The sequence below is a fragment of the Pelophylax lessonae genome (assembly GCF_965119305.1).
Source record: "Pelophylax lessonae genome assembly, chromosome: 1".
Classification (NCBI taxonomy): Eukaryota; Metazoa; Chordata; class Amphibia; order Anura; family Ranidae; genus Pelophylax; species Pelophylax lessonae.
The window spans coordinates 799,693,722-799,765,810 of record NC_138768.1 but is presented as its reverse complement, the minus strand read 5'-3'; the positions used below and the strand labels follow the sequence as shown (position 1 = coordinate 799,765,810).

General features: G+C 41.3%; 1 protein-coding gene across 1 annotated transcript; it reads right to left on the bottom strand.

Annotated features, from left to right (window-relative positions):
- Window positions 1-19,826: 19,826 nt before the first annotated feature.
- On the bottom strand, window positions 19,827-69,035 carry HTRA3 (HtrA serine peptidase 3). Its single transcript, XM_082243180.1, has 9 exons — window positions 68,496-69,035; window positions 45,407-45,506; window positions 35,939-36,161; window positions 33,642-33,836; window positions 31,557-31,589; window positions 30,281-30,395; window positions 26,922-26,970; window positions 23,177-23,272; window positions 19,827-20,839 (listed from the first exon to the last, which is right to left on the bottom strand). The coding sequence occupies exons 1-9, from the start codon at window positions 68,902-68,904 to the stop codon at window positions 20,674-20,676; spliced, it is 1,386 nt and encodes a 461-aa protein (XP_082099306.1). The 5' UTR covers window positions 68,905-69,035; the 3' UTR covers window positions 19,827-20,673.
- Between the last annotated feature and the right edge of the window lie 3,054 nt (window positions 69,036-72,089).

Genomic DNA, 72,089 nt, shown 5'->3' with positions numbered 1-72,089 from the left:
CTGAGGATGATACTCCCAATATGAACACATCTGAAGGGATGCAGACCCAGCAGATTTCCTCATCAGTGCTCTGCAGCTGCACAGCTAATTGATAATTATGAAACCACTCCCGTTAGACGCAGTCGGCAGAGAGGAACAAACAAGGATTTCTACAGAATAACAAAAGGTAGGAATCTGCAACAAAGGTTGTGAAAATCCTTGCAATGTACATAGATCAACCAGAGGGGAATGTTTTTTTCTCAAGAAAAGTGGAGTTACGCTTTAAAGTAATTCTTCTTTTCTTCACATTTTTAAATGGTTATTATTCCATATTTATGTTTTACTATACAGATATGTACAATACATTTTGAAAAAAGTGCTACTAAAGAGTTTGTATTCAATTGTCTCGCCAAATGGACCATCAATCTTTGCCCTTCTGAATAAGTACTAAGGCTGAGGTTTCTCCAGCATCAGATAGATGCCTGGTCCTCCGCCATGTTTGTGGTTCCACCCCTCATACCGTAACTGCTGTGTCCTGTAGTGGTGTAGGGCGTAGGGGCCACTAGCTGGAACCACAGTGCTCAGAGGGTGAGAGGGTAAACAGGCATCTGACACCAATCAAAGGAACATTAGATGCAGAAGATATTTTGGCCACCTTACTTCTTCAAAAGAGCAAACAATGGTGATGCCAGAACCAGGGCAGTTGAGTATTAACCTTTTTTTACAGGTAGCACTTTTTACAACTTTTTATTCTACAGTTACAGTTCATGAAACTCTAAAAGGAGCTCCATTTTCCACTCTGGTCATTCAACCTTAAGCAGCTACCTGAGATTTCACACACCTGTCTTTTTAAAAATAAACTGTTTCACAGTTTTTTACATTTTTATGAATGGGTTTCACAGGTATCAATATTCACTATTTTCATTCATCTTCTACATTTATTTCATATTTTTTTTTTTTTTTTTTTTTTGTATACACAAATTAAATCAACAATATATATTTTTTACATATTTTTTATATATATATTTTTTGATACACATAATTATATACATATATATAATTTTTTACATCACCCACATTATATATTTTTTATTATCATTATATAGATGTTTCTATGGGTTCACATGCATCACTTGCAGTTAGGAAAATGGTTTATTTCTTTATTTGCACCATCTGTAGTTAATTGATAATTGAATTCTTGTGTGTGTATATATTGGGATGTTATATCCATTTTTCTTTGTAATGATTAAGCACACATTGTAGTGTGTGAAACGCGTCTACCTTGTCACTATTGTCACATTGGGATGTCCAGTCAATAAATCTGGATTTTGACCTCATCTGGAGTGCAGCCATTTCTTTTTCTTACCTGAGATAAAATAGCAGCCACACAGGAAGTTTAATTGTTTAGATGTTTTAATTAATCAGTTGGCCGTCTTGCAGACATTGTGAGAAACAGCTAGACATGAAACATTTACACATTTGTATTCTCTTAGTATATCTGATTCTTCCAAATCCAAAAGTATTTACAATTCTGTTATACAAATCGAATTAAATGAAAATTAAGGAAGTACATTCTAAAATTAATGTAAATTGGGATAATGCCCACTTTTTAGTGTATTTTTAACATCTTTCTGCATATGCACTATCCACTACACACCGTTATCCATTACTTCCTGACAACATTAATACATTTCGTTATCTTCACCCATGAAGGACACATTATTGTCACTGCTTACAAATTTTATGCAGCTAAAATCTTTATTTTAAGAAGCTTTGGTTGATAAAACAAAAATCCAGGCAGATATAAAAATTAAATAATGCAGCTCTGCGACCATTAATACAGAATTTAATTTATTTTTAATGCAAGCAGTGTAAGCACTTAGTCCATGTATAGCAGAGCTTAGATTGGGGGATGGGGGGGAAGCAGTACAAAGAGCCAATTGGTTGTGCTGCACTGCTCATGTGCTAACAAGTAACATGCTGATAAGATTAGAGAGCAGACTGACAGAGAAATTAACTCATCAGTCTGCTGCTTCTTCTTTCACTGTCCAGTCACCTCTTGGGGGTCAAGACTTTTAAATGTTGAGAAAAATCAGGACTCCTGCCCTGCCAGACACGGGTATGCTGTGTGGCAGAGCTGTGTTGATCTCAGCACTGGATAAGCAGAAACAGCAACTTTATATGTATTGTATCTGTGTATTTAGCTCTTTGGCTGGAGCACAGCTTTAAAAATGGAAGCCTACTTTATTTAGAGTTAAATCTACTTTGGGTGGTCATTAAGTGCTTATTAAAGAAGGATTGCCTACCCATTTAACAGTGATCCTGTAAATGTGATGCATATTACTCGGTGCACATCCTGCAACCAAACTGATGAATGCAGGAAGAATCTGTTCCTTGGAGTGATACATCTGCACCTTGGCTAAACTCAGTTTGTTTATATGTCTCCTCTCACCATAACCTTTTCATTCATGTCTGCAGATGTTTGCACAGCTGTGGTAGAAGACAGCTGCATAAAAGAACGTGGTGTGACTTCTCCGACCTTTAACTGTTTATGCCGAAAAGGCACAGACTCCATCAACTGGTAAGGTGGCTACACCCCACAAACCCACGACTGTTGCAAAACTTTGTTCTACCGTGGATGCTGCAAACTTTATGAGAAGGAACGCTTTGTATCCAGTTGTCCCTGATTTCCAGGACAGTTCTGGTTTTGAATATTGGTCCCTGGTTTTCATTTTAGATTAAAATGGGAAAGCAAACCGCCTGCAGAAGATAACTCTTATTACTTACCTCTTTGGTAAACAGCAAGTCTTTAGTTCCCTCTCTTCATTAGCTATGGCCTCCAGCAGAATCTTGGCATTTGACACTTCCAGGTGTGTCCAATGCCTGGTCCACCACTGTGCACTGTGGTTCCTCTCACTGAACCCTATGTCGATACTGTGTACTGTAGGGGTAGACAGAATCCCAGAGCAGCTGGGGGATGTACTATTTTACAAATGGCCACATTTTATTGCTGAGGTGAGAACCCAAGCAGAATCCTGTGCCTGAAGCAACATTACAGACCATCCCCATGGGGTCCAGGTGCAGTTCCCAAGGTATTATCAAGGTTGCTCCATAGGCATACCGCACAACTTTTTGAGATGGGAATGAGGGAGGTCTATTAGCAAAAGTATGTAGGCATGGGACACACCCCCCCTCCCCCCGCCACGCCGCCCTAAAGGAGAATCATACAAACAAATTATTAGTTAAATCCACAAGTTCTTTCTATTTCTTTTTGTTGGGGATATTTAAAAATGCAGCAGTTTAGAAATTTGATGAAAGGTTTACCACTGGAAAACACTTTTTGAAGGATAAAAAGTGCATTTTATATACAACTATATAGATCAGACCAAAATGATTAACAGATGAGGAGGAAAGAGGGACAGAAGGACTTTGTTCCAAATCAGGGACAGTTGGGAGTGCGCAGGTGTGCCTGGGCACACCTTAATTACCTCATGTGGCGCAGACTCCCCTTGCTGCCCATGCCCCCACTCTGTTTCATATGCTTCAGCTTGGGAATGAACAGAAAGCTGGTTAGCACAGAGCACTTCCCATTCATTCACTGAAAGGGACTGGGGAATCTTCGTCCTCAGTCACTCTCTCTGTTTCAAAAGTGAGACATCCGGGGTCTGTTTAGCCCCCCTTATATTTTACCAAAGCCCCCGAATAGGGCTCCTAAAAAAAAATGTAAAGAAAAATAAAAAACTGCTGGCACGTCCATTGCTCTACTGACACCATACACTGCCCTACTGACACTGTCCATCTTTTAATACATTTTAAAATGTTTGATTACAGTTATTTATAGGAGTGCGTATGTTTATAATATATGGTGCACACCCTAATACAATAGGCTGCACAAACCTTTGGATTGCACTGGTCTGGATGAACTGCTTATATTGTTAAAGCAGGACGCAGTGAGGATTTGATTGAAATATCTGAAGTAGCCAGTAGGGTCCCATCAATTTGTTGTTACATTGTGTGCCTATAGATTCTGTACTCACTGGCTCTGACGTCTGAAGTTGCATATACAGATTTGTATGTCACTGCCTACCTCCTAAGTTGTGAAATTTGACTTGCATTTGCTTTTTCTTCCCTTGATGTTGTCTTTACTTTTTGCTCTTTCTATGTATGGGAGACAACTGTACTTATGTGTCAATCCCACTATATTTTGTATAAACCCTTTTTATTTTCATTGGAAAAAATAAAAATTATTGGAAAAGAAAAATATGAAGTAAATAAGAACTAGTAAAAGTGGCTGTAAACCCCATTAATGAAATTTGAGCAAAGCACATCTATCTGTAGTGTTTCCTTATCTCCCTCCAAAGCTCTAAGTGTGGTTTCTTTCTGGTGCTTCAATCTTCTGTTATCAGCATGAGTCACTTCTGAAATATTCTCTGACACATGAGATAACATGAGCTCAAAATTTGTGCCGGGGAGGGTGCTTAGTGGGAGATAAGCACAACGCTTGTCTATTCAGAATACAGCTCTGCATGTTCCTTCGCTCCTCTACCTATGTGGAGGGAGGGGGTGCCCTTTTCCTCCAATCAGCTTTTACACGGTGTAACTGCATTCACCCCACCCACCCCTATGTACTGCTGAAAGATGAACAAAGATTTTTAGCACCATTCATAGGGTGTAGAAAGGGGAAGACAGCAGATATACAAGTAAACCTTATGTAGGAGAATTTGTTTTAATCTCTGTGTATTATCTGAGGCTATTCACTTCACTGGGTATATGTGAGGGTTTACAACCACTTTAAGCATAGAAACTTTTCTACAAGGAAGAAGGGAGAAAAGGCCCATAACTAGAGTTGAGCGGACACCTGGATGTCCGTGTTCGGCGGGTTCGGCCGAACTTAAAAAAAAAGTCCGGGTCCGTGTCCCGGACTTTTGCCGAACTTTTCCCGGACACCGAACCCCATTGAAGTCAATGGGGACCCGAACTTTCAGGCACTAAAATGGCTCTAAAACACCAATGGAAAGGGCTAGAGTGCTGCAAATGGCAGCAAAACGTAGTCAAGAGCATGGCAAGTGCTCTGCAAACAAATGTGGCTAGGGAAATAACTTAAAACAACAAAAAAAAAAACAGAAAAATAAAACAATGTTCTTCATCTCTGAAGGACGAGGCCCATATGGAGTAGGAGGGAGGTTGAGGTGGTGGTGGATGTGGCGGTGTCATAGGCGTGCACACAGGGTGTGCCGGGTGTACCTGGGCACACACTAATCACCTAGGGCACATAGCATTATCGCTGTTTGCCAGTGAGGAGATGGGAAAGATCTCCCTCGGACCTGCTCTGCTCTATTTCTCTTTGCCAGCAGGGAGAGTAATGTATCGGGGCCATGTACATGTAGGCAAACACATGCATGTGTATTTAAACTTTGGGGTGCACACCCTAATGCAATAGGCTGCGCACACCTATGGGCGGTGTTGTAACGCTCCTGCGATTTTATATGGTGTGGATTTTCAGCTGCAGAAATAGTTCCACGTCAGTAGCCATGTAAGAGATATGCTGAGATACCATTCCCAACCTCAATGACTCATCATGTGTGGAAGGTCTTATTTCAGCCAGTAAATACACACAATTAGCAAGCTGGTTCTTAGAGTGACTTTATGCATGTGGTAACACAATGATGAAGGTTGAGGGATAGGTTGAGCGGAGGTGGTAGGTGATAGACACTTGAAGGTGAGACAGTAGCAAATGGATGCAGGAAGGTTTAGCAATGTTGTATGATAGCAGATGATAGAATAGCAGGTGGACATACAAAAGAGATCAACCCAGTGCAGAAAAGTAGCAGTAGTCCCAAGAGCTAGCAATCTAGTTTATGCAGATGTGATAAACAGTCTCTACTATGCAGAGCTAGATAGTGTAAGCTTAGTATAAGTTTATAGAGAATTCCCCTGCGGGGTACTTAGCACTATTAGCGATACAGCCGAAGGGTGGTTCAGGAGAGGCGGATGATCCAGTAGCGGGATACAGGGATCAGCGCAGCGAGGTTCCGTCAGCGAAGTAAGCTTGCAAGCATGGAAGCTTCAAGCAAGGTTAGCATCCAGATAAGGGTGTTTGAACGAACACATGTGAGTGAGAACCGACGCCTTAAATAGCCATCTAGTCCGGCGCTGAGTGATGACAGCTCCAGTCTTAAAGGTGTATGCGCACCTTTCCAAAAGTAAATGGTAGGGCGCATACACTTGTGGAAAGTGTAATTTAGGGTACCAAAGGTACCGGAACATTACAATACCCAATACCCCCCCCCCTTAAGGCCTGCTCCTGAAGGCCTCTGGAGCTGGTTTGTCTGGGTATCTCGCATGAAAATTGCGGATTAATCTAGGGGCATGTATGTCAGAGGTGTTTAGCCAGGTGTCGTCTTGGGGCCCATAGTTCTTCCATCTAACCAAGTACTGAAGTCTTCTTCTGTAGATACGAGAATCCAGAATCTCTTTTATCTCGTATTCTTCTCCACCTTCAACTTGTACAGGAGGGGGAGGTGGAATATTAGGCCTTATTCCTTGGTCCGGAACATGGGGTTTTAGTAGCGACACATGGAAAATGGGATGGATTTTTAGGTCCATTGGCAATGTAAGCTGCACTGCAGCTTTTCCAATAAGTTTCTTGATTGGGAAAGGTCCCAAGAACAGAGGTCCAAGCTTTTTGCTAGGGATCTTCAGTCTCAAGTTTTTTGTTGAGAGCCAAACGAGGTCCCCGATAGTATACTGTGGAGAAGGTCTTCTACGAAGATCATAGTACTTCTTTTGTTGACTGTGAGCGTGTGCAATGGTAGTATTTAGTAAACCCAGAGAATCCTTTATTTGGGAAAGATAGTCTGAGGCTACTGGGTTATTTGAAGGAAGGATGCGTGGAGGGTGAATAGAGGGATGGAACCCATAGTTCAAGTAGAACGGACTCTGCTTGGTTGTACTGTGAGTTGCGTTGTTGTAGGCAAATTCTGCCAGGGGGAGAAGATCCAACCAATCATCCTGTTGGTAAGAAGTGTAACAACGTAAATACTGCTCGATGCATTGGTTGACTCTTTCAGTCTGTCCGTTGGTCTGCGGATGGTAAGGAGAAGTGAGCTTCCGCTCAATCCGTAGTATGTGACATAGTTCTTGCCAGAATTTAGAAATAAATTGGGATCCACGGTCAGACAAAAGAGGTTTTGGGATACCATGTAATCTGAAGACATGTTTCATCAGGAGTTCTGCCGTTTGTTTGGACGAAGGTAGTCTGCGAATAGCAATGAAATGTGCCATCTTTGTCAGATGGTCCACTGACACCAAGATGGTATTAAATCCTTTGGAAGGAGGCAATTCTACGATGAAGTCCAATGACAGAACCTCCCATGGAGTTTGGGGTATTGGTAGACTGCATAGTAGGCCGGATGGTCTCGTAGTGTCAATTTTGGACCTGGCACAGACATTGCATGAAGAGACGAATTTTTGTATAGATGTTTTCATGTCAGGCCACCAGAATTGCCGAGAAATCAAATTGAAAGTCTTTGTCATACCCATATGTCCTGCCATAGGCACATCATGCGATAATTCCAAGATCTTGGTGCGTAGGGTAGGTGGTATGTAAAGTTTGTCGTTGTAGTAGAGGAAGCCTTCTGCATCGGTAGTTAGTTGTGGTGGGGGTGAATCCAACCTTATACCATGCAGAACCTCTTCCTTCAAGGAACGGACAACTCCAATAATGCGTTTGTGAGGTATTATAGGAACGGAAGGAATTTCAAAGTAGTTTTCTTCAGTTAGTCGTGATAGTGCATCCGCCTTTTTGTTCTTATCTGCAGGTGTGTAGGTCACTAGGAAGTTAAACCTTAGAAAGAATAGTGACCACCGTACCTGTCGATGCGAGAGAGTTTTGCTAGTCTGAAGATATTGGAGGTTTTTATGGTCGGTGTATATAATTATTGGTAATTGGGTGCCTTCGAGTAAATGTCGCCAATTCTCCAGAGCCAATTTTATAGCAAGCAGTTCCTTCTCACCCACGGGGTAATTTATCTCGGGACTGCTCAGGGATTTAGAAAAAAAAGCGACTGGATGAAGTGGTGAAGTGTGGGTAGGTCGTTGGGAGAGTATTGCTCCTACTGCCATGTTTGACGCATCTACCTCCAGAATGTATTGGAGGGATGGGTCTGGATGGCGTAATATGGGAGCGGAAGTAAACCTTGTCTTTAACAAGTGGAAAGCCTTATTTGCTTCTTCTGACCATTTAAATGGTATTTTTATGCTAGTGAGCTGTGTGAGGGGTCTCACAATAGCAGAAAAGTTTTTTATGAACTTCCTGTAGAAATTTGAAAATCCCAGGAATCGCTGTAGCGCCTTGCGTGTAGTTGGTGTAGGCCAATCCTGAATGCAGGATATTTTACTCATGTCCATCTCGATTCCTGTTTTGGATATGATGTAGCCTAGAAAGAGTACCTCATCTTTATGGAACAAGCATTTCTTCAGCTTCACATAAAGATTATGTGCAAGCAATCTCGATAATACAAGTCTTACATGTCTTATGTGTTCAGACAGGGTCCGTGAATATATAAGTATATCGTCCAGATATACCACAACACAGACATCTAGTAAGTCTTTAAAAATATTGTTTATAAATCGTTGGAAAACTGCAGGGGCATTGCATAGGCCGAATGGCATCACAAGATATTCGAACAATCCGTATCTGGTTCTGAACGCAGTCTTCCACTCGTGTCCATCACGGATTCGAATGAGATTGTATGCTCCTTTCAGGTCTAATTTTGAAAAATAGGTAGCTCCACGCACCTGCTCAATGAGCTCAGGGATAAGCGGTAGAGGATAGCGATCTTTTATTGTGATAGCATTCAATTTCCTGTAGTCGATGATAGGTCTGAGACTTGAATCTTTATTGCGAACAAAAAAGAGTCCTGCTGCTGTGGAAGAAGTGGAAGGTCTAATAAAACCTTTTTCCAAGTTCTCATCCAAATAGGTTTTGAGATGGGCAAGTTCATCCTGTGAAAGAGGATAAACATGACCGAACGGCAATTTGCTATTTGGGAGTAGATCAATGCTACAATCATAGTCTCGATGAGGAGGTAATGCTTGAGCATTTTTCTCAAGAAAAACCTCAGAAAGATCCTGATAACATAGTGGTGCAATCTCATCTGTCACCACAGACAGAATCTTCCTGGAAAACGGGAGGTTACACGTTTCCTCGCAATAACAAGAAGGGAAGGTCAAGGACCGTTTCTTCCAATCTATGGTTGGTTGGTGTGTGTGCAACCAGGGAAGTCCCAACACAATGGGAAAGTGGGGTGATGGTATTAAATCGAAGGTAGAAGTCTCCCTATGAGACTCGTTAATAGTGACTAGAAGTGCTTGTGTCTGATCGGTGATCGGACCAGAGGATAACGGCACACCGGTAATAAGACTTACTGAGACAGGTTTGAGTTTAGAAATAATAGGAATTTTATTTAAAGCAGCAAAACATATATCCATATAATTTCCACAAGATCCTGTGTCAATCATGGCCTTAGTAGTAATCCTGTTCTGCTCCCACTGTAATGTCAAAAAAACAGAAATGTAGGGGTTAGTGAATGAAGTTGTCAATCCTCCTAGAGAGACATGTGAACACTCACCCTTCTTTTTGTTGACTAGGGGACAGACGTTTATCTTGTGATCCGGGGATGCACAGTACAAGCAGAGATTTTCATTTCGTCTTTTGGCTTTTTCCATAGTTGATAGCGGTGGGCGTATGGTTCCTACCTCCATAGGAACGGCCAGACTCCGAGAGGAAATGGATAATGGCATTCCCATCTTTTCAGCCTTTCTTTCTCGAAGTCTTCTATCTATGGTAATACTGAGTTGTATTAATGCATCCAGGGTTTTTGGCAGATCCGCTCGGGCGAGCTCGTCCTTAACGGCTTCTGATAGGCCAAGCCTAAATTGGGTTTTCAGAGATGCATCATTCCATTCTGAATCAAGGGTCCATCTCTTGAACTATGCGACAAAGTCTTCCACAGGCCTCCTTCCTTGTTTCAAGGATCTTAACTGAAGATCAGCAGTACTCTGCCTATTGGGGTCATCATATAGGCTAGTGAGCTCTGCCAGGAACAAGGCATAGGAGTTGAGAAGCTCGTTTTTCTCAAAAAGAGAATCTGCCCAGGCTCGAGGATCGCTTGATAGGTAAGAAATAATAGTACAAACCTTAATGTGATCAGTAAGGTAGGTACGAGGTTTTAGCAAAAAAAGTAACTCACATGCGTTTTTAAATTCGCGAAATTTTTTGCGATCGCCTGTAAATACCAAAGGGGGATTTATCTTGGGTTCAGGGGACTGAGCAGAGGTAAGTTGTGTCAGTCTAATTACCTGCTGCGACAGAGCCTGATTGTCTTCTTTTAATTCAGCAAGTGCGTGTATTAACGCAGATACTTGCTGTTTTAATTGTGTCACCTGAGTGGTTATTTCTGGAACTATTTCTGCTGAATCCATTTTTTGGGTTCGTTCAATCTGTAACCCTCCTGCGTTTTTATATGGTGTGGATTTTCAGCTGCAGAAATAGTTCCACGTCAGTAGCCATGTAAGAGATATGCTGAGATACCATTCCCAACCTCAATGACTCATCATGTGTGGAAGGTCTTATTTCAGCCAGTAAATACACACAATTAGCAAGCTGGTTCTTAGAGTGACTTTATGCATGTGGTAACACAATGATGAAGGTTGAGGGATAGGTTGAGCGGAGGTGGTAGGTGATAGACACTTGAAGGTGAGACAGTAGCAGATGGATGCAGGAAGGTTTAGCAATGTTGTATGATAGCAGATGATAGAATAGCAGGTGGACATACAAAAGAGATCAACCCAGTGCAGAAAAGTAGCAGTAGTCTCAAGAGCTAGCAATCTAGTTTATGCAGATGTGATAAACAGTCTCTACTATGCAGAGCTAGATAGTGTAAGCTTAGTATAAGTTTATAGAGAATTCCCCTGCGGGGTACTTAGCACTATTAGCGATACAGCCGAAGGGTGGTTCAGGAGAGGCGGATGATCCAGTAGCGGGATACAGGGATCAGCGCAGCGAGGTTCCGTCAGCGAAGTAAGCTTGCAAGCATGGAAGCTTCAAGCAAGGTTAGCATCCAGATAAGGGTGTTTGAACGAACACATGTGAGTGAGAACCGACACCTTAAATAGCCATCTAGTCCGGCGCTGAGTGATGACAGCTCCAGTCTTAAAGGTGTATGCGCACCTTTCCAAAAGTAAATGGTAGGGCGCATACACTTGTGGAAAGTGTAATTTAGGGTACCAAAGGTACCGGAACATTACAGGTGTAGGTGGAAGCAGCGGTGGAGGAGGACCAGGGCCGGATTAAGAGCATCATGGGCTTGGTGCTGAGGATTTTGAAGGGCCTTAAGGGCCGTGCCTTGGCATGCACCCAGAGGAGGAAGGGTGCAGCCATGCATGCCTAATTCAACATGGGATGCTGTCTCTGAAGCCCATAAACACATCCATGCATCGGCAACTGTCCCTCCTTGTCCGGCCTTCGTGCTGTGTGGGGAGGTTCTGAGGGAGCCCCAAAAATTGGAAAGGTGTATCTCACACGTACCAACACAGACTATCCCCCAATTTAATTGTTTATACCCAAAGGTTTTTATTGAATAGCGGAATAGAAAATATTATCAAAAAAAGTGTATGTATCTCACACGTACAGAACCACACTAGGCCCCAATTACTATTTTTTGTACCCCTAAAGGCAGGATGAGGAGTAGGAGGAGTACGGAACAGGCAGCACCCTCAAATCTTCAGAAGTATGAGATGAACCCAAAAAATTGGAAAGGTGTATCTCACACGTACCAACACAGACTATCCCGCAATTTAATTGTTTATACCCAAAGGTTTTTATTGAATAGCGGAATAGAAAATATTATCAAAAAAAGTGTATGTATCTCACACGTACACAACCAGACTAGGCCCCAATTACTATTTTTTGTACACCTAAAGGCAGGATGCAGAGTAGGAGGAGTACGGAACAGGCAGCACCCTCAAATCTTCAGAAGTATGAGATGCACCCCAAAAATTGGAAAGGTGTATCTCACACGTACCAACACAGACTATCCCGCAATTTAATTGTTTATACCCAAAGGTTTTTATTGAATAGCGGAATAGAAAATATGATATAAAATTGGTGTGATTTATCAATAGCACATGTGAACAGCAGTGTCTTATATCATTCAGCTCTGCTGCAGGCTATGGAGGGAAAAAAAAAAAATTCCCCTTTTAAGTGTAATTTTTAACTAGATTAGTACAGACTATGCCACAATTTAATTTTTTTAACCCAAGGCTGTATATTGAATAGTGGAATAGAAAAAAGTGTATGATTTTTGAAACCACTCAATAATAGCACATGTGAACACACACAGCAGTGTATTATCACAGTCAGCACAGCAGCACTGAAGGAAAAATGCTGCACACAGTGACTGATAGAAAAATACTTTTCTCCCTCCTCCTCAGTGGGCAAAAAAGATTGTTTTCACTGCACCCCACACACAGCAAAATCGATGTGGACCAGCTCTGCTGCAGGCTATGGAGGGAAAAAAAAACAAATTCCCCTTTTTAAATATTTAACTAGATTAGTACAGACTATGCCACAATTTAATTTTTTTAACCCAAGGGTGTATATTGAATAGTGGAATAGAAAAAAGTGTATAACTTTTGAAATCTCTCAATAATAGCACATGTGAACACTGAACACAGCAGTGTATGATCACAGTCAGCACAGCACAGCACTGAAGGAAAAACGCTGCACACAGTGACTGATAGAAAAAGACTTTTCTCCCTCCTCCTCAGTGGGCAAAAAAGATTGTGTTCACTGCACCCCACACACAGCAAAATCGATGTGGACCACTGACACCTGCCTATCTCCAGCCTCTCCCTAACAGGATTGATAAGATCGGTCACTGCAAACCCCCCCCCCCCCCCCCCACACAGCAATATCGGTTGTAGAACACTGACCCTAAAAATCAGCAGCCTCGCCCTAAAATGCCCTACAACTCGCCCTGCCTAACACACTCCGACCTGTCCCTCAATTCTATGTCCCTCGAATATACAGTAAAGTTTTCGGGTCCGTGTTTGGGTAACAAAAATCCAATTATTCGGTACGAACACGAATAATACAGTCCGTGTTCGCTCAACCCTACCCATAACTAAAGGACACAAGCAGAAAAAAAGGAGGTCTCATGACTTGGGGTACGGTTACAGGGTAACGCCCAAAAGGGACATGTCCAAAAGCTTTGTCTGTGTCCAATCATGTGAAGGTAGCAGCCTATAATCCAGGGTCTATAACAGTGATGGCGAACCTTGGCACCCCAGATGTTTTGGAACTACATTTCCCACGATGCTCATGCACTCTGCAGTGTAGCTTAGCCTCATGGGAAATGTAGTTCCAAAACATCTGGGGTGCCAAGGTTTGCCATCACTGGTCTATAAAAATCCGGCATGTGTACTGTACTATTCGATTAGGCTAAATTGCTGGTGTTCCACCTGCTTTATTACAATTGGTCTATACCATGTCTGTGATTGCCTTTACAATGGGTAGATATGCCAGGCTCTGAAGAATTGGCCACATGCAGCTTCTATTTCTTCTTTCTTTTCCGCATGTGTATAACTATTAAAGGGAAAGTGGACTCAATGAACAGTAATAGTTTTACAGAAATACCATATTGTAGGATATTGTTTTCCACAATTACATAATAATTAAGTTAGTTTGGAAAGTGCCAATCAAAGTTTAGGAAAAAAACTGCAAACATCAAGTAAAAAAAAGGCTTTCATGTGGGTAGGGAGGTAAATACTCTTGTTCTTTATTAACTCCAGGTGCTGGTAATGTCCAAACCTTTGAAGTGTATCCCCACGCTGGACACTATGGTCTCTTCTACTGACCCATGCATCCTTTAATGATGTAGAGCAGGGGTCTCCACAATTTTTAGTATGAGGGCCACATTGTATATTTTGCAAATTTACAGGCTGAAAAAAATCACTTACAGTCCCCCAAACATCAGGGGTCCTATCTAAGTTCCCCATTATATCATGGTCCCTATCAGAGCTCCAGTACATCAGGTTCCCCATTAGAGCCCCCCCTTACACCAGATTCCCCATTACTTCTTCCAATGATTTTTTATTTAAGATTTAAGCATACAAATCAGACAGAAAACCAATGTGTCCTCAAGAAGCATAGATTACAGCCTACTTAAAATAGACAATCAAACAAGACTTTAAAAAGCCAAATCTAGACTGGAGTAGCAAACATAAAAAATGGTCAATACAAGAAAAAACAATATTGTAAGGAAAATACGTGCTGTCTATTGATGAATCAAGGGCACAAAGCATAACAGCTAGATCAAATCAGCGTACCCTATGTTCCAGGCAACGAAAGAAAAGAAGATACAGGTCCAAGAACAGAACCAACCAGCACAAAGAGAAAGAGTAAGATGGAAATAGAAGTAAGAAAAGAATGGAATTCCAAGGAGTATGACAAACAATTAACATTTAGTAAGATAATCCCAGACCCCTACAGTTCAATATGCATATAGCGTGCCCATGGGGTCTGTCACTTTTCAAATTGTTTGCAAAAGTCTAGGATTATGCTAGCAAGTTGTTCATGACACAATATACATGAAACTTTTGCCGTACCTAAATCACAGGAACAGAGATCCTCTTCCAATGCCTGGCAATAGTCAGTCTGGCTGCAAGGAGAATGAAGAATGCCAGCCTTTGAGTGGTCTTGGTGACATGAGCAATAGGCTCATTCAATGAGGCGATTTCCAGAGATTGTGGAATAGGGACTACAGTCACCTGTCTCAAGAGGGCAACAACCATATTCCAAAAGCCCCAAAGATGGGGGCATTCTCGCTAGACGTGAAACATGTAACCCAAGTATGACTTCCCCACAAACAGAGATGAGGTCCCCGGATACATGTTTTCTAAAGTGGGAACTTTAGTGGGAACCATATACCACAGTGTTATTACCCTAACATTGGCCATAATCAGCTAAACATTAAGGACACCCTCATAGAACCTCAGATAGCAAAAATGTCACTTATCCACAGTTATTTCCAGGCCCCCCATTAGAGTCTACCTCATATCAGAGTCCCCATCAGAGTCTCACCTTACATCAGGGTCCCCATCATTTTACATCAGAAGCAGAGACCATAAGAAGCCTCTGTTGACCCTAATCTTCAATGAGTGCACATTGAGGAAATACCACTGAACCTAGCTGGGGGATGGATAAAATCTTGTAACATGCCAGATGTGACCCGCAAGACTGCTAATGTAGAGGATGGAAGGAGAACCACAGCACCCAGTGGTTTACTCCTGAAAATGTTTTTAATCGTTACCAAACCAAGTTGTAAGTTACATTGATAGGACATTTAACAAAGACATCATTAATTCTTCCCACCTCATGTGCTATTTGCATATGATTTTTTTTCTCATTGATGCTGATGACCACTGACCTCATTAAAACAGGATGTTATGAGACAAGGAGCCTTTGAAAACACTAAATACAATTTATTGCATATGCATCCTTTTCTTTCAGTAGAAAAGCAGAATAACAGCTCTTCGACAGTCAACACCCTTACTAGCTGAGAGAAGAGAAAGCTGAAATAAAAGTGGAGTTGTTGCTCATTTTTCCTTTCTCAAGTTTTTGTAAATCAGGAAAAAACAGGAGCAGTAGATGTTTTTTTTTTCCTCATTTTTTTTTTGTTATTATGAGAAAATTCTATTTGGCATTTTAAATAAAAAAAGTGCTTGGCTGTCCTGAATAGCACTTGGAGTCTTTAAAATTAATAAATAATTACCTGTAGCTTTCAAAAACTGCAAAAAAATGCTGACATCTTGTGTGGCAACTCAATTCATAGTTACATAGTAGGTGAGGCTGAATAAAGAGAATAGTCCATCCAGTTCAACCTGTGTAGGTGTGTGTGGCTGTAATCTTCTCTCATACCCCTGAATTCCACAATCTTGTAGCCCTAACAGTAAAGAACCCCCCCACGTTTCCTGAGGTTAAAACGCTTCTCCTCTAATCGCATTGTATGCCCTCGAGTCCTCATGCAATCCTTTCGACTGAATAACGTTTTTTCTATGCTGAGATCACCATTGAGGTATTTATAAATTGCTATCATGTCCCCTCTCAGGCGTCTCTTCTCCAGGGAGAATAAATCAATCGATTGCAGACGCTCTTCATAACTAAGGTCCTCCAATCCCTTAATTAGTTTAGTTGCACTTCTAAACTCCTTTTCCATGTGTCTTCCTTTCGGTGTCAGGTACTGTAGGCTCTTTGATGTATGCTTACACCAGATCCTGGCACAAATGCTTTATGTCAGATATCTTCTGTAATTTCAGTGAACTTGCACCGTACCTTAGCAGAGGTTACAGTAGGTTATAATGCCTGAGTGTGCGCATCCAACCTATATACTGTATTTAATATCTTTATATGTTATCCTCATATGAACTCATCCTGCACTTTGTTTCTGATACCTTGACCTTATACCATAATAAAGTTGTTTGCTTTTTCTGGCTCATTTTCTATGGCTGGCCATTGTCTATATACAGTACTATGACTATGCCTCAACCATGACCTTGACTTGCATGAGGACTATGCCCGGTTCCCTGTAAGATCTTTAACTCTATCCAGTAGGGCAAACATCGGAGCTGCAACCTGGCAGCACCAAACAGCTCTGCATGAATTCCAATGTTAGAGGTTCCATGGGACAAGAAAAGTTTCCTTAGACTTTTGCCTATGTCCACCACTGGTGACACACTGGATCCACAACAGCATGTGGCAGTAATCTATCGTTTTTCATCTTAAACGTTGACATCTAACAAAACTTATAGTGAAAAAAAGGGTTTAAAAAAAATCAAATTTTTATACAGTATATAAACTTTATTTTTTTTTTACAGCAGAAATATATACAGTACACAAAGTACATAGTAAATTACCTGCATAAAGTAGAAGGATTTTCCTGTGGAACAAGGCACTGATGGGTACCCATATGACTTTGCACAAGATGTGTTTACTGCGCATTTATAAGTCATTAATTCTATAAGAATCATGTGATATATTCTAGAAAGACTAGATTCTGATGGAATTTCCATAGCATTTGGTCCAAAGTACCTATTTATTTAAAGTGGACCTGATAGCAATAGAAATAATACCCAAGTGCACAAATAATCACATCAGTAGATTACAAAAATAGCACTAATACTAATTATTAGATTGTTAAGCACAGAATAACACAAATGGGGATGAGGGAATTGGCCAAATCCAAAAATTCAATTTTTTCTCTAAAGGTATGGCTAGCCCCAGATTGTGATAAACGTTTCTATTTTGTTTTTGACTAGCTGAAAAACCTTATTAACTGGTTCTGAAAGTCGACTCACCTATGTAATGCCTTTTTGCTATTTCTGCTGTTTGCAGAAACAGACTGTATAAATAAAGCTGAATGAGATGGGGTTTGGGCGTAAAGTGAAACTACACTCTGAGTGCCATGACCCCGCCCCCCCACCCCTTCATTTCTCTAAAACTATGAGTAGTATATACAATCTCACCAGACATGCTTACCTTCTCTGTATCTTAGAACTCTCCCTCTACTGATGCTGGTCACTAGACCAAAAACTGAAGCATTGGTCATATGATCTCAAGAAAGGGGCTTTTGGCAAGTGACATCAAGATAAAGCTGGCCATTTAGTAGTTTCACCTGAACTCTAAGAGTCCATTCACACTAATATGACTTGTCAGGCGACTTGGTCAGCCTGACAAGTCGTGCACCGCCGCGGTCCATTGTGTAGTACAGGAACGGTTCTAATAGGAGCGACACAAGTCGCTCCGACTTAGAAAAAGGGTCCTGTACTACTTCGGGGTGACCTGGAGCGACTTGCATAGACATTCATTTTATGAAGTCCGTGCAAGTCGTGCCGAAGTCGCGCAGCACGCAACTTCACAGGTCCCCCCCCAAAGTCGTGCTGCTTCAGTGTGAATGCGGTCTAAGGGTCTGTGTACACTGAGCATAAAAAAATGCCAGTTTTTTTGGCAGACAAAAAAACACTCAAAGGCTCCATGCACACTGGGCTTAAAAAAAAAAAAAAAAACAACAGTTGCCCTGGCAGAAAAAATTTTCATACAAAGCGTTTTTTTGTACGTAGTTTTGACAAGTTTGGGACACTTTTGCGTTTTTTTCTGCCAGAAAGCTTGAATCACAAATCAGAAGGGTTTTTTTTTCCGGCCTCTAAACGTTGAGATTAAAATATGCCTCTAAACATCCTAATATGCATGGACGCCCAGGATATCATTGAGATGCTTCTTCAGGCAAAAACACAAAACTCCTGTAGAAGCAGCATTTTCCAATGTGCATGGACATAAAAGCTTCCACAAAACAGATATCACATGAAGAGTGCTTTCACATTTTGTCATCCAAAGCTTATGAGGGTATGGTAGCTATTTTTGATTCTTATTTTTGTTATCTGTTAAATTCATTACTCAGGGTAGCAACTTTCCTTAGAAAACTTTATTAAAGGGATAACAATCGAATACTGGTCATTTGATATCCTTGATTCACATGATTTTACCAAATTCTAAGGGAAAGACAATATGTGTTAGGTAAAATGTTTGTGTTGTCTGCAAAAAAGAGGAGGCAGCCATTTCTAGGCTAAATCAATAAAGACTTTGTGGTATTGTATTCAAGAATACAAATATTTGTTTCTTTTTTCTAAAAGTTTTTTTTTTTTTTTTAGGATATACAATATATTGTAAAACACTATCCCCCATTTAGAGGATGAACCAGCAGCACAAATTTACCTTTCTTTGATCCCCTGCCAATCAATTCAGCCACCAAGAGTGAGGAAAGGAAAGTAGAAGTTTAGGCAACACAACACACCACCTTTTAAATGCTGGTCTCCCCATTGTCCTGCATACAATTTAGCAAAAATACTTTTTGTCTTTCTATGCACAGCTCCATCTCCTCTGTGCAAATGTTGGGCTGGTGGGAGAGAACACTCTTCCTCTCTGCCAATGCCTAAAGCAGTGAATGCAACTGGGTGACATCAATGCCTGGGCGACCTCTACGTTGCATACAAGAGATGGAGCTTTGTGATTACATGACTGCATAGCAAAAAAAGGTATTTTCTTTCTTTGAAACTGAATGGAGGGCCACTGGAGTGGTAGCATTTAAAAGGCGCATATTGTATAGCCTAAATCTTGTGTACAAGCATAAAGTCAATGATTACATGGCGCTCTGATGTTGGTGGGTGGCATACCATGAGGTAAAGAGGTAAAAATATATAGAAAGTAAAAAATGGGTAGAAAAATATAAAAAAGGATGAGGTGGAAGGGGGGAGGGGGCCCATGAACAGCGACTGCCAGCTGGATCAAGAAGAGGCTCTGAGGAGAATAAACAGAAAGAAAGCAGTGCCAGCTTAGTGAAGCATAAGGTTTATTGATACAAAAAACACGTAGTGACTTAGTGGCCCTCCATTCATTAGGCGGTCTAATGAAGGAGCACGGATGCTCCGAAAGCTAGCAACGCCCATCTTTCCCTACGCCTCACAGGAAGTGATGTCGGCCTGAAGGGAAGTAGGAAGTGGAGCCCTCCACCACCACAGCACCATCAGACAGGCTGCCAGACAACAGCCTCCATGCACCACCGGCACCCCGCACCCCTCCTTTCTGCAACGGTATCCAGGACAAGAAGATGGATGATCCCATCCACCTACCGTACCGGCCTTTACTTACCTAAGAGTAAGTCACTACGTGTTTTTTGTATCAATAAACCTTATGCTTCACTAAGCTGGCGCTGCTTTCTTTCTGTTAAAACTTGTGTACGTTTCACGTTTCTGCAGTTGGAGCTACACGGGGCTAAAGACTGTCTCTCCATCCTCAAATATCATGCCAATTGTCTTGTACCAACATTGTCATATTCAAGGAAGTGGAGTGAGTCATATGCTTTGTCACACCTGGAAGTACCAGCAGGTAAGACAGGGAAAGGTGAACATATGTTGTTGTGGAGGGGGCATTAAAACACACCATTTTTTTTGCTTTGCATGTCTTAAAGGCAAAACCTACTTAGTCTTGTAACTAGTTGGTATACTAACATCTATCTATTGGATTGAATTCAAGATGTGATGCTATATTTTGGTGTTCTGCTTAATTTTGTACCGTGGTGTTTATATATTTTTTATAAAAAAACATCTATTCTACAGCCTAAGGAAAGTCATATGTGTCCACACTTCTTCTACTCCTTAGTTGTCTCTGTACCTCTTGTGATAAAGAAAACTTCAAGATTTTCGACTGACCTGCAAGTACTTCGTTCATGACGTACAGCTCAGACACAGCTCAATATGTCAATCAACCCACCAGGAACAATATAGTCATTGACTCCAAAAGAGGTAATTTTTTGTTGTTGTGCAGAATATTCACTGCAACTATTCCATGTCCAATGAATACAGACCAGAAAAAGACACTTAAATTGACTGACCCAGTCCTTCCATAGTTGGCACCAGCTGCATTTCCGAGTGTTTCCGTGGAAAACATGTCTTATGCTTTAAAAAGAACATCTGATCATAATGAGGCAATGTTTTTAGAACTTTCCATTAGGTGGATTTTTACTTTGTGAGCTTAATGTTCTGACTTGTATAAATGTTTTATTTCTTTTTTCTTTTTCATTACATGGAAATGTCAGGTTCTATGTTAAACAGAAGGTCATCGTTCCCTCTTCTTACTTCAAGTAGTAAAGGTGATTCCTTCATTACAGCTGTGTGCAAATCAGTAGATGTCATCAGTGGTCGTCCATTAACTTTCACAATGATGTCCCCGTCTTTGATCCCACCTCTGATGAAATGATAAAATGGGTTAATTACTACACAATCGTCATAATTTCCAATAGTTGTTAGAGTTGATATGCCTAACCAGCCTTTATCAGTCTTTCTATTGAGAACACTCTATCATGTTGTAGTTAGACCACAAGTTTAGGTTATGGTGTTTGCTAGTTTCCAGTGATCTATAGAGCAAAATAATTATTTAGAAAGCACATAACAATATCCATATCACTAATCAAAACTAAACTTCTGAATATTCTTAGTGATCAGTGCCAGCACTGACTAAAGTACAGCATTACATGTGGAAGACACCATATCAATGCATGCAAAAGTGGTTTATTGTGGCTGAGACTTGGTGGTTCACGAAGGAGGTTACAAAGACACATCACTTTACAGACAGTTTTAGAGTTCAGTCTTTCCTTAGTTTTCAGCGGTGCCTACTGCTAGTAGGGGTACCAGCTAATCAAATATCCTCCAGTTTCACAGTTTTTAACCACTTTACGTCTGCTCACTGTGCTGCTACAGTGGCTCGTTATCGTCTGGCGACGTAGACCTACGTCACCAGACATTCCCCTCTCTCAGCGGTGTGCGCGCGCCGCCGGAGGCTCGCTCCCGCTGTATTCAATTACAGCGGGAGTCGGGCCAGGGGAGGAGCGGCGGTGATCACCGCCGCTCTTCCCCGATTGTCGGGGATCTAGTGTGGAAATCCGCCCGCTTGTGTAAACAAAGCGGGCGGATCTCCTAAGTGACAGGCAGGGTCAGATTACAGGGTTCAGCATAGCTGAACCTGCGATCTGTCCCTGTGTCACTCAGTCACCTCCTCCCACACACGTCAGTAAGCACCAGGCATACATTAACCCCTCCCTCTCCAATAAAAATTAACCCCTTCCCTGCCAGTGTCATTTTTACAGTAACAGTGCATATGTATAGCACTGATTACTGTAGTAATGTCACTGGTACCCCCAAAAGTGTCAAAAATGTCAGTCAAGGGTCCGATCTGTCCGCGGCAATGTCGCAGTCCCGCAAAAGAAATCGCAGATCGCGGCCATTACTTGTTAAAAAAACCACCAAAAATTACAGAAATCTTTCCCTTAGTTAGTAAACGTAACTTTTGCGCAAACCAATCAAAATACGCTTATTGCAATTTTTTACCAAAAATATGTAGCAGAAAACAAATTAACCTAAAATGTTAAAAAATTTAGATTTTTACATATTTTTGGGGGGGAATTTCATATAAAAAATGTGAAAAATTTTGTTATTTTTTCAAAATTGTCACTCTTTTTTTGTTTATAGCGCAAAAAGTAAAAATCGCACAGGTGATCAAATACCACCAAAAGAAAGCTCTATTTGTGGGGAAAAAAAGGACGTCAATTTAATTTGGGTACAATGTCGCACGACCGCGCAATTGTCCATTAAATTAACGCAGTGCCGAATCGCAAAATATGGCCTGGTCAGGAATGGGGTAAAATCTTCCGGTCTTAAAGCGGTTAAAAATACGCTCATTGAGAATTTTTTTGTCAAAGACATGTAGCTAAATACATTTTGGCCTAAATATATGACAAAAATTTAATATATTGGATATTTTTTAACTGTCAAAGTAGAAAAATGTTGTTATTTTTTCAAAATTGTCGCATTTTTTTATTAATATCGCAAAAAATAAAAATCGTAGAGATGATCAAATACCACCAAAAGAAAGCTCTGTTTGTGGGAAAAAAAGGACGTAAATTTGGTTTGGGTACGGCGTTGCATGGCTGCGCAATTGTCAGTTAAAATTGCACAGTGCCGCATCGCAAAAAGTGGCCCAGACGTAAGACAGCAAAATCCTCCGGTGGTAAAGTGATTAAGTAAGATAATCTATGTCAAGGCATTTATTACAATCAGGTACATGATAAGCCAAGACATATCTGCCTAATCTCCCTGTCAAAAAAAAAAATAATAATAATAATAATAATTCCTTACTAATCTGAACAGTGCAGAAGTAGTGAAGGACACTCTATCCATCTTGTGCCAATAGCCTATATTGGGGTAGGTAAGAGCCTTTCCAATAAAGACAATAAGAAGGCAATAACAGGACATATAATTCCCATCTAAATTCTTGCCAAATGTGAGAGTGTAAAAATTCACCATCCACTTCACATGCTTTTAAGTTGTCAATGTGATAGGAAGGAAGAAAAACTCTTCCTAGTGGGGGAAACAGGACAGCGTTAAAAACCTTCCAGAGGTTTACCACATTCCAGTTCTATAATAAATCAGAAACATTTCTAACTGCAATGGGGCTTTTAATTAATCCAGTTTTTGGCTTAGCCCGTATTTCTAAGTAAGCCATTACAACATATTTTTGGATAATTACCTCTGAGCTGGTGAATTGGGCACCACTTCATGGACATAAATTCCACTGTTAACATCAGGAAAATCTGGATTGTTTAGTTTCAGTTCTTCAACAAGTCTAAAACCAAAGCAGTAGAATATTATTAGCCATTCATCCTTTTTCTGAAAATTCTTTTTTTTATTTGTACACCAAAATAAGGTGAGAGTATGAGCGCACTATGGCTTTTTATCAATACAGTTGTTTGTTGGAGTGAAAGATGCATATTGCCATTGTCAAGGAATACAATATAACTTGTCATTATAATCCAAATCCAAAATACATTTTTGGAGGTATGCACATTTTTTTTTTGTAAGAAGGCATCACTGTTTAGGTAGCAGGAGGTAGTAAGTACTACAGGTATACATGCCTGCTTTAGCATTCAGTGCCCCAACTATAGGGATGCTTTAATTAGAAACAGACCTAACACAATCTGGTAGTGTCAGGGTTTACCAGTTCCCTTCTTCAAAATGTCTCACTTTCCAAAAGCAAGATATGGGAAGCAGGGAGGAATAGGCAAACGTTGACACTACCAGGAAGATTTGAAGCTTTGCTGTACAGAATGGCGCTACATTCGGGCAAAGTGGAGGCATGGAAAGTTGCTGTGGGTATGTACAGGCACTTATAGCTGCTTTACACCTGTTAGTAGCCTATCAGTTGCCATCGGTGCAGCCTTATCTGCACGCATAAGCGAAGGCGAAAAATAACGTATTTACAAAATTTTCTGACAGAAACTAAGAAAAACTTTTTTTTTTCAAAATTGTTGTTCTTATTTTCATTTTTTTTAGCAAAAAAATAAATAAATAATAAAGCGGTGATTAAATACCAAAAAAAGAAAGCTCTAATTGTGTGAAAAAAAATATAAAAATTCCATTTAAGTACAGCGTTGCACGACCGTGCAATTGTCATTCAAAGTGTGAGAACACTAAAAGTTGAAAACTGCCCTGGGCAAGAAGGGGGTAAAAGTGCCCAGTACTGACGTTAGTAACCACCTGCCTACTGGGCACTTTCACCCACTTCCTGTCCAGGCCAATTTTCAGCTTTCAGCGCTCCCACTTTGAATGACAATTGCACGGTCATGCAACACTGTACCCATATGAGATTTTTATCATTTTTTTTCACACACATAGAGCTTTCTTATGGTGGTATTTATTCACTGCAGGGTTTTTTAAATTTTACTAAAAAAAGAAAAACTGAAAGTTTCTGTCAGTAAATCTTATAAATAAGTAATTTGTCTCCTCCACTGATGTACACTGATAGGCTGCTTTGATGGGCCTTGATTGGGTGGCACTTTTGAGCACGAATGAGGCGGCACTGAAGGGCACTGATTAGGTGGCACTGATGAGGAGTCACTAATAAAGAAAACTCATTTTTCCCTGAAAACACATCTCTTCAGAGAAACCTATCTGGCATCCACCTAACTACTGTACTTTTATTTTCTCCATCAGCCCATTCCCCACAGTTATTACCTCTTGTATCACTTGACCATCCCTCTTAGATTGTAAGCTCTAATGAGCAGGGCCCTCTGATTCTTACTGTATTAAAATGTATTGTATTTTTACTGTCTACCCTCAAGTTGTAAAGCTCTGGGCAAACTGTTGGCGCTATATAAATTCTATATAATAAATATTAATAATAATATGCCTCATTGAAGGGCACTGATAGGTGGCACTGATATGTGGCACTGATAGGCGGCACTGGTGGACACTGATAATTGGCACTGGTGGACACTGATAGGTGGCACTGGTGGACACTGATAGGCGGCACTGATGGGTACTGACTAGCATCACTATTGGGCACGGATTGGGGTCACTGATGGGCACTGCTGGAGCTTTACTGTAATCAGGGAGCTGTTGATCAGTGCCCTGATTACCTGTCATGGTTATCCCTTGGAGGAGATGTCTCTGATCGGATCTCCTCGCCACACACTCTGACAGTGTGAGGTGAGGAGCGCCGATAAACGACACTTCTGCATTTATATGTGACCGGCTGTGATTTGACACAGCTGATCACATGGGTAAAGAGCCACGTCATCGGCTCTTTATCAAAATCGGGGTTATGCCGTGTACTAAGAACATGGCTCGCTCATGATCGCCCCGCCCCACACTCCCTTGTTAAAGCTTTTGATTGACAGCAGTGGGTGCCAATGGCTCCTGCTGCTATCAATCTGTCCAATGAGGAGAGCAACAGCAGCTGGATCCACTGCGCTCCTGCACATCACTGGATCGGATTGGGCTCAGGCAAGAAAAAGGGGGGGGGGGGGTCTGGGGGGAGTAGCAGCACACAGGCTGCAGCAGCACATAGAATGCATTAAGGTGAAAAACCTTAAGGCTTTACAACCACTTTAAAAATAGTTAATGTTGATTAACCTCCTTGGCGGTAATCCCGAGCGTGAATCGAGGTTGATTTTTCATATCAGGAGCGGTAACCCCGAGTCACGCTCGGGGTGGATTGCAGAGAGCGCAGCGGTGTCTCTTACCTTATCCTGGCGATCCAGCGATGATCTCTCATTGCTGTGACCGCCAGCCGAGATCCCCGCCGCTCCTCCGTCCCTCCGTCGGTGTGATCACTTCCTAGTTCCGTTCCCTGCAGCAGCAATGCTGCATGGGAGCGGAACTAGGGAGGGAAATTCAAAAAAAAAAAAGTTGCACAAAACACATTTCATATTATATACATATATGCATATATATATATATATATATATATATATATATATATATGCGCGTATATATATATATATATATATATATACCGGTGTATATATATATATATATATATACCGGTGTATATATATATATATATATACCGGTGTATATATATATATATATATATATATATATATATCTATATATGTGTATATATATATATGTGTATATATATATAAAATATATATATATATATATATACACATATATATATACATATATATATATATATATATATATATATATATATATATATATATATATATATATATATATAAAATTATATTATTGATTCAATTATAATTCATGCGTTATATATTATATATATATATGTGTGTGTGTGTATATATATATATATATATATATATATATATACACACACACATATATCTATATATAATATATAATGCATGAATTATAATCTAATCAATAATATAATTTTATTATATATATCGTATATATAATAATAAAATATTATTGATTCGATTATAATTCACGTGTTTGTGTTTCAAATTTATCACATCTGGAATGTCTACTAGACTCTTGTTTTGGTCAGGTTTAAGTCAGTAATTACTAAGAATTGTAGGCCTATAATACATAACGCCAAATTTCCATGAAAACAATTGTACCGCTTTTGGTATGTAATTCCTGACATAATCATACCGCCAGGGAGGTTAAGAAAGTTTAGTTCCACTTTAAATTAGTATATAGCCATTTGCTTTGAGTACAGCTTTAAGGAAAGGGCAACATTTCCCATTGTCAAAAAGAAATCCTACATGTATTCCTGTCCAATAGTAATAAAAAGAAAAAGTCTCTGTCTATAAAAGTTCAGATGGCAACAAAAAAAGAAGATAAAACCAAAAGCAATTTATGCTCCTTCCAAAACATTAATCCTTTCAGTGTGTACACAGGCTCTGGCCAGAAATTTATTGTGCAAAAATTTCAAACACTGCAGCCCAAACCTCTCTATGTCAGGCAATAAAAAACATTTTTGGCATGTAGACAATTTCCTCTTCTTGACTTACGTAGGAGTTATAGTCAGCATCTTTATCCCGATGAAACGCTTCTTCCCATCTGAAGAAACAAATAGTGACAAGATGGTTGGATTGGGGATATTAATATTAGACCACAATAGAATAAATACAAGAAATTGGTTTTGTAAGAACATTGTTGACTTCCTTTAGATCCCTTGTATCCCATCCTGTGTCTCTCAGACATAACATAAACAAATAGAGAGCAAAATCAGAAATGTCACGATGTGCAAAGTGCATCCTTTGCACTGGGAAAATATACAGAAGATTAACATATACTATAATATGTACATCATTGACAAATATTTGCCTTATTGTGCAATATGCTGTATTTACTTTATTCAATGAAAGGCTTGTGTTTATAGTGAAGGTCATTACGAAGCAATACTGAATGCACTGTTTTGGGCTATAAACATCAGATTGTTGCTGTTTGACTGTTAAACACAGACAAGGAATATGTTATCCTAAATCTTCAATCTTCACTTTACTAAATCTTCAATCTAAACTATTCATTTAATTTTGGGTGGCTGATGATATGTATAGCCTGTGTGTGGGATTCTATTTACTTTTTTTCAGGGAGTGCCCTTTAGTAGAAGCAAAGAATGAGGATCTCAACTTTATTTATGGTCAAGATAGCTACCTCCTGCTGGTATGTGTCGTGGGAAAACAGTATAGGCCGAACTGCATTTACTGGTGATGAGCAATTTTTGTGGCTTTGCTCTTCTGATGATCTAGTAAATCCATACTTGCAATTTTGACTTTCAAGGTGTTCACTGCTGATTGCTGTCTAGAAGTCACTAGTCACATTCTTTGGAATGCTTCCACCCAGGGCCATCTTACTGAATGGGCAACCCTACCTGCCCAGCGACTCCCCAGCCAAGCATTAGTCCTGATTCCCTGTGCATTCCGCAGCCGAACTTAGCAGGTGGCAAGCGCCTCCAAGCCCTGCGCTGCCGTCAGGCCACTTGGGCCATGGAGGGGAAGCCCACAACTGCAGGAATGCCTGTCTGCCTCCGCGGAAACAGGCACACACAGGACAGTCGGATCTGACTCCCGTCCGTGTGTGTGTTCACCAGACCCAGCCGCCGAACTTGGAAGCTGTCAATACCCTGGCACTGCTGTACCAATAAATATCGCTGTATCGATAATTTTCATTTTAATTTTTTCAGTGCACTGCATTGCCCGGGGGCCTGTAATGCTCTTAAGATGGCACTGCTTCCACCTTGCTTAGCCTTTGGAGTGCAGGTATCTCTCCCACCTGCACTGCCTTCTAAAGTTCACGTCCCTCAACCATCATTGCTGATGTATGTGTGCCATTCTATCATTGTAATATGCAATCACCTATTGGTCTGTTTGTCTTTGCTTGGCAAGGATGAAAGGAGGACTGTGCGCTGTACAGAAGAATGACTAGAAGAAGGGACCCCTTGCACACTTTGTAACATAGGAGTGAGCTGGATGGTGTCTGAAATACTATATTACCAGTTTATTGTGCAGATCGAACAATTGGATGTTCTCCATGGACTAACCAGATTCAATGAAAATCCTGGTATGGGCCAAAAAGTTCCAATAGGAACTTTTGGGTTTGTTCCAAGGACAGATTAAAGCATCACAAGAAAGATATTGAAGATTTGTGTTTAGTTCCTTCTTTTCATATTACCATCTCTGGCCACATAAGGACACTTGTGTGTAAATCCAACCACAAAGCTAAAGGTGAAGAGGGCCTCTGAGAGGTGTCAGAAGAATCTACAGTAACACTTGTATTAAAGGGAATTATCAATAGCAACTCTTCTCTAAATAACTCCCTGAGCCCATTAATGTAAACTCACCTACATTTGTGTGCTGTTTCTGTAGAGAACATAGTAGCATTGTAGCAGGAAGCATGAAATGATGACAGCGAGTGGGATTTATTGTGGAGATAGTGAGACAGCATCTTAGCATTTTGGCCTTATATGAAGGTCCAATTTTGTCAACTAACTACCAAACCTCACCATGTTATAAATATACAGTTTGTCACCCTATTGACCTTAAAATGGAATCCTTCAACACACAGAAGGGGAGTGTAGTAGAATCTGACACTCGCAACAGAACTAAAAAAATAAGTATACTTTGAAAAAAAGTCTCCCACTAGTCTCACCCACATCTAAAAGAACAGTTGAAGGTGCAGCTTAAATCTAGCAATAACCATGATGCTCAGTGTTCAATTTTTTTGCTAAGGGTTTTTACAAACGTTTCAGCAACCAATTTTCCCACTGGGTCTGGAAGTTTGGTTCTCTGTAGGAGTTCTGCCTGTCTGTGGTAACAGGGGGGCCGTTAGCTCTAGTGGTAGATGCATTTTTCCAGTGATTCACTGTCAGTCAGAACTTTGGTTTAAGGGCGTGGCAGCTCATTTTTTTAAAGGAATAAGGAAAGTCCATAACATATCGTTTCCCACGCAGGGGGTTCTTCTCCAGTCAATATATAATAAACCGGAAATGCTAGCCCATCTGCCTCTTAAAGTGGAAGTTAACCCTCCTATCGTTTTCAGCCAGGGAAGCTGCCATCTTGGCCTCTGTTTAATTTTCAACTGCCATGATGGTCCACATGTGACCAGTTATGACACCAGCCATTGGATGGTTTGACAGTTTGGTTGAGAGCACATCCAATGTGACAGTTAGCATTTCTGGCATGCCGGGAATGTAACTGTTTTTTGAAACTATCATATCCTTGGGTTTACTTCCACTTTAAGCCCTCACTCAGTTTCTCAGTAGCAGTACCTCTGCTATTTTGGCTGGCCCCCCAGACCATGAACTCCCCAAAGATGACAGCTTCGCTCTGGCCTTAGTCCTTAGGCCGTCACCTGTCTCTTGCAGACACACGTGCTCTGGCTGCCACCTGCAGCCTCTGACTTCTAGAGACCTCCTGTCTCTCTTGGGCAGAGCCGTCTCCAATTGGGAGCCCTGAGGTCTTCCTAGACCTTCATTATAAAAGCTGTGTGCACCTGAGCACACACTCTGCTGGACATCTACAAAACATGGACACAGGGTTGGAGATTCCGTCCCTCCCAAGACACTATGGAATCTCCACACTGCAGAGCCCCATCCAGGTATACCAAAACCTGGAGAAAGCTGCAAAAGTAGTTTTCTCCACTGCACATCTATGCTCTATAGTCCTGCATGGAGCCAATGTGTACACTCTGTGTCCTTTAAATTATTGTTTTTACAGTGACAGTGTCTCCTTGTGTCACACTGTGTAAAGCCTAATGAATAGTGAAAAGCTCAGCAGCACCAATGAGATGAGGTGAGAGAAATAATACTTTCATCAATACATACAATCACTTAAATGAAGTTGTCTAAAAGCATTTTTTTTTCCTTTACCTTTAAATTTTTTGTCATGTACATCAGTCATGAATTTTGTGATGCGGTCAGATGGAATTGCAAAAGAGATTCCAGCTGCAACTTTTAGAGTATTAATACCAATCACTTCTCCATCCTGTAGAGATAAACAAGAACATAATGATATCCCCAACATCTACATTGATGAGATCAAACAGTCTATATAGGCTGAAGGCAGGATGAGGAATATTACAGGGCTGCCAAGGACTTCACTATATGGATGAAGTATTTGGACAACTGACAATAATACCTTCATTATATCGCCAAAGTAAATGGACACCCCTCCAAATTATTGAGTTCAGGTGTTTACGCTGAAGAACCTGTTAGCCCTCATTCACATTTCATCTGAACTTGCATAATTTCAAAGCCGCATTTCAGTCCAACTTCCCTGGGCGACTTGAAAGATATCTGTGCGGGTTCATACACAGATGTCTATTGAAGTCACCCCCGAAGTCACCAAAAGTAGTGCAGGAACTACTTTTGGATATTGGAGCGGCACCGCAAAGTCGCGTCACACCATCGCTGGCAATAGGCTGTGATTTGTCCGAATCATGCCAATGTGAACGCGGGCTTAATGCTATTGCATATAAAGAGATTTTAGACAGCTGTGTGCCTGCAGCCTTGTAGCAACAGTTTGGTAAAGGACGTTTGCTGTTCCAGCATGTTTGTGCTGCTGTGGACAAAGCTGCCTCCATGTCCAAAGACATAGTTTGGGGATATGATGTGGAGGAACTTGAGTAACCTGCACAAAGTCCTGACCACAGCCCTACTGAACTACTTGGGAATGAATTTGAATGCTGACGCTGCAAGCCAGGTCTAACATCACCTGATCTTACAAATGCTTTTTTTGCCTAATTAGATACAATTTTCCGCATACACACTCCAAAATCTTGAGTCAAAGTTTCCCAGGGTGTTACAGCTACAAAAAGAAGGAGGGAGGGAAGGGAATCTGTGCTACGGTCTATGGTTTTGGAATGGGATGTCTAAGAAGCTCATATAGGTTGATGGTCAGGTGCCTACAAACGTTTAGCCACAGTGTATCTACCTATAAAGGGAGGAATATTTACCTAGCTTCCCAGAAAACATTGCCTGAAAATTACCTAGGTTTCTTAAGTGCCCCATCAATGTCCACATATATTGCAGTTTTGATACCGACCAATCACACCATACATCAAACTGAATGAAAATGAAAATGTCCACACACACGACTCATTCTACACTTTATTATTCAGTACAATAAATACGTAAATACACTTACCAAATTTACTAAAGGACCCCCAGAATTTCCATACTATAAAAAGCAAAAACATTCAAATTAGTGTGCTTGCAAAAAGTATCTGTATGTGCATAAAGTTACACAGAGAGTATCTCCATGGTTTCCATGAAACAAAAATGGTGCAAACCTGTAGGTAGTTCATAACATCCTAAGTTTTTCCTAATTTACATGTGGTTGTTCCCAGTTTTGCATGGAAACCTTGAGTATGCAAAGTTTATGTGTACATACACTTAGTATATATAAAGTGTATCCAAATGCAAAACTTTTTATCAATTTTGAATAGAGTTTGAATAGAGTTAAGTTTTTATCAGCACATTGGTGACTGTTGTTCCTGGGACTCAAAATTTGAGGTGACATCAGAACAGGAACTGAAAGGAAATCTACCATTGGGAATAGTTTTCTAGTGACAACTGTCACCAAGAAGATTTTGGCTCACTTTGTGTTGTGTCTAGAGCAAGAGTCTCCAAACTATGTCCCTCCAGGTGTTAACTACAGTTTCCAACATGCCTAGTCATGTCTGTGAATGTCAGAGTTGTACAACGCATCACGGGACGTGTAGTTCCGCAACAGCTAGAGGGCCATAGTTTGGAGAACCCTGGTCTAGAGGACAAAAAAAGAAGGAATATCTATTGATTGGGATACATCTGGTAAAAAAAATTAATTACAGTTATTTTAACTATTTCCTACTCTATCCAAAATAAAAATAAGTTTGGGCTATAGATATATTTACTTACTTAAATATTATTAACAAAACAAATATAAAAACAAAGACATTTAAAAATGGCAAGAAACATAAAAAAAGATCTTTATGGACACATTAAGCTACAACAAAGGTTTCCCCCTTCTAATGCATTTCAGAAAAAATATGGAATAATGGATGCACTCTGGGGACAATGATTGCCTAACCAGCTGAGCTGCTTCCAGGTTGTTTGTGATTATGTCTGTATGGTTGGTCTTTAATATTTTCTTTTACTACATTGAAAGGTCAGACATATGTATTACATTTGAATGTAGCAAGAAAAATTCCTTTAGAATGGCACATTTGGTGAAGATAACCAAACTAGTGTTTTAGTGAGGACTGTGAAGTTCCACAAGTCATAATTTAATCCAAAATTTAAATTAAGTCACCATATGGTGTTTCTGGATTCCCACAGTGTATAAAGAGAGTAAAGTGGGGAACGCACTAGTAGAAAATCTGCCGAAATTTCGAGGTAAAATCGTACGATTTTTGGCTAGTGTGTACACAACTTTCAGCAGCCAATGCCGACATTTTCAACGGAAAAAAACGGAGGGACAAACGCCAAAATTTTCATCGTCTGTCCCCAGCACGACCAATTTTCGTTTAATGTGTATGCAGTACGTCCGCAAAAAATCGGATATGAAAGACCGCGCATTATCGGAATGTTGATGATGTGGCCTCGGAGTCACACTTATATGTCCTTACATCACACTCTACGAACAAACGGTCCCAAAAAAAAAAGAAAGTCGGATGAGAAATTTGTGAACATTATGCACTGTCAACTAAAAACAGTTATGAACGCTGAGCAAGAGAGAGAAAAATCTGAGGATATTTTGTCTGATTTTCGTCAAGTGTGTATGAGCCTTAATATGGTGGCTAAGTGGTAAGCGTTCTTGTCTCGCATATCTTGATACCACATTTGAACCCTAGAAGGGCTCTTTCTAGTTGATGTTTGCACAGGCTTTCTCTAGGTGCTCTGCTTTACCTCCATGATACAAATCTTAGGTTGACTAGTGTATGATTGTATGAGTGTGCTTGAAGCATTGTGGTGGGGCATGACATTGTAAGCTATTTTTTGGGACAGGACCTGATTCACTGTTTCCATGTACTTTACAAAGCACTGCAGTAGATGTTATCGCTTTTAGGGAACAAATGCTAATGTATTACAGTCGCACTATGAAATTCGTATTGTAAGTCTCTAAGCAACTGGCAAACTGATATCTATGGTCCAAACAACCAGAAAACTATACTCTACTAATATGCTGGTCCACAGCATAAAGAACATCCGCAGCTTTCACCTACAAAAGAGGTTTAAGAAGTTAACTTACATTAATGATGGCATCAGTCTGCACATAATCCATATCAGAGTCTCTCAATCCCAGCTCCCTTCCATCTCTCTGAGCTGTGCTCACTATTCCTGTGGTCACCGTGTTCTGTAAGGCAAATGGGCTTCCGATAGCCACAACAAACTCTCCAGGCCTTAGATCGGCTGAATGGCCCAATATTAAGACTGGCAGCTTTTTCTAAAGTAGAATAAAAGTGTTACATTTGTTTATATGGATAAGGAACAGTGTACATGCTCCTGTATCTGAACAAATTTACATTAGATTTCTACTACAAAAAATAAATCTCTATCACACAGAGCATAGGCATACTATGAATAACACAGCCAACTGACACTAGATCTAAGTTTGGCAAATAACCTTATTTCTTATGTATCCAGATGTGTTTTGGTTGTAGAATCAGGAATTCTCTTGAGAAATATCTACATTTTGCTTATTGCTATTCCGAAACTGTAGACATGGCATGCTCAGCTGCTGAAGAAAGTCCCAGCTCTGCTACTACATGAGGCTAAATGTATATTATTTCTTAATGTTCCAGCATCAAATATCCCAGTCATTTCTTAACACAACACAGAACACGGATGGTTGCAAATATTTTTCATCAGTCAATCACAGAGCTGCAAGGAAATCTCAATCCCATAGTAATTTTCAGTTACACACCTATGCGCTTTTTGGTGCATTTTGCAATTTGCAGAAACGCACTACAGTCCATTTAGGCATGGTTCACACCTATGCATTTTTTAGTGCAATTTCAGTTTTGGAGAAACAGACTATAGTCAATTTAACATGATTTCTTATGGGTCATGTTCACTATGCATTTTATGGAAAGGGCCAGGGACCAGTAGGTGGTGTTTTTTGTTCTATAGACTTCAATGGATCAAAAAAGTGTATTAAAAAATGCAAAATGCACCTGGAATATGCATCAACTGCAACCTGCATAGGTGTGAACCGGATCTTAACATGGTTTCCTATGGTACACGTTCATATCTATACGTTTTTCAGCCTGTGCGTTTTTGGGAAGGGTCTGGGACTTTTTTTCCTGCAGCAGATTGTGTTTTGCGTGTAATAGACTTCAATGGAGTCGCACCAGAAACACAAGTGTTTTTGATGCTTTTTTTTAATGTGTTTTGTGTTTTTTTTTTTCCCCCCTATAAAAACACTGTATTTAGCTGGTTGCTAAGGAGCGGGCCGGGAAGCCGGCCACTGCGTCCTTAACAACTGATGAGTCATCCGCTGTCAGCGGTGTTCCCTGCAGTCGGCGGTTAGCCTTCGACAAATGCAGAGCTTTTTTCTTTTTTTTCAGGTCCGGCGGGCGGCGTGATTGATGATGGATCTACACGAGGGGACATTCGTTTTGGATTTTTATTAAAGGAATTGTCAAAAACTGTCTTTGTGTTTTTATTTTATGTGACACTTTTTTGGTCAATGAGTATGGGTACATACTCATTTACATGGGGTCGCAGGACCTGGGGACCCCCTTCCATATTCTGATAAGCCCCCTGCCCTCAGACCCCCACAACCACAGCCCAGGGTTGTGGGGAAGAGGCCCTTGTCTCCATCAACATAGAGGGGACCACACGCTGTTTTTTTCATAATTTTTTTTGCTGACAATTATTTTTTTCACATTCAGGTGTCAGCGGGGAACCGTTTCCAGGCCCGCTCCTTAGCAACCAGCTGTATGCAGTGTTTTAAAAGGGGGGGAAAAAAAAGGGAAAAAAAACACACAACACACAAAATGCATAAAAACTGTGGGTTTAAAAACGCAAAACACACCGCAAAACGTGCCTGAAAAACTCATTAACCGCAACCACATAGATGTCTGACAGACTAAGTCTGACACATGCTCCATGGCCCCTGCCTAGTACCATGATATGTCCTCAGGCTATCCAACTGAATGACTCCTATTTGTTTTTACAGATTGGTTACTTGTGTTTGAAAAAAAACTTGCATTAAAAAGGTAACTGTTCTTGGCAAGCATTGTCCAGGAAAAATATTAGTAGAAGCATTACAATAAACCTGCATTGCCATTTATGAAATTTCCTTTTAAAAATACAAACTTGCCTGGAAGAACTATTGATTGCATAGCTTCAGTGCTCACTGTCTAGGAACAAGTGTGCTGATAAGAAGTTATTTGTATGTGTCAAGGCAGCGAATTGGAAAATACTGAAGCCAGAGGGAGCCAGACAACTAGCATTGTTAAAAAATGTTCAGCAATGGTAGCTCCCATATTTCTCACAAAACAGGCTTTCTTGAAGTGTTGCCTATATGTAGCTTATACTCACTTTTGAATAAATCTTGATTGTAGCAATGTCTGATTTTTTATCAATATCCTTTATTGTTGCTTCAAAGGTGTCCCCATTGTGCAGCTGTACTTTTAAGTACTGCCTACCCGATACAGTGTTACTGCTTGACACCACATGGGCATTGGTCACAATTAAACCCAAATCTGAAATGATAAAACCTGATCCACTGGACAAGGGTACGTTACGTCCAAATAGCGGATGCCTGGAGAAAAATAAGGAAAGTAATTTACTACAAATTGGGGAGGTGAAGCAAGTTTGATTCCCCAAAGTAGAACCGCTGGCAAAATAAAAAATGACATATAAGTTGTCACTACCATTAACACAGCAATTTTAGTACCAACACATTACATAGTTACATAGTAGGTATGGTTGAATAAAGACAATAGTCCATCTAGTTCAACCTGTGTAGGTGTACGTGTGTCAACGTTGGTAATTATTTCCCATATCCCTGTATGTTGTGTTCTTTAAGATGCACATCCAATAAACTTTAAAAAATATCAATACTCCTTGCTGACACCACCAATTGTGGAAAAGAGTTCCACATCCTTGACAGCCCTAACAGTGAAAAACCCCTTCACAGTTTAAGGGTGAACCGCTTCTCCTCCAATCTCATTTTGTGGCCCCATGTCCTCTTACACTCCCTGAGACTGAATATTGTTTTTCTACATTGTTTCAGTACCTGTTGATTCCACCAGTAGATCTGTTATGTTTCTACTTCCTCTAACAGGGTGACAACACTGTTTGTTTCACAGTGAAATCAAATGGAAACAGTCACACCATGAACAGGGCAGTCTTATGTGGACAGTAGTAGTAAATAGAGTTTAAGTAATCAACATAAAAACTAAAGCCATTAGTCTGTAAGTAGTTACAGCATTTTTTGGGGAAAAAAATTATACCACATAAAGATTGACTATTGTAAGCAACACTAGCAGTACAGGCTTACCCCACTTTTAAGTACACAATGGGACCAGAGCATGTATGTAAAACGAAAATGTACTTAAAGTGAAGCAATACCTTTTTTCATTTCTCAATGCATGTAAATACACTAGCTCCATAGGAAATCTTGGTCAGCTTGACATGGCATTGCTCCCAAACCATGTGACAAGAACACCAAGCTTGGGGAGCATGTTAAGGGGATCCAGGACTATGACATGGTAGATTACCTAGGCAAGCTGGCCAGCCACAAACATGATATGTTGTAGTCCTGGGTCCCCTCTCGGGGCTCTTTAAGTTTGGTATCCCTGTCACTTATGGTTTGGGAGCAGTGCCATGTCAAGCTGACCGAGATTTCCTATAGACTCCAATGTTAAAAACCGGGAGTAGTGTCATGCCAAGCTGAACAAGCTGTGTCCTTACTCGCGAGTGTACTTAAAGTGAGTGTACTTAAAGCGGGGTATGCCTGTATAATGTGGCTTGTCCCAATCCCTGTCTGTCACTTTTTCTGGACAGCTTGATTTGTTGTTTGGAGTGGAAAAATAATGGATCTATTGATGAAAGAATCAATAGATCATAAAAATATTACATGGGGGGGGGGGGGGTGGAGGGGCTCTGAAAAACAAAAGCTGTTTTGTTAATGTTATTTAAAGGCTGCATTATTCACCATTTTTATTTACCCTACTGTTCCATTTTCATCAAAGTGTGAACAGCTACAAGGTATTACTTGACCTTGAGAGGCCATCTACATTTTCGCATCGTGGTAAGTTACATGTGTTCCATGCTACATGCACTGCAGTGAACCCCAGTTACATCAGATTTTCGGTATGTTTCGGTATTGATTTCAATGGCTGCATTTATGGTAAGCAACAATACATTTGTGGTGGACATTAGCACTAGAAGCCCTCTTAATAACGTCCAAATGGATGAAACACATTGGGACGGAGACTCTGTGCTGACGCCACACGGCTGCATGACCCAGGATGGCAGCAGCTCTCTATGTGAATTGTACTTGTTTTTAATAGCATTGCTCAGCTGTTTTACCTAGAAGCTTTGTATATATCAAGCAGAACAATAAATACTGCACTATTGTTGCTATCTGTTCGCTCCTGGGTAAGCTTTATTTAACACAGCTAAGACTGGACTTTAGGCACTACCTAGGATTGATGTACACATTGCCTGGGATGAACTTAATTTGAGAAACAGGCTGTAATTGCTACATGTATTACAGCATCTTCTTTTGGTGAGTGTTCACTCTGTAAGGTGGTGGTGGATGGAAGATCCATACACAGAGGCAGTGCCGGGACAAGGTCATCCAGTGCCCAGGGCAAAGATGCCAAACTGTGCCCCCCTTTCCTTAGGGTTAGGGTCAGGGAGCCCCCATCCCTGCAATAAAGCATTGCGCCCAGGGCAGCTGTCCCTCCTGCCCACCCCTTGTCCCGGCCCTGAGGGAATTATACTGTGTACGCAGCACTTTACGGACTTGTGATACATTTTTTCACTTTATGTTATTGATTTCCCTTTTTTTAATCATTTTATTAATTTAGCTCTGCATACATTTGTGCTTTATTTTGTTTTGGGCGTTCTGTATATCGACCCTTTGTGTGCTAGAAGCCATGTTTAAACCACAGCACAGCTTCATCTTTCACATATTGTTACATTAGTTAACGTATGTGCGTTATTGCAAAATTGTAAATGAGCTTTCAAAGTCTGCATTACAACCCTTCATTTAATGAATATATAGGCAAGGAGGAGTGTTTTTTTTTTCCAATATTTGTATTGAAAGTTTTAAAGGTACAAACATAGTAAAACATATCGTAGTCATAGACAGTCATGGCATACTGGTATTATAATATGTATAGTATGAATACCAGCATGATGGTTAGTAGTCTTAGCATGGTAAAGGAAGAGATATCCAACCTATAGTTTGGATGACTCTGAACTTGTCGGTAATATGTTTTACTGGAGCAGTGCTTTTAAATGCAAAGTGGACATGGGTAATATTTTGCAGTTTTGATGTAGACAACATTTTGTGCAATTATATATATTATTGTTATGGCCTATTGGTGCATTCTTTATAATATAAAACAAGTTAAAAATCAAATAGGGACAGCGGTTCCCCCTAACAATAGCCATGGAAGATTTGCAGACATCTTGCCACTAAAATACCAGTACGCTAAAAGTAAATATTTGATAGTTTAACTATCTAGCATCAGCCGAAATGTAACATTTCAGTTTCATTAAGACTGACCTGTTATCCATATCTGACTTTTTGCTATGAGTCACTTCAAGCTCTATTAACTGAATAACCCTGAAATGGTCCTTTTTGGGCAGCCCTCATTTCTGCCACCCAGCTGCCTAGTAATCGCACTTTAGTAAACAGGATTGATGTTTTAATGCACGCCATGAAGGAAGCCCATTGAGAACTCAGTCTCTCTTCTCCTTGATCTAGTGTTGAGTCATTTCAGGTCACAGCATTCCTGGACCCAGAAATTTAAATGATTGAGCAGGTCCCACTAAATGGTAAGAACTAAAGAATTTTTATAGCTGTGGGAGGCCATAATTTATCTTGGCACAGCCACTTTCTGCAGAATAAAAACGGCTTGCTGCGTTTTCTCTTAAACAGATTCAACACAGCTATTCTGTGGCTTCAAATGTTTAATGAGTGAAACCAATCTCGTATCTGGCTCCCCATATTAATGCCAGATAATCATTTTATTCTACCACTGTGGTGTAGACTGCATCCTCTGCTGCCAGTTTTAAATATAATTTATCTCTGTTCATGCTTTTCAAGAAATTTCTAACTCCTTCAAAAAGACGTAACATATAGCACCTGGCCATGTTACTGTGCACAACGAATTCATTCATCAAAACAGATTTATCAATGCACTGGATGACCTAGTTTTTATCTGTACACCATCTCCAGGAATAATTTCATATGATAAAAACATTCCTGGATTTTTTTTTCCATGGAAGCATCCTTGTTTCTGGGGCTGTATAATCTCTAGCTTTTTTTCATTTTTACATTTAAACAAAGCATAGTTTAATTTGTGTGTCAAGTCAAGTGTCATTAAACTATATCTAAAACCTACCAAAGCCTAAAAAAGCTGAATTCCAGGTATGGATATTTTTACATAGTTAGATTGGTCCATCTTGGACCAATATAAAATGCAATAAATACCAGCGCCTTTATAGCAGCAAACTCAAAACACTGGTATGTAAATCTGTATATATCAAAAATAGAGTTGCGCTAAAACTAGTGCAGAAAAAGTCCCAACAGTCCACATGCAATCAATTGCTCAATATGCGTAGAAAACTGGAGAATCTTGATAACAATAGTGTGTTAATGCAGCAATACAAGATGTGGGAGGTACTAATAGGACATCAACCCAGGTGATAAACCGACAAAGACAGAGTTAATTCCCAGCCACCATATACTGCCTCTTACCGGACAAAAGTGGATCTGGAGCAGTGAGTGGTTAAGGACTACTGCAACAGAATCATACAGCTCCCAGCGCTTCCGCTTCAAGATGTTGTTGTACAATCCTATTCAGACTCCCATAGGTGCCGTATCTCACATGTATTGGGGGATATTAAACAAAAGGGACAGGCCCATAGTGCATTATCTTTAAACAACCTTTATTTGGGTATACACACAATTATGCACTCACCCATTTAATGTATAACATGCACGTATCACAGCAGATAGTAATTAGCCTGAGTCTGTCCCGCAGTGTTCCTTGCGCAAACCAAAAAAATGGCCGTGCTTAGACTTCCGGGTGTGACGAGCTAGCCGAGCGTCTTACGTCACACCCGGAAGTCTAAGCACGGCCATTTTTTTGGTTTGCTGAAGGAACACTGCGGGACAGACTCAGGCTGATTACTATCTGCTGTGATACGTGCTTGTTATACATCTAATGGGTGAGTGCATAATTGTGTGAATACCCAAATAAAGGTTGTTTAAAGATAATGCACTATGTGCCTGTCCCTTTTGTTTAATATCCCAGGGGCTGCTGAAAAAACACCCAACTGCTCCCAAACGTCCATTTATCAGCAGCAGTGTACATGAGGCCTAAAGGATATGTAAACCCTAATGAAGTTTTCTCACTTACTCCCATTTGGACTGATAAATATACCATTAAAAGAGTTGTATAATATGTTTGAAGTGAGCTGATAATCCTGCACTGAAATTTCAAATATTGTTTGAAACATTTTTATCAGCCCTGCCATTTCCGCATAACGAATTGTAGTTAATGAGGAAGATAAATTAGGGGGGTTAAAGGTTATTTACCATTTTTCTGACAGGGACTTTAACTACCAATATGTTAAATGTTTTGTGAAAGCAATTTTTTATGTTGTTTGATGTTTGTTCACCTATTTATTAAACATATACTTTCAGTAATAAAGAATTTTAATGCACATAAACACAATAAAAATGTCAAATGTAAAATATAAAACGATGAGTAAACAGGCACCAAATGTGTCAAGACTCAATAACGCATGCACCTGTGACAAAATAAAAAAACTATGTTGCCCAGAATTTTGTCAATGTGCAACCCTTTAAAAGCCTTTAAAGCGGTAGTATCCCGCTTTTTGACACTTTTACCTACAGGTAAGCCTATAATAAGGCTTACCTGTAGGTACAAATAATATCTCCTAAACCTGCATGGTTTAGGAGATATTTACAGTGCAGGCAGCCGCTCTCGCGAGTGGCGCATGCGCTCTGAAGGTCCGGGGGGACCTTCAATTAATTTGCCGGGAGCTTGCCGGAAAATCACTCCCAATCATCGCGCCGGAGCCGTCTCTTCCGGCCAATCACCGCGCCGGAGCCGCCGAACCCGGAAGAGACGGCGAGGGATCATGGCAGCACCCGCAGCGATGTCCGGGGGTCCGTGTGGGGGCTTCGTTCTAAGGTAAGTTACACATAATGGGCTAGTATGCGATGCATACTAGCCCATTATGCCTTTGTCTTGCAGGTTTTTTTTTTTTTTTTTCCTAGGGTTTACAACCGCTTTAAAGACCATCAGTTAAGAGTTATTTTTTTTTCCCAAAAAGAGTTATTTTTAAATGATGGCTGTAGACATGTAGGCAACAGGTGTTAATTAATTAATGAATTTATTAGGCGTAATCGTTGTTTATGTGCAGACAGGTGCATCTCATAAAATTAGAATATCATCAAAAAGTTAATTTATTTCAGTAATTCAACTCAAAAAGTGAAACTCATATTTTTTATATAGATGTGTTACACACAGAGTGATATATTTCAAGCATTTCTTTCTTTTAATTTTGATGATTATGGATTACAGCTAGTGAAAACCCAAAAATAAGTATCTCAGAAAATTTGAATATTACATGAGACCAATGAAAAAAAAAATATTTTTAATACAGAAATGTTGGCTTACTGAAAAGTATGTCCATGTACAGTATAGTATGCACTTAATACATTACTAATTTTGCATGAATTACTGCATCAATGCGGCGTGGCATGGAGGCGATCAGCCTGTGGCACTGCTGAGGTGTTATGGAAGCCCGGGTTTCTTTGATAGTGGCCTTCAGCCCATCTGCATTGTTGGGTCTGGTGTGACTTAATAAAACACAGTGGACCAACACCAGCAGATTACATGGCTCCCAAAATCATCACTGACTGTGGAAACTTCACACTGGACCTCATGCAACTTGGATTCTGTGCCTCTTCACTCTTCCTCCAGACTCTAGGACCTTGATTTCCAAATTAAATGCAAAATGTTACACAGTCCATGATGGTTTGGGGAGCCATGTCATCTGATGGCGTTGGTCCACTGTGCTTTATCATGTCCAAAATCATCGCAGCCCTCTACCAGGAAATTCTACAGCACTTCATGCTTCCCTCTGCTGACCAGCTTTATGGAGATGATGATTTCATTTTCCAGCAAGACTTGTCACCTGCCCACACTGCCAAAAGTACCAATACCTGGTATAATGATCATGGTATCACTGTGCTTGATTGGCCAGCGAACTCGCCTGACCTAAAACCCATAGAGAATCTGTGGGTATTGCCAAGCGGAAGATGAGAGACACCAGACCCAACAATGCAGATGAGCTGAATGTTGCTATCAAAGAAACCTGGGCTTCCATAACACCTCAGCAGTGTCACAGGCTGATCGCCTCCATGGCATACCGCATGGATGCAGAAATTTATGCACAAGGAGCCCCAATCAAGTATTGAGTGCATACTATACTGTACATGGACATACTTTTCAGTAAGCCAACATTTCTGTATTAAACATTCATTTTTTTTTATTGGTCTTATGTAATTTTTTAATTTTCTGATATACTAAATTTTGGGCTTTCACTAGCCATAAACATCAAAATTAAAAGAAAGAAATGCTTGAAACATATCACTCTGTGTGTAATGCATCTATATAAAATATATGAATTTCACTTTTTGAATGTAATTACTGAAATACAATAACATTTTGATGATATTATAATTTTTTGAGATGCACCTGTATGTGTGTGCAGAAGGAGGCAGAGGATATTAACAATTTTTTCTTACTCTTTTTTTCTTTTTTTTTGCATTTTTAAAATTGTTTTACTTAACATTATTGCTATTACAAGGTAGTAGATAGGTCACCTATGTGATAGCTCTTTTAGAGGAACAGTTACTCTTTATGGAGACATCCTCCATAAAAATGAGATCAAGGAACTTGGAGTCCGCAAATGCTCAGAGTTGAGCACTTCAGAGTTCATACTAACAGGATAGATAGAAGAACAGACATCTGCCTGGTTTAAAAAAAGAAAAAAGCTCACAGCTTTTATTGTGACTGTGAGTTTGCATAAATGTTGCCACTACCACTGCAATAATAGTTACATCAGTAACAGTAAATTGGTGAACTTTGCTTTCACAAATTTCCTGGAACACTTTTATTGCCAAATTTTGTGATACAAATGTATAATTATTATTGACTGCACGGAATTTCTTGTTTGCACACATACAGATCAATATTTTATTACTTAGTTTGTAGCTAGCACCTCAAATATTAAACAGCCGATTTCTAACAGTGTTGCGTTGCTTGCAAATTCTATTTTATTTTTTTAGGTCATGCACATGATTTCTATACAAAAAACCTTAAGGGCCCGTTCACACCCTAGAAACACAGTCCGGATGCATTTCAGATACTTTTCTGCATGTGCCTTTTTGACACATTCCAGTGCGTTTTTCATGCAGTCCTGTGCAATTTTTTCTTTTTATTTTAGTCCTATTTAGACAATATGAGTTGATAAAGCAACCTAAAAATTCAGTCTTTCTACAGCAGTAGATGTCCCTGGCTCCTAGTCTTTCAGAGACTGAAAGTACGTTCTATAAACAAATATGTAAAGTTCCAGAATTCAGTCTCAGGCAAACAGGTGAACAGGTCTCCATTTACAGAGAACAATAACAGCCTGTATCTAACATGGCAAGGAAGCTATATATTGCAGAAGTATTGGGAGAGCACAGTAGATGCAGGGACAGAATATGGAAGCCAGAGCTCATTGCTAAAGACTCTGCTGGTATTCATGTTTTTTAGAGGTAGAACTTTTTGTTTCCAGTTCTGCTTTTTTGTATGGGGGGGGGGGGGTTTGGATGACTAACATTTCCTTCCAATTGTCATAACAGTAGCTGGTAGTAGTTTGTCACATTCAACTGGATGTGTTATGTAATGTTGAAGATGTTTCCTAGCATATCTAACCCACTTGTTCAGTTCCGACAATTCTCAAGAAGATACCCCAGCATTTATATCCAAACCTTAAGACACCCTAATGCAATTACCATGGAATGTGTAGATGTTGATGGTGATTGGATTAATGCCTCCTATAGCTTCCCTTCACCCAAACATGAAAGATGCCCTTTTGATAGCCTACTATGAAATCTATTTTCTTTTTTGGAGAGTGAGTACATTTCTTGGTACTTCTTCACCTAAGCATGGATGACATTGGATTCCATTTCAAATTAGGCAGTAGGCACACTTAGGTACCATGTTTTTGGTAGAAAACTCAAATAGGACAAATGACATGAACTAGACTATCTAAAGCTGCCAATGCCCACCATTTAATATTGTTTTGCCAATAAGAAACATTCAAATTTTACTTTTTCAACACCCTCGCCTCTCAGGAACACTATTTTCTTTCTTCTTAAGCTAAAAATTGTTTATGAATTAAATAACATTTTTATAAATCATAACTATGCCATATTCTGCTGCAAGCAGCGCATCTCATTGAAATGCACTCTTTCACAATATGTCTGCCAGCTGAAGTCCTTAGTCATGGAAGGTCCATCTATGTCCACTTTATGGTTCTGAAAGTTTCCACCAAGCAGTGTACAAACAGAATTGGTGGATTTGACATCCTCCCTATGCTGCAAAAGTCACTGAAGCTCACTGTAAACATTACAAGAGCACACATTGGAGATGTGGCAGCATGAGGTCCTTACCCTACACAAAGATAAATTCTACTACATTTTCACATCATGTCTGAAAAATGAACACTTGATGTTACCTCAAGAAAAGTTCAATGTGTACAACAGCTGGGGCGATCTTCTCTACCACATCAGCAATGAAGTTAAATTTGTACCTTGGACTGTTGGGATGTTGGTGACCTATACTGGCAGAAAAAATTGGGTATGTTAGTAGGAACATTCCATGATAAAACCTCCTAAACACAGTCAGGATTAAGTTAATTACAGTCTTCAAGCTTTAACTTCTGGCTTTAGACTATGACTACTAAGCTCACGCAAAGTCATATCCTTGGCTGACCCCATTATTCTAAAAGTAAGCAAACTGTGATAAAAATAATATGAGATTTAAAGGGGACTTTAAACTTAATTTGTTCCACCAATGATGTTCTTATTTACAGAAGTTCATACTTACAAAGTGTGTTGACAAAGACCCTAGTTGCTTCAGCTCTAGGGTATACACAGAATTCCAGACTCAACTCAATGTCCCAGACTTGTCTTATAGCCTCTTCTGTGTCTCGACACACTGCGGTTAAGTATATTTACTTGTGGATGACCACATGAAAGGTCCACTTGAAATCAGACTGTGGTGTTTATGTAACAAGCTTCCCAAACATGCAGAGCAATGAAGTTTTGTGTGGTTCCTAACCACCAGTATCATCTTAACATGGAAACTTTCGAGATGATTAAAAAAAATTCAATATTAGTATTTAAAGTTCTTCTAAACCAAAAATACAAATTGGTCCATGTCAAAAAGCTACTGGGCAGATCACTACATACCAGTGGTCAGTGGTTAGTCCAGCCAAAGGCCATATTCTAATTTTTGGTTGATGCTGGAAAGCAAAAATCAAAATGCAATTTTCCGAGGATTTCTCTGGAACATAGCTTACAAAATTTCAGCTCCTCAGTGCTAAGATCTGCATGCATGCCATAGGCATTGCTTGAGAGTCCAACACATTCTTTTGCGTTTTTACTTTATTTTTTTATCATGGAGAACCTAAGGTTGGGAGGAACAGAGCCAGGAACCATGGCAGGAAGATCTTATCACTGGAGTTCCCAAGGCATACAAGAAGCCAGAGAAGAACTCTTTATATCAGTCTTTGCTTATAACCAAAATATCACTTTGGTGATATACTAGCAATTACTAAAAAAAAAATATTTTATAGAAAAATAAGGAGTTTTAAAAGAAAATTCCCAAAAAGCACCAGAAAAGTCAGCAATAAATACTGTACATGGATTATCTACTACTCTTTCTTTTTTAATGACTAAAAAAAAAATTGCTCAAAAATGTTAAGATTATAGCATGCAATGATGCCTTATTTAGACAAAATTGACAATTACTTACAAACTTTAAATTACTGGTTATCAAGTATAAATACAACTAACATTTTGCAGGGTTTTCTTTCCCCCTCTTCAGGACTAAGAAGGGGTAGTTTGAACATTGTAATAACACCACACCTTCCCATCCCCATCTCATCCAGCTTTGCACAGTAGATATTGGTCTTAGGTTTTTAGCCCTGAAGAAGGGGAAGAGCCCTGAAATGTGTTGGCTGTGTTTGTACAACAATTACTAATCCATTTCAGTTTTTTGAACTATTGAATATTTGACACTATACTTCAAGGTACTTTCCATCTATCCTTATTACAATAACTTCTGCTGCTCACAGTTCAAAATAAAAATCCCAAGTATACACATCCTGGAAATACCCAGGGTAATGTTACTGGAATTTTTTTTACAATGAATCAAATATTACAAACTATAACAGGCACAGGAACAAATATCTCTGTGAAGCTCTGCAAAAGTTGTTAACACTACAAAAATTAATCAAATCAATGAATTGTAGTAAGTTCTGTAATATTCACCACAGTAACAGTTTTGCAAAATTTAGGATGTTCGGGACCTAGAGCTGCTAGAAACTTTGGATCTGTCACAAAAGGCATTATAAAAAACGAAGACTGTTGGTAGATATTACAGCTGTTTTGCGTGTTAGTGCTTGCATGCACTATCATACATATAAAAAAAACTGTATGCTATGCCATTGGGGTTGGGTACACTCCATTAATTTCAATATACTAAATAGTTTTGTCTTTTGGTGGTACATGCCAGCAGCTCATCACCCTGAACCAGTCTCCACAACCTATCTACTACTATTTTATCATTATTTGTTCCAGAATCTGACATTTTAGAAACACTATTGCTAGAGAAAAAAAAATTATAAGCTATGGCAACCTGTACTCCAAGACTGTTTTTTCATTTCCCACTCCTGGGCTTGCTATTGGCATCATAAATATCCCCACAACTGGCATGAAGAACATATATTTAAATTCAATCTTCTCCGTTATAATGCTTTTTTAATATAAATAATTTCCCAATTTTCAAACATTTTGAGTTTTCATGAAATGTTAATTTTGTAACTATATTTTGCTTAGATGCGGAAGACTGTCTTGAGATGACATCACTGGTGGTCCTTTTGAATATACCAGATGCACCTAGACTAGGGATTGGTATAGAATGAGAAGACAATAAGCTCGGGCTGGATTGAGAGGGAAGCTTATGGTACCCTGGCCCAATGCCAAAGAGTTAGAGCCATCGTCCTTCTTCAAGTGAGGAGATGAACAAGTTATTCCATTGACAATGTCGAATGTCAAGCATTTGGCAGAGGTGAACTGGTATGTTAATACTTTGAATTGATATAAAATATCAATTGTTTATTTACTTAATGTCATGCAATATACAGCACTTGTGGATGAAATAAATTGTTTAATGAATCGGAATATGGTTTATGTACATACTTTGGAAAAAAAATTCAGTTGTTATTTGTCTCTCAACTACTGCAGCGAAAAAGGAAAAATGCATAATTTTAGATAGTAGATTGTTTTGGTGCACAAGGTTGTTGCACCACACGCACATGATAAACATGATAAACCCTTCTGCCTTGTAAACATACCATTCTACTCTGTTTCAGTCACTAAAAATACACAAGTACATTACATTGGGTTTAAAAATATGGCACAAATCCCCACAACTGCACCAGCTGAGTCTACATGTTCATACCGCATGAAGACACCTCTAGTACTAGTTTTAACTGAAACAAATAACATAGATTGGAATGGAAAAAACCTCACGGACAACCAACCTGTCTGCCCACAGTTATTATTGTGTCCTGATCTGCCCATCATTGGCTAGACTTGACAACAATAATATTTAGTCTAGGAGTACCTTAATAAATCCTCAAACTGACCCTGGCTAAAGGTGCCTTCAGACATAAAAAGGACATTCACCCAATCAAGCTGATAACAGTCGGCAGTGGCGGCCGGTCAATAGGGGGCGCCGCCCCCCCAATTAGCATCTTCCCAATCAGCAGCGTAAAAAAAAAAATACCTTTTAAAGCCCGCTAGGGACGCCGGACTTATTGCTGGATATGGGGGGGGGGGTTGGCATCCCACGTGCTCAGAGCAGTGGCGCCGCTTGGCGGCCTTCTGGGTGTCATCGGGGTGCAGAGCAATGCGCCCCGACACTCCCCGATGCTACACGTGAAGTCCTGTGCACCGATGCGTGTGTCAGTCACCTTCCCTGTTCCCGGTTCCCGCCCGCCGTCAGAGCTAGGAGCAGCGTGGGCGAGTCAAGACGTCTCTGAGCCAGGAGCAGGCAATTGAAGCCTCGTGTGACTGTCTCCTCTGCCACCGGCCGCCAATATAAAAAAAATGAGCTGGGCAGTGTGTTTGTTTGGGAAGATGCACAGAGAAGATGTATATATCCCCTGTTAGGGCTGCTGCGGACCGATTCTCTCCCACATATAGAAGGGTTGGCCATTATTCTGCTCCCCCCATCCATCGCTGAGAACTACTAATGCAGCAGCCATATGATGTGTGTGTGTTTGAAGTTGAGTCCACAGTGACACCATGCCAAGGCTCTCAATCTGACTCTCTGCTTCAATATGTTCAGAGTCATTGATCTGGAACCAGAGGAAGTCAGAATCTGATTATTTCTTCATCAGTGACCCCTGCATGAGCATTGCTCTGTCCCACCTAAATATATGTTCTGCAGCCTATACCATAACTGAACCATTTTTTAAATCTGCAGAACATTGCTCAGACCAATCTATATCTCTGTTCTGCAGAATACCCATCAAATTACTCCTCTAGAGATCTGCAGAATATAATTCTTCCATTTATATTTTTGGCAGAATATCCCCTCTACAGATCTGCAGAACATTGCTCTGTCCCATCTAGATTTATGGTCTGCAGATTATCTAATCACACAGACCCTTCTACAGATAGGCACAATATAGTTCTCTTCTATCTGTAGAAGGGTCTGTGTGATTAGATAATCTGCAGACCATAAATCTAGATGGGACAGAGCAATGTTCTACAGATCTGTAGAGGGGTAAGTGATGGGGATAATATGCTGAACATATAAATAGATAGGCACAATATAGTTCTCTTCTATCTATTTATATGTTCGGCAGATTACCCCCATCACTTACCCCTCTATAGATCTGCAGAACATTGCTCTGTCCCATCTAGATTTATGGTCTGCAGATTATCTAATCACTAACCCCCTCTAGAGATCTGCATTGTAATTTTTCTTCCATTTTCCTTCCACTTCACAATTTTCTGCCGGTCTATCACATAAAATACATTTACACTTTTGGTTGTAAATAACATGACAAAATGTGGATTATTTCAAGGGGTGACTATGAATACTTTTTCAAGGCACTGTTCCTTGATTACTGAAGGCCCCTTTCACACACGTGTGACCTCAAAGTCACGCAATTTTTTACCGCGTTTTTTGCCGTGAAGCAATACCTATTACATTTTCCTTTTTGCGCCCCCCCCCCCAAAAAAAAAAAATTTTGAGCACCAGCTGCCACTGACAGTTGGACTTCAGGACAATTGCACTGGAAGCTTTTACTATCTCCTGACTAAGCCTACTCATGAGAAGAATCAATTGGCTGGGATAGATTTTTTCCCCCAAGGCAAGTTGGGGTTTCCCTCTGTCCCCCACTTCATAGGTACAAACATACACATTCACTGATCATTGGTTCAGTGGCTGGTTTGTGCATGCAGGTTTGACCGCTATGCACTGTCTCACTGTGATGAATGATGATGATAATAATATAATAGCTGTATTACAGTCTCAGTGCATCTTACGAACAGGTGGAGGCATTGGCACCCTGTCTCCATAGGTCAACGGCTCGGTAGGTAATACATTCTAGTGTTTAAGGACATCTCATGCATACAACAGTATATATCTTTATAATTTAAAATACAAGCACATGTCCATTCCAAGTTTTTGTCAAAATTGGCTACAGAAATAAATTCAGCCTGTGCAGTGTAACAAACTAAGCCAGAATAGTGGATTCAAATTTAAAAGTTATTCTGTGCCCAGACTATGGAAAATTAAAGTGACCTTTACATTATAAATAAGAAAGTTAGAAACTGGTATACCTGTTAAAGAATGGACTAAATAGTTACCTCTATCATTGCCTGCGCCGCCTTAAAGTTGTAGAAAAGTTAGTTCTGCCACTCTTACCTACAGGTAAGCTTATAATTTAACTTACCTGTAGGTAAAATGGATATCTCTTAAACATGCGCTGTTCAGGAGATATTCCAATGACTGGCAGCTGGGGATATCACTGGCACATGAGCATTGCACTCTCAATGGACAGTATGCTCTCCACTGATCAATCTCTGCACGGGAGTGACGTCATAGCGGCTCAGTCATTTAAACGACCAGAGCCTGCGAAACCTGAAGGAAGACAATGAAAATGACAGTGCAAATGAAAGGGCTGGAGGGCTTCATTTTACAGGTAAGTCCTTCCACTGCAGGGGGACCGGAAGGTTTTTTTTTTAAATTGGGAATACCTACTACTTTAACACTGCTACTTTCAAGAGAAATATGCCTTGAATGTCTGGAATATCCTTCTTTTTGAGTCCACACGGTGCTCACTAGTTTCCCCCTTCAACCTCCCCATCCCTACCATGTCCCCTAATGAACATGGGGGTTGGCGGAAGGAACCACTAGAGGGCTAAGTGGGACTGTGACGTGAGTCACTTTGGTTGGGGGGCTTGTGGAACCCAAAAAGTTTTAGGGAGGTTGGGAGACTACTTTTCCAGCTTCCGCAGCCCCTCCTATGTGTAAGTCACCCTGTGTCTATTAGGGGCACAGGGTGACCAAGAACCCCAGTCGGGTCTGCACTAATCAGACTCGCTGTACAACCACATTGGACTCAGCCTTTCGTGTTACCCCGGTTATCCTGTGTGGTTATATGTTTGGTTTGTGTTGAAAGAGTGAAGGGGCTCTTTCACTTGGGACAATAATATTTCTGAACAGTGTCCCTCAGGAAATATATGAAGATATATTGCAGATTGCTAGGATATTGCAAAAGTGTTTCATAGACCCTTGCTAGTGGGGTGGGGTTTGTTATTGTTAAATACCTGCATTCCATTGTTCTATTGTTCCTGTCTGCCTTGAGTAAGCTTATTATGGGATGTGTATGTTTTTGGGGATTTTCTCTAAGGGGGAAGGGTTGTCCCAGAGTGTATATCTCCTTGTGCTTTGTGTTTCAAAAAACAGTTTGATTCTGGTTCACGCCAAAACTTGTACTGTCGAGTTCTTGGGGTAACTATAGCCAGATTCACGTATCCCATGTTCCAGAGCTTAGGAAGCAGGTTCTTGGCAGAGATACCCAGTCGGGGTGTCCAGATTCCGTCACATTGGTGGCAAGCGGTGGGATGCTTCCTGCAGTCTGGGACATCCAAACCTCCACCGGAATCCACGATTGGGATAGCAGACTTTGGTCGACCAAACGGAAATATGGACCTGGCATCAGAGTCCGAGGGGGTGCTGCGGATCGCCCTTTCAGTATACCCCAGGACGGTATCTGCGGATCAATACCTGGAGCTCAGGCAGCACATTCGGGTGGAGCTCTGGCTTGGAGCCCTCCAGCTTGCTGGTATATACCAGGGCAAGTGCTTTCCAACCCCAGGGCAATGGGCCAGTGACCAACAGGAGTTGCGACTGGCATTCCTGGGAGAGCGGCCCCAGGAGCAATGGGTATCCGAGTTGGACAGGCTGGTCCAGCAGAAGATAGACAATCAGTATAGGGCTCTGCAATGGCACGCAGAGCAGAAATATTTAGAGAGACATCAGAATTCTCTCCAGAGCGATATGACTTTGGTGGCCCTGGATTGCTGTGGGAGAGCCTTACAGATGCATTTGTGTTTGGTGATGAAAAGGAACCTACCATTGAGGACCTGCGAGAATACAGAGAGACTATGCTCTGTCTCACAGGGGTCTCAGAGCTTAAACCTGATCTAGAACACTTGCTAAGGAAAGAACAGCATCTGGAAAGGGCATAAAGGAAACTGCTAGAACACATTCAGCAGCATGCCTTAGAGTCGGCAGTGGAAACACCCAGGAGATTGCTGTTCCCAAAGCTGAAGTGCTGACAACAGGGCAGAACTCTGCTAACCTCTGCCCAGCACCAGTAACATCTTTTGGATTCCACAGAAAGGAGATGGTGAATTTTGATCCCCAGATACCACCAGAGACTGGGGATTTAATAGACTTTTCTGTTGAGGAGGAACAACCTGGTGAGCCTCCTGCAGAAGAGCTGACTTCAGAGCATGGCGCTGTGGCCCCCTACATACAACAATCGGCGGCCCTGAAGGATTTGTGCAAGGCCACCGATGTTTCACTTTACTGCCCAGTGGAACAGCTGGCAGCTGGGCAGAATGCTACTGTCCTCTGCCCACAACAATCAACTCCACAGGAGCTCCAGGGTGAGAATGCAATCGGCACCTCACAACTGCAGATTGAGCTGATATCAGTGGATGGGACTGCAGTATTCACTGATAGCAATCCAGCAGAAGAGCTGGCAACAGGGCAGAGTGCTTCTGGCCTCTGCCCCCAACTAATAGAAGATGGATTCCCTGTGGTAGTGGATGGGACTGGTGGATTTTCATAGAGAAAAATGTATGAGACTACAGTCTCCACCTGGATACCCCAGTGGATGCTGGGTTGTTGGCCCAGATCCCCAACAGCATGATGGATTGAGCCCAGCCACCCTGTCTTCTCTCCAGTGGCTAAATGGACTCCAGGGAGAAGGACCAGTCCACACTTCTCCCCAGCAGGGGTTGTGTTCTGCGAGAGAGGCAGAGGTTGGCTGGGTGAGTAACAATCTGTTCCGGACAATTTGTTTGGGGTACTGTGTGGGTGTAGACATTGGGGGACTGGAACTACGGACTAACATTGAAGTCAACCCATTTCGGATCTCCTTCTGTGTTAGTCTCCTGCCGAAAGGGGAGATATGTGACGTGAGTCACTTTGGTTGGGGGGCTTGTGGAACCCAGATTGCTTTAGGGAGGTTGGGAGACTACTTGTCTAGCTTCCCCAGCCCCTCTTATGTGTAAGTCACCCTGTGTCTATTAGGGGCACAGGGTGATCAGTCAGGTCTGCACTAATCAGACTCGCTGTACAACCACACTGGACTCAGCCTTTCGAGTTACCCCGGTTATCCTGGGTTCTATATGTGTGGTTTGTGTTGAAAGAGTGAAGGGGCTCTTTCACTTGGGACAATAATATTTCTGAACAGTGTCCCTCAGGAAATATATGAAGATATATTGCAGATTGCTAGGATATTGCAAAAGTGTTTCATAGACCCTTGCTAATGGGGTGGGGGTTTGTTATTGTTGAATACCTGCATTCCATTGTTCTATTGTTCCTGTCTGCCTTGAGTAAGCTTATTATGGGATGTGTATGTTTGTGTGGATTGGCTCTAAGGGGGAGGGATTGTCCCAGAGTGTATATCTCCTTGTTCTTTGTGTTTCAATAAACAGTTTGATTCTGGTTCAGGCCAAAACTTGTACTGTCGAGTTCTTGGTGTAACTATAGCCAGATTCATGGATCCCGTGTTCCAGAGCTTAGGAAGCAGGTTCTTGGCGGAGATACCAAGTCGGGGTGTCCGGATTCCGTTACAGGGACCAAAAAGATCAATATTCTGAAAGTGCCATGTTCCCTGTGAACTTCAGAGGAGGATGTCTCTTGAATAGACCAGTGTTATTGGTGGAGTAGGCAACAGAAAAGGTAAGTATGTAGTCCCTTCTTTTCCAAGTACACCAATTCCTTATGACGGGACTGCTTTAAAATGTGTACATATTCATGGCAAACAATAATAGAGCTTTAATATAAGTCCTCACTGACCTCTGTAGTGGCAGGCTCTCTGTTCCTGTTTTGGTGAGAAAACACAATTTTGGAGCTAGCTTCACTTCCATCCTTGGTGACACTGGTGATTGGCACAATTTAGAGAGGCAAATCTCTCTAACTGGGACACAGAGAGCAATAAAAAAAAAAACTGACAAGGATTCTTACCCTTTACCACTCTACCCAAATCTTAAAAAAAACGTTTTTCCCTTAGTTATTCTTTAATACCTAATAACAGGGCTACCACAGAAAATAATAATTATACTGTAAATAGTGGTGCTCTACAGCTACAAAAATAAATACAAACATGTGCATAGAAACTAGTGATGATAATGTGATGATAATGTAAATAAAGTGAAAAAAAAAAGTAAAAGAATAGACAACACACAATAAATGTGTTCAAAAAACAAATCCGTAATGAATCTCTGATGTATCTTTGGATTCTCCTCACCACATCATGTGAAAGACGTGCCACCACTTCCCCATAGGGTATAAACTCACCGACAGTAATTGCCTCACATTCTCATGTTCGACAGGCCAGGCAATGTACCCCTCAGGGTTGTAGAAATACCAGCACCTACTTCCAGCCGTAAACGGTGACTCACAGATCTCTCATGTATAGAGAAAAAGGAAAACTCCAATAGTGCAATAACGTTCAAACACAAATTTATTGAAATTAAAAAAGGCCTTCAAATATGGCACTCATAATTTATATAATAAAAATTTGCATGTAGTAAGATAGCAGTAATGAACTGGCAAATCCCCGTCATGGTGGACCCCGCGTGTAATAGGCAGTATCTCACTCGACTGATGTTAATTACGCCAGAACGTCACTTCTGGTACTGTGTGCTGCGTCACTTCTGGTTCCCGTTCAGCCCCGTACTAACGCATTTCGCCATCACGACTTCGTCCAGGGGTTGACTGTACGGCACGGCAACCATCCATATATACACTCCCATATGCTAATTATTGACCATTCCCACATACACTAACCCCATGTCCCTGTAGCCGAGATATGCACAACTTTACACCGCACAGGACATAATCCTTTTTTAATATTGGCTACATGTTCTGCTATATGTACTTTGAGGAGTCTTTTTGTTCTCCCCACATAAAAGAGGCCACATGGACACCATAGCAAATAAACCAAAGTATTACACATGATAAACTCGTCTATTGTGAAAGATATAAGAGTTCCCTGTCAGGTTAAATTTTCCAGCTTGCAGTATTATTTGTTATGTTCATGCTTATGGCAGTGGTTCATGGTTTGGAGATTATAGGTAATTTTACAATGGGGCAGCTTACGCATCAGTAGGTGCGTATTGCTGCATTTAATATTTTCCAATTTTTATGTATCATTTATCCGTGTTATGTCCTGTGCAGTATAAAGCTTTGCATATCTAGGCTTTGGGGACATGGGGTTAGCGCATGTGCCAATTGTCAATCGTTAGCATATAGGAGTGTATACCTGGATGGATTCCCTGCCGTACAGCCAATCCTTGGATTAAGTCGTAATGACAAAGCGTGTCGAGTGACGCAGCACGCAGTGCCGGAAGTAATGTTCTGGCGGAATTAACATCGGTCGGGTGAAATACTGCCTATTACATGCTGGGTCCACCTCAAACGGGATATACCAGTTCATTACAGCTATCTTACTACAAATTGTTATTCTATAAATTATGAGTGCAATATTTGAAGGTTTTATTTGATTTTAATAAACTTGCGTTTAAACTTTGTTGCACTATTGGGGTTTTCCTTTTTCTCTATACATGAGAGATCTGTGAGTCACCATTCATGGCTGGAAATCTGTGCTGGTTTTTCTGCAACCCTGAGGGGTACATTTCCTGAAAAAAATGGGGTATAATTCACCTATATATGCAAATAGTTTTGAAGATATGTACAGTTTTACTAACATGTCAAAGTTGCAAAATTGTGTTCAGGCATTAGTAATTGTTTTACCTGCATCATGAAAGGGTTAAAGCACTGTTTATTTATATTAAAGGTGGCAGGCTGCCAAAAGTCTTTATTGTAAACTTTAAAGTCTAATTTCCCTACAGTGCCTGCAACTGCAGAGGTCAGTGAAGGCTTAATTTAAACCTCTTCAGTTGCTTTATTGATTTGTAGTGGCATTATTGGACATGTGAAATAAATACATTTTATAAAACAGCATGCTGTCTTTGATGGGCAGTATATTAGCATGAAAAGCTCATGGATCATTAACAAATAATAGCAAAAGCACTTATTATTTGTTTAATGCCCCATACACACATGCAGATTATCTGCAGACTTTTGTCTGCAGACTTACCTTTTCTATGTAGTGCAAGGGCCTGCCGGATTGCATACAAATTGAAAGTGTTTAGGTTTGACCTCATATTATATGGTTTTGGTAAGTCTGCAGACAAAAGTCTGCAGATAATCTGCACGTGTGTATGGGGCATAAGAGGGATTTTATGCAACATTAAAGCTGACCAACGTGAAATAACATCCTGATACCTTAAAAAATGTAAAAGTAACCACTGAAATGTTTAAATACATTTTTAAAATAGGCTGTTCCTAATTTATCAAGATGTAGGAACACATAAGGCACCTTAAAGTACATTAGGGTCCTTTCACATGGTCAGCTCCGTTTTTTTTTTCTGTTCAGTGACTTTTTTTTTTTAAACACGGATGTCACTTTTGTAGGGTCCGTTCCATATGTCTGTTTTTCATCCATCTGTTTGCGGATGAAAAAGGACAATAATGTATGTCTATGGGCTAGCAGACGTTAGTGGATGACATCTGCTGACATTCGTTTTTGCATCCGTTCCATTTTTAAAACGGAAGAAAAATAGGGTTCTCGTTGCAAAAAACAGAACTTAACGGAATGGATGCAAAATGGATGTCAGCGGATGGTCATCCACTAACGTCCGCTAGCCCATAGACATACACTATGTCCGTTTTTCATTCGCAAACGGATGGATGAAAAACGGACATACGGAACGCCCGTGTGAAAGGACCCTTAAAGCTTTTGCTACTCCAACACTTAATATTCCTGATATGTGCCTGCTGTACCATGTACTTGTATGAGAAAGTATCCTGTTCTCTTTGTATTGCTTCCTTTATGTGAAATTCCTGGTGTTTCTGCCAGTCCCCTTGCTTTCCTATTAAAAACTGACCTCACAAAGCAGAAGAGAACACCGTGGTCAGTTCTCTGGCTATGGTAGGAACTCAGTATTCTCTCCTCCAATGATCAGACTTGTCCTGACATGCCCCTGCTGCACCGCCATTCACTGGGAAGCTCAGTGTGCTGCTGCTTCTCCTCCCCCAAGCACTTATGCAGCTGAGATTAGAGGGAATGGGATCACTTGTAAAAAAAAAAGGTTAAAAAAGGTATTTATAATGTTTTTTTATATCTATACAAAAATATTTTGCAATTATTTTATTTAAAACTGAATTGGTTGTTTTACATGGTGATCACTTACAATCATTTTTAAGCCTGATGAATGTTGACCAAAATTTTTTTTTTTTTACATTTGGACAGAGTAGGTACCGATTCGAGTGTAAATTTTGCTATATTTATAATAAGCTTGTATGCTGTCTGCTGTACTTTTCATAGTTGTTTTTTATTTTATCAAATAATCCTGTATTTGCCATGACCCATTGGTATTTAAAATTTCTAAATAAAGTTAGAATCATATGACCTATAAATGGGCTGTAGTAGATCTCATTCATGCTAAAAGTATGCAAAATATTTGTAGAAAAAAAAAGTAAATTTGCCATTACGTAAAGTGAGCTTTGAAATGTCGGAATCCCTATAAAGACTTGTCAGCCACTGCTAAATCTTTACAGAGACACCTAAGAAAACACTTGACTCTCCCATTTTACCAGCTAATGGTTGTAAATAAATATATAGGTATAGCATGAGCTATATGCCTGCCCTCCCTGGAGGAACATTGGCATAGCTAAGAAAAGATGTCTGTGTTATTCACTCATCACCTCAATGTATGGCACCTTCACATGTTTTATACCGCATGGTCATAAAATTCCATATTATGGGCCTCAGTGCAAACATCAATAAACCCATCAGCTACCGGTTATACCGGGGCAACTGCAGATGTGAAGCTGCAGTTCATTGACTATGTGTTTCGACTCATATACTGTAGGAAAGGTTAGGAAGATTAATGTTTATTTTCCATTTTTAAGTCTGGACGGCTTAGCACGCTTACAGGAAAAGTATACATTGTGGTTTGTTGTCACGCAAAAAAAAAGGCATTCCCAAATGTAAGCACATGAAAAAAGGATAGGCGCCAGTAGCAGAGGTTAGTTTAGTTCTGTAGCCAGTTGATTTGGAATTGCTTGATCAGTTATGGTGGCCATATTCACCGACATAATCATTTTACCTAAATTTATACTAAACACACACTGTTTAATTTACATTATTCCTTCACTTTCTATATGTGGATAAGGGCACTGTAATTATTATTAATTACAAAGAAAAAAAATATCAAGTACCCTTTTCCTAATCGATTTACAGCTGTCACATGACCCAGATCTTTCCCAGGCTGCCTGCAGGGAAACATAAGCGGGAGGAGCTTCTAGTCCTCTACTGCTGGTCACATGTTCAGAAAAGCAAAACAAAACAAAAAAGAGTAAAAATAAATAATTAATATTAATAAACTGCTTTAAATTGTCATACAAATATATATGAAATTAAATATTTGTTATTGTTTGGCAATAACATGGTATGGGTGGATTTTTGCCATTCACAAGCTGTGTCACACCTCTTCAGCTCGTGTCTTAGAATAACAGGGAGGTGAAGCCTCCATCGATCAAGATGTGTGACTCTATAGCCACATAGACTGCTCAGATGTGATGGGGAGGAAATGCTCAGGGTAGAAAAAAACTGAGCATGTGCACTAGCTGCCAACACTGCTCTGCAAATTCCACAGATGAAGTACAGAACAGATGGGGGAGATAGGAAACGGCAGGATCAACCAGGTTTATTGCAGAATACTGAAAATGAATCCCATAGTGACTGATTTAGTATGAAGAGCATGTAATACAGCATTTAATATTAGTTTTTAATGATGTGGGTTTAATTACACTTTAAAGTGTAACCTCTTTTTATTAAAAAGCAGACTATGCTGCCCTGTATATTTATAGCAGCATAGTATGCTAAACCTACCTTCCAGCCTGGGCTCTCTTTGAGTTCAAAAAATATAGGCCAAAACCTCATTAAAAATAAGCCTTATTAAAATCTTCTGCAGCCTGTGATTGGTCCATCCCAGGTTATTGTAAGGAAAGAACAGCGGTTGGGACCAGTGTCCCCTAGTGCAACAGTAGAGGGTGCCACCTTTTTTTTTCAGGCCACATGAATTACACTGTGTACTCTCTCCTGTCCCAGCCACTGAGCTCATAGTGGGCAACAGGACACAGTACACAAGGGAACATGCTGGTGCTCCCTACTGTGGCACTAGGGGGTGCTTGTCCCAATGGCTGCTCTATACCTACAATAACTCTAGAGGAAGCAATCACATGCTGCAGAGGATTTTAAGAATGCTTCTTTTTAATGTGGTTTTGGCCTATATTATTTAAACTGAAAGAGAGCTCAGGCTGGAAGGTAGGTTTAGAATACTATGCTGCTATAACTATACAGGGTAGCACAGTCTGCCTTTTGGAAAAGAAGAGCTTACACTTTAGGTAAAAGAACAGTGAAATCTTGATGCCAATGAGGGGGAGAGTGAGGACGCCCGGACCGCTGCGAAGGGACATACCTATACCAGGATACCCACCACTTGGACACCTTAATAAATGAAGGAGACAAACCTGCCCACCAGCACCACCTAGTGGAACTATTGGAAATCACACACAAATTGGACCGGACCCGGGATTGTACTCCCCTCCCTACTTAGTCCAACACTACAGACTTGAATACAGGGTCCCCCTTGATTCTTATGTGGCCAAAAGGATCTGAAGCAAGGCCCAGGAGCGAAATAATCCACACCATTTAAACAAACGTGGTTGACACACCTTCCTTGACAAAGGCCTTACCGCCAAAACGCGTAGGAAACCAGAATACCCTCTCTATGGATCCGACGCTCCATTAAAAGCGTGGAACAATAGAGAGATTTTGTTGTCACTATTCCACCATGTCACCACTCCTTACTTTTCTCCTTCACCAACACCAATGGGTCTATAACCCACACACTTGATGTATATTGTTTTTCCAATCCTTGGAATTACCACAATTTATATGTATATATGTTGTACTAACAATTTGAATAAAATTTTGTTTTTTATATAAAAACCATATTTATCTATGAATGACTATAGCCCATAAAGTCCCAATCTTTAACCTGAGGCAACCAACCCCATTTTTCTAATGCTGCTATAACTATACAGGGTAGCACAGTCTGCCTTTTGGAAAATAAGAGCTTACACTTTAGGTAAAAGAACAGTGAAAACTTGGTGCCAATGAGGGCAGCCATGAGTTCATGGCTACCATAATTGATAAAGCAATTCACATTTAACTGGATACAAAACAAAATTAAACTTTGCCATCACAGGATGTAAAGGACTTTAGGAAGCTTCTAGTTTGGCCAACATTCTTAGAACTTAAAGGGAGTCCTGGCTGGAAGGTAGGTTTAGCACACATCACTGCTATGAGCATAATAATGAGTAATATCCCTACAAATGTTTGATATATAGATAGAAATAATATGTGACCCACTATATGTCCTTTATTAAAATAAAAGCCAATTTCTACCTTATATCAGAGCGTCTCCCAGCGCTCATGTGCCTTCTCGGCTCTCTCCTCCCCCCCCCCCCCCCCCCCAGCTCCCGGCTGACGTCGGCGGGAGTTCTCGGCCTCTCCCATTGTAGCTGTCAGATTGGAAGAGAAGAGAGCCGAGGAGTCACGTGAGCGTCGGGAGACGCTCTGATATAAGGTAGAAATCGGCTTTTTTTTTTTTTTAATAAAGGACATACAGTGGGGAACATGTTATTATCTAACAGAGTGGATTGTAGAGACATAACAAGTGGATTTACAACCACTTTAACATGGGCTGACCCGAAAGGTAAAGCAGTAACAAAAGTGCTGGTGTCAAGGCACCTTATAGGCCTGAAAGTACCTCTGTAGAGTTCATTAGTCCTGGATAAAGACTGTAAACAAGGTCTTGACTTCAACTCAAGTCCAGATTAAGTTAATGCAGACAGAAAGCGTACAGCTTTGTCATCGGGAAACCACCCCAACTCAAGCTCCATGCTAAAGCACCAGCTTTCCACACACACTGCCAATTAGAAAGTAGGCAGTGCTGGACTTTCTTTTTATCACCTTATGCTGGGTATTTACAGTTCTTCAGGACCCTGGAGAGATCTTCCTCATGGCCGAGAGTGAGCTTTCAATGGGTTTCCATGGCTGGGCCATGTCAAACTAGAAAAAACAAGCAGTTCAGGGGTTGTGAACAATATTTTGGTGGGGGTATCCCCATCCTTGATAAGCCACATTGAATTTGCCATGCCCACAGTTGGGAGGCAGTAAAAACACCTGCTTTACCATCCCCTTCTATCCATGTAAACAAGAGTATAACGTTTTGGCTGGAGCTGGACTTCAAAGCAGTAGTAAATTCTCCTGTTTTGTTTTTTCTTAATGGACCCTGCAGGTTTATGGCATGTTCTAGGGCAAGGTTTCTCAACCAGTGTGCCGCGACACACTGGTGTGCCTTGAAGAGTCCCCAGGTGTGCCACTGCAAAATGACCCCCACTTAGCAGTATTGCTTATTTCAAATGATTAGCCCTGAGAACTTGGGGCTACATGCCTCAGCAGTCTAACATCCATCCAGTATCCAGTGATTGGTGGGCAAGCTGGGGGCGTCCACAATGAGAGTGAGTGGAGCTGTCAAAATGAAGCATTGATGTCGGGGTGGGTGGAGCGGATATGTGGGGCTCTGCCCCTTTGTCCTGTTTACCTTATACAAACAGCCGCTGGCCTGGGAGGAAGGTGGCAGGGGGCGGGACCAATTGTAACTACTCTATGTGCATCCATAGCAGTGTATAATGAACCTGAATTATACACCGCTGCAGGTGCATATACAGTAGTTACAATCGGCCCCGCCCCCTGCCACCTTCCTCCCCGGCCAGCAATGTATACACGCCGCCGATGCCAACTGGAACAAAGGGACGGAGCCCTGCATACCGGCCCCGCCCATTCCCGACATCACTGCTACAATTTGACAGCTCCAATCAATCTCATTGTGGCCACCCCCATCTTGCCCATCAATCCCTGGCTGCGTTGGAAAGATGTTACACTGCTGCATGTCCTGCTTGAATCCACTCATTTATGTTCCATCTGAACTTCTGTATACTGCTAATCAAGATTTTAGGATGTGTGTGCAATGTTTAACTAATTGGTGTCTTTGCAGTTTAACTAATTCCTGAACCTTGCACTCTGTACAACGCATTCCTGAACCTTGCAACCCGTACAACACATTCCTGAACCTTGCACCCCATACAACGCATTCCTGAACCTTGCATCCCGCACAACACATTCCTGAACCTTGCACCCCGTACAACGCATTCCTGAACCTTGCACCCTGTACAATGCACTCCTGAACCTTGCACCCCGTACAATGCACTCCTGAACCTTGCACCCCGTACAATGCATTTCTGAACCTTGCACCCCGTACAACGCATTGCTGAACCTTGCACCCTGTACAACGCATTCCTGAACCTTGCACCTCATACAACGCACTCCCGAACCTTGCACCTTGTACAATGCACTGCTGAACCTTGCTACCTGTACAATGCACTCCTGAACCTTTCACCCCGTACAACGCATTCCTGAACCTTGCACCCCGTACAACGCATTCCTGAACCTTGCACCCCGTACAACGCATTCCTGAACATTGCACCCCATACAACGCATTCCTGAATCCCATTGATGTAAGTAACAATTCAATTTTTTAAAATTTTTGGTTGGTGTGCCTTCGAGATTCTGCCAGATTTTAAAGGATGCCTTGGTTGAAAAAAGGTTGAAAAACACTGTTCTAGGGTACATCGCATACTAGCACATTATGGCAGAATTGCCTGTCAAACCCAACCCTCCAGCGCTGTACTGTCACTGCTCCTGATGCTTCCATCTTCACCAGATATTCTTTCCAGGTTTGCACTTTCCTGCTGTTTGAATGGTTGGACCGTGGTAATGTGATGATTACATCATGGCGTTCTCTGTATTTACAGCACACCCAGTGCCTTGCCTACCCTCCAGTTCCAAAACTCACTAACTTAGAACAAGTATCTAGACATACTGGGGTTGGGCCTGGGTTTGCACTGTTGCAGTGTGATACACGCCTTTAACTTGCATAGGAATCTCAGCACTTGCCTGTGCGATTTACATGCGGTGTCTCTGGGGTGTGATTTGAGCCATGGATTTGTATGGCTCAAATTGCTCCGCATTTGCAACAAACTGGTGCAGGACCCTTTTGTTTTTGTAGGCACCCAACACCCATGCGATCTGATTCTTCAAATCATGCTGCGTTTTGCAAACTGATTGCAGGGTGTTATAAACTTAACATACACTCCGCAACTGGTTCACATGGACAGATTGCGATAAAGGTGCTGAATCCGCAGCAAATTCACTGTGAATTGGCACTGCATCTAGTGTGAACCCAGGCTCATTTACTAAAACTGGAGAGTATGTGTAAAATCAGGTCCAGCTCTGCATAGAAACCAATCATCTTTCAGGTTTTTTTTTTTTGTTAAAGCTTAATTGAACAAGCTAAAGTTAAAAGCTGATTGGCTAATATGCACAGCTGTACCAGATGTTGCACTATACAATTTTAGTAAATCAACCCCACAATACCTGATTGTCATAACAAAAGCCAGGCAACTGGAATTTTCATTAACGGGTCACCAATGGCAAACCCTGTATTTAAACCTTAGGGAAAAAAAAACAACAGTTGTTTAGTGTTTAAATTCTATCTGCTGCCATCCAATGTCTATGACCCGCATATGATAATAATGGCCATTTACAGTGGAGGCAGTCTGGGAAGTCCAACTAATAGCTCTCCGCCATGTAATCAAGCAGCCGACATTTGTCGTTCTGTAAACTGTTACAGTATTCTAGCAGCATGCGTCTTCTAAGCTTCACATCGTAAAAAGAAAGTGGCTTTGTATTGCAGGTCATGTATTATGATCACTCTCAATGCTGAGCACGAATAACATTATTTGCTTACATAGTCAACAATAGCAATTAGGATCCAGTTTACCGTTCCCTGAGTGCTGCCATTAATATTATACAATGAGGCTCTGTTTGCACTCAGCAGACACAATTTCTGGAAGACAGCCAGGTACATTTTCCTGTCCTCGCTGTATAATAACTCACTTTCCCATGTAATAATAATGGGCCATCCATTGTAAACCATATCCAATTATCAGCCGCATTCACACTCCTGTCCCGTCATGCAGACATGCGTGTTTTATGTCCATAGGGCAGTCTATTCTTTTCAATGGGCTTCCCAACACTCGAAAAACATGGAAAAGAAGCTCATGCACCTTTTTGAGCTTCATGCGTTTTTTAAACCACATGTTTGTCATGTGTTCTCATGTGCAAAAGATGCGTTAGTTGCTTTTTACATTTGGAGTGCAATAATAGGCATGTGCATGGGGTGTTCCTGGTGTGCCTGGGCACACCCTAATCACTGATTCCCGCTGCTGTATCAAACCGACCACTCTTTGCATTCATTCATAACCGAAGCATAATAAACTGTGCTATGCTTCAGTTTGTGAATGAACAGAAGGCTGCTCAGCACAGAGCACTTCATATTCATTCACTGCCCAGTGCAGCAGAGGCTGCAGAGAAAGGAACTAAGAATCTCGGTCTTAGCCCCTTTCTCTAGTTCAAAAGTAAGACACCAGGGGTCTGTAATATGTTTCACAAAATCCCCCACGGGGCTCCTAAAACATTGTAACAAAAAACAAATAAATGTATTGTAAAAATGTTTTATAAATTGTAAAAAATAATTAAAAAAAAAACTACTGATACCATCCACTGCTCTACTGACACCAATCTCCGCCCTACTGACACCGCTCTACTGACACCATCCTCTGCCCTTATGACAAAGTCCACTGCTCTACTGACACCAATCTCCACCCTACTGACACCAATCTCCGCCCTACTGACACCGCTCTACTGACACCATCCTCTGCCCTTATGACAAAGTCCTCTGCTCTACTGACTGACACCATCCACCATCCTACTGACATCAACCACTGCTCTACTAACTGACACCATCCACCATCCTACTGACATCAACCTCTGCTCTACTGACTGACACCATCCACCATCCTACTGACATCAACCACTGCTCTACTAACTGACACCATCCACCATCCTACTGACATCAACCTCTGCTCTACTGACTGACACCATCCACCATCCTACTGACATCAACCTCTGCTCTACTGACTGACACCATCCACCATCCTACTGACATCAACCACTGCTCTACTAACTGACACCATCCACCATCCTACTGACATCAACCACTGCTCTACTGACTGACACCATCCACCATCCTACTGACATCAACCACTGCTCTACTAACTGACACCATCCACCATCCTACTGACATCAACCACTCCTCTACTAACTGACACCATCCACCATCCTACTGACACCAACCACTGCATTACTGACTGACACCATTCACTGCCCTACTGATACCAGCCACTGCTTTACTGACTGACACCATCCTACTGACACCAGCCACTGCTTTACTGAATGACACCATCCTACTGACACCAGCCACTGCTTTACTGACTGACACCATCCACCATCCTACTGACACCAACCACTGCTTTACTGACTGACACAATCCACCATCCTACTGACACCAACCACTGCTTTACTGACTGACACCATCCACCATCCTATTGACACCAAACACCACTTTACTGACTGACACCATCCACCATTCTACTGACACCAACCACTGCTTTACCGACCGACACCATCCACTGTCCCACTGACACCAACCACTGCTCTACTGACTGACACCATCCACTGTCCTTCTGACAACCAACCACTGCACTACTGACTGACACCATCTTACTGACACCAACCACTGCTTTACCGGCTGACACCATCCACCATTCTACTGACACCAACCACTGCTTTACTGAACGACACCATCCTCCATCCTACTGACACCATCCACTGTCCTACTGACAACAACCACTGCTTTACTGACTGACACCATCCACTGTTCTACTGACTGACACCATCCACTGTTCTACTGACTGACACCATCCCACTAACACCAGCCACTGCTTTACTGACTGACACCATCCACCATCCTACTGACACCAGCCACTGCTTTACTGACTGACACCATCCACCATCCTACTGACACCAGCCACTGCTTTACTGACTGACACCATCCACCATCCTACTGACACCATTCACTGTCCTATGGACACCAACCTCTGCTCTACTGACCAACACCATCCACTATCCTACTGACATCAGCCACTGCTCTACTGACTGACACCATCCACTGTTCTACTGACTGACACCATCCCACTAACACCAGCCACTGCTTTACTGACTGACACCATCCACCATCCTACTGACACCAGCCACTGCTTTACTAACTGACACAAGCGCAATCCTTCCTTACATTAGGGCTACCCCGGACTGCAAGGGTTAAATGCTCATTTATGCCTAGGGGACCAAAAAAAGCAGTTTAGCTACCTGATCCCCCCTCCCCTGGCAGCCATTGAACCCCTACACTCCAGCTCGTGGACTTTCCCTTGGTGTCCTCACATCCAGTTCAGGGCTATGGGCCCCACACTATATTTGACGACATCACAGGACATGCGAGAGCTGCAGCGTAGCATGAAGGGAGCCTGCAGGAGCTTTTTGCCCCCCCCCCCCCAATCCCAGACATAAACAAGCATTTAAAGCTGAGCTCTAAAAATACTAAAAGTCCTCACTGCAAGGGTGAAGTGCTCATTTAGTCCAGGGGATTTGGTAAGGTACTTATCAAAACTGCACTGCGGAATGAGCACAGGAGGCACAGCAGACAGCAGCATTGCCAGTCTGGGGGGAGGGGAGTGTTAAATGTATTAGCATATTTAGAACTACTAAAAAACTGAAGCCAAACTCAAGCTTACACTTTATAAGCAGTTACAGCAAACAGTTGTGTTTCCCTTTGGGATAAAGGTTTTACAGATATAAATACAAGTTGATCATTGTAAGCACACCTGTCAGTGGTAAATGGTTTGTCTCAACACTTTAACTGCTACATCTGCAGGAGAACCTGTTCTATTGAAAAAAAACTGACTTACTGGCGGGATCATCAGTTTCAAAACAAAGGAAAGAAAACCACAAAAAGAAAATTAATGCAGCCATCACATTAAAAAAATTGGCAAGCTGCAGCTATCCGATCACAGCCACATCACTTGCAGAGTGCGCCATTCGCTTGAATAGGTCGTGCTCCACTGGTGCTACGGCCATAAAGCAAAGCTGGCAGCAACTCAAAATTTTGCATGAAATTTGTTACTTGGACAGAAATCTCCCCAATAGGAGGACAGAGAGCAATAAATATCTGACAGGGACTCCAACCCTTCCCCTCTTTATATCTATACACAATAAACAAAGTTCCTAATCGAATAAAACGTTATATAGATACAAGGATAAATCATCATTCATTGGACTAAAATATAGCCTGGGTGTGATATGATTTATATACAGGTAGATGATATATGTAATATTAGTCATGCATAAGCCAGATCCTTGGAGCTTGGGCTAGCCCTTCAATTTAGAAATTACATTGCCACCCAACGTATGTTGGGACTTGTAAGTCTTACACATCAGCACCCACCAGCACCCCCCCCCCCCATAATTCTGTCCATGGTGTGACCCCACATTTCATGCTCCTCCTTACCCGATTGGCAGGCTCCCTTGTGCACCTGCACCACTGGGGGGTGCCCTTGCTGCAGCGCCCTCCGACTTGCCAGTTTCAGTTGGCACAGGTTGTCGTAGGTCTGCCCATCATTGGCACACACCTGATAGTCATGTTTGCACTGGCACGTCCCCTTGGTGCCCCTCTTGCCAGTCGGTGGTTTGCAGTGTAGAGTATCCCCACATGGTGGGTCTCCTTCCCGGCCACAGGGCTCTCCTTCCCCCGCAGCGCAGATCAGGCAGCAGTTGCAGCGATCAGGGACGTACCCGCTGGGGCAGACTGGGCTCGGGCACCTTGTAACATCACAGCGGGATGGGCAGGCTGAGGATCCGCGGAGGAGGGAGAGGGAAAGAAGGATGAGCATGATAGGGTAGCAGGGAGACCCCTTCATGATGTGCACAGGGTAGGCAGGCTGGATCGCACTGGGCACTGAGGTCTGCACTGCAGGCTGGAGCTCACTCCTCTATGGGCACTGAGGTCTATCCTTACTACTCTGTAGGCTAGATCACACTGGACACTGAGGGCTATCCTCTGTACTCTGCAGGCTGAGCTCAAATCCCTGTGGACACTGAGATCCCTTCTCTCTAATCTATAGTCTGTGTTACACTGGACACTGAGGACTATCCTCCCTAAACTGCAGGCTGCAACTCACTCCTCTGTAGGTGCTCTCCTCTATGGGCATTGAGGCCAACCCTCTCTTTCTTGAAGGCTGGAGCTCACTGCTCTGTAGGCACTGAGGTCTATCCTCTCTACAATGCAGACTGGAGTTGACTTCTCAGTGGGCATTGAACTGAGAACAGACTTGAACTTCCTCTTCTTTGGGGGCTGAACGTTATCTCCCTGCAGAACTGAGTTCACTCCTCCATAGGCACTCAGGTCTGTCTGTTCTATCTTGCAGGTTACAGCATACTTCTCTATTGGCACTGAGGTCTATCCTCCCTACCCTGCAGGCTGGAGCTCACACCTCTGGGGGGGTCTATCCTCTCTTACCTGCAGGCTGGAGCTCACTCCTCTGTAGGCCCTGAGGACTATTCTATCCACCCTGAAGGCTGGAGCTCACCCCCCTGTAGGCACCGAGGACTATTCTATCTACCCTGCAGGCTGGAGCTTACTTCTCTGTAGGCACTAAGGACTATTCTATCCACCCTGAAGGTTGGAGCTCACCCCCCTGTAGGCACTGAGGACTATTCTATCTACTCTGAAGTCTGGAGCTCACCCCCCTGTAGGCACGACGGTTTATTCTATCTACCCTGAAGGCTGGAGCTCACCCCCCTGTAGGCACGACGGTTTATTCTATCTACCCTGAAGGCTGGAGCTCACCCCCCTGTAGGCACGAAGGTTTATTCTATCTACCCTGCAGTCTGGAGCTCACCTCTTAGTAGGCACTGAGGTCTATCTTCTCTACCCTGCAGGCTGTAGCTCACCTCTACATAGGCATTGATGTCTATCCTCTGTACCCTGCAGGCTGTAGCTCACCTCTACATAGGCATTGATGTCTATCCTCTGTACCCTGCAGGCTGTAGCTCACTCCTCTGTGGGCACTGAGGTCTGTCCTCTCTACCCAGCAGGCTGACTCTGACTCCTGTGGGCACTCTATCTTCTATATCCTGCAGCCAGTATGATGATACAGGGTACCAAGGTTCTGAGTGCAGCTGTGCTCTTTCTGCATTGGAGTCAGGCAGGAATGGCCAGGATCCTAATGCACAGTGTATAGACTATGCAGCTGAGTGTGACTTGTATTTTATGGCAGAGTTTTGTGAGAGGCTGTGTTTGAGCTGGGGGGAGTTACATGGGCTGGAGCAGCGATGTTTAGGATCTCTTAAAACTCAGCCTTCACCAACCCCTCCCCACCCATTCTCCTGCTCTGGCGTTCACTATATGGAGAGGATGACAGTGACATTTCATTCTTCATGCCAGATGTGTGCCTCAGTGACACCAGACTCTTCTGTCATCTGAATTTCAGCCACCAGTTTGTTTCTCAGAGTTAACAGATGAAAACTAAATTACAGCTACTGATCCTATGAAAATATAAGAAGTGACAGGACACCAAACTGCTGACACACATTAATTACATGATAAATCACCCACAAGTTCCTCCAGACCTGGCTGCAAGTCAGAAGTCTGCATTACACTACGAAAAGGCATTTTAATGAAGTCGATACAATATATTGTGAACATTTCCACGAAAAAGGATTTTCAGATGTAATGACTGTTATGCTAAGAGTTGAGTACTCCGTAATGTCAATGATTTGAAGTCACATATGTCTTTCACAATAGATGTATGCTAAAGTAAACCTGTCAGGAGAGAATTATGGAGGCTGCGATTGCTAAAAATACTAACTGTCTGGCTGTTAAGCTGTCAGTTGGTTTCAGTTCTTTCTGAGACTCCAATCTGGAACATGTAGTAGGAAAAAAGTTAACTTGCAAGCCCTGTATGAAGAGCATGTAAATCAGAGTTAGGGGCATTTTTGTTTAAGAAAGATAGAAGATAAACTATAAGAATAATAATAAAAATATAAGATGATAATAGAATTAAATAGGAATAGAACATAGAAATATGCAGACATGATTGAAACCTTTAGATACATTAGTGTGTGAATAACGTTCAGGAGGACGATATTTTACATATATGAAGCTAAGATCAAAATCACATAGACATATCTTCAAATTAGAAGGATGAAAGTTCAAAACTAGCCAATGAAAGTATGAATTTACCAAAAGAGTAGTCGATGCTTAGAAAAGACTTCCAGCAGACTTGATGAACCACTTGGGTCTTTTTCTTGCCATCACTCTTCTATGTTGCTAGATAGTCTGACTATATCTGATTTTATGTTCTGAGCTAGTTTCTTGCCTTGGCCCAGCTTGTGTCCTCGGCCTCTGATTTGATATCTCTACTTTTGGCTCATTTGCTTTCAGTTTGAACTAGTTACTTCTTCATGCCTTGATCCTCAACCATGGTTTGTCTCTAGCTTCAGTACTCTGATGACACTTAGTTCTGATTCCTAGCTTGGTTCTGACCTTGCCTTCAGATTAGGTTCTCCTCAACTCCACCTATGGCCACTTCTGGTTGTGTAATTTCACTTCTGCTTGTTCCCAGTGTAACAAACCTTGGGGCTGCATCCTAGAAGGAACCTTGTAGGAAATCCTATGCACGTCGTTAGTTGTTCTGGGGCAAACCAGGTGCTTCTTTTATTTCTACCACTAACTCTAACATCTGAAGACCAGCTTCCTTCTACCTGTACCACCTGTGCTCTGTGATTTCTGCCTCTAGTCATCCCAGTTTCTTTTACTTCTTTGACGGCTTTCATCTGTTTCCTGCTGAAAATCAGATCCTAGGCTCAAAGGTTCCTATTGAGTATTTACTGGGTCTCCACCCAGGGCCGGTGCTTCCACTAGGCAAACTAGGCAGCCACCTAGGGCGCATTGCAACCTAGAGGTGCAGCCATGAGTCGGCACTCTCTGTCCATCATGAATGATCCTTGTGAGCTGAGGGGAGGGGCGGCAGTGGGGGAGGAAAAATGGACAGAGGAAGATGCCAGGTGTCTGGGGCAGTGGCTGAACTACCAGGCCCTGGCT

Bases quoted from the DNA above. Each gene is read 5' to 3' on its own strand.
- HTRA3 (XM_082243180.1), bottom strand. From the start codon at position 68,904: ATGAAGGGGTCTCCCTGCTACCCTATCATGCTCATCCTTCTTTCCCTC. The intron at 36,162-45,406 runs GTAACATCAAGT...ATTTTTCTCCAG, and splicing joins CACATTGAACTTTTCTTGAG to GCATCCGCTATTTGGACGTA. The intron at 31,590-33,641 runs GTAAGTTAACTT...TGCTTTTTATAG, and splicing joins AGACTGATGCCATCATTAAT to TATGGAAATTCTGGGGGTCC.